The following is a 72,089-nucleotide window of genomic DNA, read 5'->3' on the forward strand; positions in this document are numbered from 1 at the left end:
GTGTCATCCACCACTGACATACTGGGGTGTCATCCACCACTGACATACTGGGGTGCCATCCACCACTGACATACTGGGGTGTCATCCACCACTGACATACTGGGGTGCCATCCACCACTGACATACTGGGGTGTCATCCACCACTGACATACTGGGGTGCCATCCACCACTGACATACTGGGGTGTCATCCACCACTGACATACTAGGGTGCCATCTACCACTGACATACTGGGGTGTCATCCATCACTGACATACTGGGATGTCATCCACCACTGACATACTGGGGTGTCATCCACCACTGACATACTGGGGTGTCATCCACTACTGACATACTGGGGTGCCATCCACCACTGACATACTGGGGTGTCATCCACCACTGACATACTGGGGTGCCATCCACCACTGACATACTAGGGTGTCATCCACCACTGACATACTGGGGTGCCATCTACCACTGACATACTGGGGTGCCATCCACCACTTACATACTGGGGTGCCATCCACCACTGACATACTGGGGTGCCATCCACCACTGACATACTAGGGTGCCATCCACCACTGACATACTGGGGTGCCATCCACCACTGACATACTGGGGTGCCATCCACCACTGACATACTGGGGTGCCATCCACCACTGACATACTAGGGTGTCATCCACCACTGACATACTGGGGTGCCATCTACCACTGACATACTGGGGTGCCATCCACCACTGACATACTGGGGTGCCATCCACCACTTACATACTGGGGTGCCATCCACCACTGACATACTAGGGTGCCATCCACCACTGACATACTAGGGTGCCATCCACCACTGACATACTGGGGTGCCATCCACCACTGACATACTGGGGTGCCATCCACCACTGACATACTGGGGTGCCATCCACCACTGACATACTGGGGTGCCATCCACCACTGACATACTGGGTAAACAGAGAAGGTTGTCTTGTGTGACAAGAAGAGAAGTGTCTGTGGGAATGAAGGTTGGTTGGTTAATTAGGGTTTAAAGTCCGTCTACTACACGAGGATTATAAAGACTGATTGGTTGGTTAATTGAGGTTTAAATCTGTCTACTGCACGAGGGTCATTAAGACTGATTGGTTGGTTAATTGGGGTTTAAAGTCTGTCTACTACACGAGGATTATAAAGACTGATTGGTTGGTTAATTGAGGTTTAAATCTGTCTACTGCACGAGGGTCATTAAGACTGATTGGTTGGTTAATTGAGGTTTAAATCTGCTGCACGAGGGTCATTAAGACTGGTTCTTTGGTTAATGGGGTTTAAAGCTTATCTATAGTTCGAAGGTTATTAATTCAGACAGTGTAGCCAGACTATTCCATGCTATTAACGCTCTTTAGACAGTGTAGCCAGACTGCTTCGTGCCAACCAGCCAGGACAGACAGTGTAGCCAGGAGGGAGTGTGTTTGACAGACACTCAGAGCCCTGGAGGGTCAGACGCAGCTGTGTTGACAAAGGAAGGGATTTTCTGGTAACACTGTATTGGCCGGTAGTTCAGCAATTTGCCAAACAGGGGTTCAGTGATTGGCGTTTAATCTCTCCTGATTGGCTTAGTGGCTGAGAGAAGGATGTCATGATGTCCGATATGAGTGTCAGCGAAGCGATATTACACATCAGAGACATATATATATTATATATATATATATATATATATATATATATATATATATATATATATATATATATATATATATATATATATATATATATATATATATATATATGTATATATATATATATGTATGCTTCATTGGACGAGAAAAATCAGATATTTTTCTCTACTGGTTTTCTGTGCCTAGATGGGCGGGAGGATGGGTAGGAAGGATAGGTGAATGAGAATGGGCAGGAAGGATAGGGAGCCTCTCTCCGTTTGGTCACCCGTCGTACTCTGTCAGGGACACGCCCAGAGTGACGGAAGAATGACGGGAAGGACGGGTAAACAGGGGTCCAGTGAACAGAAAAAGAGAACCAGGAGAGACGGGAAGAACAGAAAGTTGACATAGATGACAGAGAGACATGGAATGGGGAAATGACAGTGGATACAGGGACAAGTAGGATAGGGAAAGAGACAGGGGAGAAGCAGAGGGACAATGAGAAGAGAGGGACCCCTGAGAAGAGAGAGAGACAGTGAGGACAGGAGAATGTAGAATACTTGAAGCACAAAGAACATTCACACCACAAACCCCTAACAAGAGTGATAAATATAAGAGGACCCAAGAGGAACCTTTTCGGAACGCCAGCCACGCCTCCGACCATCATACAGTGTTGACCCTCTCTGATAGCAGGAGAAAGAAGAGCAGTCCCTCTGGGAGGAGGAGAGATGGGAGGCAGCGCATCTAATGCCCTAGAGAGGACACCAGGGTAATCCCGTCAACCGTGACTTCAATAAATTGAAAATTATGAGACGGATTTGAAAGCAATTGAAAACCCGAGTGAGGGAGATGCTCCTCTCTCTCTCTCTCTCTCTCTCTCTCTCTCTCTCTCTCTCTCTCTCTCTCTCTCTCTCTCTCTCTCTCTTTACATAGGGTTTTACAAGGTTAGGTTAAGGTTCCTAAATTTATTTACAAAACAAGACCTATTACCTACAACATCTCTCTCTCTCTCTCTCTCTATCTCTCTCTCTCTCTCTCTCTCTCTCTCCCTCTTCCGCCACTTCTTAACCAGATCAAACTCTATTCAAGACTATCCACTTCCTTCGAAGCTCTGAAGCTATCCACTGCACCGAGTGCGCTTAGGGGGAATATAAAGGAATAGTTAGAAAAGGCAGAGGCTATGAGAAATGGGTAGAGATAAGGAGCATGGTGAGAGAGTGTTGGAGTGGGTAGCAACAATAGGTGAACAGCAGAAGTAGTGTGGTTGTCTGTCAGGCTGAGTGTTCTTCTCTAGCCCCGAGGAACTCTCATTGTTACTGTCAGCGTCCCGTGGCCCACCCTGAGTGTGTGTGTGTACTCACCTATTTGTGGTTGCAGGGGTCGATTCATAGCTCGTGGCTATGTATTCACCTATTTGTACTCACCTATTTGTGGTTGCAGGGGTCGATTCATAGCCTCTGGTCCCGCCTCTTCACTGGTCGCTACTACTGGTAGTTATGTATGTATGTGTGTATGTGTTTACTCATCAGTTTACACTCACCTATTTGTGGTTGCAGGGGTCGATTCACAGCTCCTGGCCCCGCCTGCTCGCTACTAGGTTCACTCTCTCCCTCCCTGTGTGTGTGTGTGTGTGTGTGTGTGTGTGTGTGTACTCACCTAGTTGTGGTTGCGGGGGTCGATTCATAGCTCCTGGCCCCGCCTCTTCACCTGGCCGCTACCCGGTCACTCTTCCCGCTCCGTAAGCTTTTTCATACCTATGTGTGTGTGTGTTTGTGTACTCACCTATTTGTGGTTGCAGGGGTTGAGTCACAGCTCCTATCACCGCCTCTTAAACCACAATCGAGGACATTAATTATTCATACCTCATCACTCTGCCACAGTTTTGTATCAATATTTACAGATGACACCAACATAAACATGAAAGTCACCTCGGTAGAAGACATTGAAGAAGAAATAAGTAGTATTTTCCAGTGGGCAATGTAGAACACCATGACACTCAGTGGTGATAAGTTCCACCTTCTTAGATATGGAAAAAATAAAAAGTTTAAAAAGGACACTTTACGGAACTCAAGAGGACCATTATATTGAATGAAAGGAACAAGTGAAAGACCTAGGAGTAATTATGTCGGCTGACCTTCCTTCAATATGGCAAATGTCACGACAGCCAGGAAGATGACGGGATGGATAATGAGAACTTTCAAAACAAGAGAAAATAGTGTCAATGATGACACTATTAAAATAGCTTGTGCTCTCTCGTTGAGAGTATTGTTCAGTGTTGACGGCCCCGTTCAGGGAAGGGGAGATAACAGAGCTGGAAGAGAAACTGAGATCATTTACGGGCCACAAAGAGCCAGTAAAGCATTTATATTGCTGTGAACGTCCCAGAGTCCCAAATATGTACTCTCTTGAACAGAAGAGAAAGAGAGAGAGAGATAATACATACCTGGAAAGCACTTGAGAGCCTGGGATCATCATTATTACAATTATAATCATAACGAAGAGTTAAACCCACAAGGATCATACAGCGCTGAGGGCTTAAGATCACAGGATCCCAGTAACAATAAGCCACATTGCTTCGCTTTTTCTCAAGTTATCCTGACTTAGTGATCTTCAGGGATCATACCACCACATGAAGTCTTCTAATATTCGGAGGTTCAGTGTGTATTTTATGCATGATTGGGTAGTCCTTGATGCAGTTATGGCAGGAGAAAGGCAGCAGGATCTTGAGGTTTAAAGCTTATCTACTACCCTAGGCTAATTTAAGGGTGCATGTTACCAGTCGAGAATACTTTAATACACAAATAGTAATTAAACTATCAATGTATATACACTGGAAAACATATAACTCTCCGTGTATATACATTGAGAGACATACACCTCTCAGTGTATTTACACTGAGATATACACCTCTCAGTGTGTATATACATCGAGACATACACCTCTCAGTGTATATACACTGAGAAACATACAACTCTTAGTGTAAATACACTCAGAGACATACACCTCTCAGTGTATATACATTGAAACACATACACCTGAGACACAAAAACCCCTCAGTATATATACACTGAGAGATATACACATCTGAGTGTAAATATCCCTGCAGATAAGAGTGTCAGACTTCCTCCCACATACCAGACAAACAGACAGGAAATAGGTTGCCATTCATCACATTTTCGGCGAAACTGATCCTGTTGGAATCGTTTTGTAACCGCCCTATTCTTCAGCAGTCAACCCTCTTAATGCCACAATGCAACGAGAAATAGCCTTCCCATTTGTTGCCTTTGAGTGTTAATTGTATGTGACAAAGTGTAATGACAAACAATCCGATAGTGTTAACCCGTTTAGCTGTAATTAGGCACAGAATTACCCTCTCTTAACCTGATTAATTGTCCTTACGCGACCCGGATATAACGACCTCCACAAACGTAAACAAACCCGGCAGCCTCACGATCGCTTCTTAGACGTCTCCGGGCGGAGTCAATCTATGTTAAGATGTCTCCAGCGCCTCGAACGATGACTTCGCCCACCAATTCGACCAAAATAAATCGCTTTTAAAGAGAGTTTCGAAATCCTTGGAGCTGAGGAAAGACACAGGTGCTGGTGATCAGCGTGTGACCGTACCTGTGAGAGGTAATATGGCAGTGTTTACAGCGTATGCTGCGATTATAACAGCCAATTATATCTTGAAATTGCGGTTCTGCTGATTACAAACTTGTGGTTTATACTTGTGTGTTTGTCACTGAGTAAACTCAGTGCAAAGGCTAAGGATAGATAGAATAACAATATATAAACACACGTAAACACTATTAAATAAAGGAATAACAGGATCGGATATATATATATATATATATATATATATATATATATATATATATATATATATATATATATATATATATATATATATATATATATATATATATATATATATGTATATTATATATACATATATATATATATATATATATATATATATATATATATATATATATATATATATATATATATATATATATATGTGTGTGTGTGTGTGTGTGTGTGTGTGTGTGTGTGTGTGTGTGTGTGTGTACTCACCTAATTGTACTCACCTAATTGTGGTTGCAGGGGTCGAGACTCAGCTCTTGGCCCCGCCTCTTCACTGATCGCTACTGGATCCTCTCTCTCTCTGCTTCCTGAGCTTTGTCATACCTCTTCTTAAAACTATGTATGGTTCCTGCCTCCACTACTTCACTTGCTAGGCTATTCCACTTGCTGACAACTCTATGACTGAAGAAATACTTCCTAACGTCCCTGTGACTCGTCTGAGTCTTCAGCTTCCAGTTGTGACCGCTTGTCCCTGTGTCCCCTCTCTGGAACATCCTATCTCTGTCCACCTTGTCTATTCCCCGCAGTATCTTGTATGTCGTTATCATGTCTCCCCTGACCCTTCTGTCTTCCAGTGTCGTCAGTCCGATTTCCCTTAACCTTTCCTCGTACGACATTCCCTTGAGCTCTGGGACTAGCCTTGTTGCAAACCTTTGTACTTTCTCTAACTTCTTGACGTGCTTGACCAGGTGTGGGTTCCAGACTGGTGCTGCATACTCCAGTATGGGCCTAACATACACAGTGTATAGTGTCTTGAACGATTCCTTATTAAGGTATCGGAACGCTATTCTCAGGTTTGCCAGGCGCCCGTATGCTGCAGCGGTTATTTGGTTGATGTGTGCCTCCGGTGATGTGCTCGGTGTTATGGTCACCCCAAGGTCTTTCTCCCTGAGTGACGTCTGTAGTCTTTGTCCACCTAGCCTATACTCTGTCTGCGGTCTTCTTTGCCCCTCTCCAATCTTCATGACTTTGCATTTGGCTGGATTGAATTCGAGAAGCCAGTTACTGGACCACATGTCCAGCCTCTCCAGGTCTCTTTGCAGTCCTGCCTCATCCTCGTCCGATTTAATTCTTCTCATCAACTTCACGTCATCTGCGAACAGGGACACTTCAGAGTCTATTCCTTCCATCATGTCGTTCACATATATCAAAAATAGCACTGGTCCTAGAACTGACCCCTGTGGGACCCCGCTCGTAACAGGCGCCCACTGTGATACCTCTTCACGTACCATGACTCGTTGCTGCCTCCCTGTCAGGTATTCCCTTATCCATTGCAGTGCCCTCCCTGTTACATGCGCCTGATCCTCCAGCTTCTGCACTAATCTCTTGTGGGGAACTGTGTCAAAGGCCTTCCTGCAGTCTAGGAAAACGCAATCTACCCACCCCTCTCTCTCGTGTCTTACTTCTGTTACCTTGTCATAAAACTCCAGGAGGTTTGTGATACAAGATTTGTGTGTGTGTGTGTGTGTGTGTGTGTGTGTGTGTGTGTGTGTGTGTGTGTGTGTGTGTGTGTGTGTGTGTGTGTGTGTGTGTGTGTGTGTGTATCTATGTATATTCAATCAAGATATTATACCTTTTTATTCTTTCTAGATAGAGGGACAGATAGACAGGTGGTTAGATGGATAGCTACAAAGATAGAAAGAGAGAGAAATAAGAATAATAATGGATAAATAATAATATTAATTATTATTATTATTATTATTATTATTATTATTAGTAGTAGTAGTAGTAGTAGTAGTAGAAGTAATAGCAGTAAATTATATAATAATAATAATAATAATAATAATAATAATAATAATAATAATAATAATAATAATAATAATAATAACGATAATAATAATAATAATAATAATAATAATAATAATAATAATAATAATAATAATAATAATAATAATAATAATAATAAGAAGAAGAAGAAGAAGAAGAAGAAGAATTATGAATAATATTAATAATATTATTATTATTCTGTCTGTCTGTTTGTCTGTCTGTCTGTCTGTCTGTCTCTCTCTCTCTCTCTCTCTCTCTCTCTCTCTCTCTCTCTCTCTCTCTCTCTCTCTCTCTCTCTCTCTCTCTCTCTCTCTCTCTCTCTCTCTCTCTCTCTCTCTCTCTCTCTCTCTCATACCCCACATATCGAAAAATTAATCCCTTTACGGGCGAAGGAAAGTACCTACGAACACCACCAGCGCCTGAATACTTGGTGCCAGCGAACAGACCTAGCGACCGATTTCTGTTTTTTCCCCCTACTGCCTCTCCCCCTCCCCTCCCTCTCCACCTCTCTCCCTCCAACCCTCCCATCCTCCACATATGTTTCCTTAATCATTGCAATTATCAAAATCTGTGACGGTGAGGGACAAAGAGGGCAGCGCTAGTAGCCCCATTGAGAGGCTACGAGCGTAGTAAATGTGTGACAGTATTGTAGCAGGAGTTTGGGTAGACGTATGGACCAGTCTATTGGCTTAGTTGTGGGCGGGTGGCGGCTGGGATGAATGGATAGATGGGTGGATGAAGGAGTGAATGGATAGATGGGTGGATGAAGGAGTGAATGGGTGGATGAAGGATTAAATGGATAGATGGGTGGATGAAGGATTAAATGGATATATGGGTGGATGAATAATTAAATGGATAGCTCGTTGTATACCGGCTGTTTCACTACTGCCACTACTACTACTACTACTACTACTACTACTACTACTACTACTACTACTACTACTACTAACACTACTGGTACCATCACTATTACTATTACTATTACTCCTGCTAGTGCTACTTCTACTGATATTACTACTAAAAGTACTATTGCTACTATTACTACTACTACTACTTCTACTACTGTTGCTGCTAGTGCTACCACTGCTACTACTACTACTACGACTATTACTAATACTAGCACTACTACCACTACTACCATTAAGTATTCTGGAGATAAAACGAACGAGGTGATCATGGTAATTATCTCGCCATAAACAATACAGTAATCAATTAGGCACTGTTAGAGCCATGTCAGTAATTACACCTACTATCTCTGTCCTTCCCCCTTCCCCTTCCCCTTCCCCTTCCCCTTCCCCTCCCCTAGGGGTGCTAGGGGGGAGGCACGTTATTACCACCAGCTCCACAATCTGTTGGTCAAGGAGGGCCAATAAGATTACCCAATAAACTGGCTTTACTAACCTCCCCCTACTATTATTATTATTATTATTATTATTATTATTATTATTATTATTATTATTATTATTATTATTATTATTATTATTATTATTATTATTATTATTATTGAGGTTTGATTTAAAGTTTAGAGAAGTTGGGGCAGAACAGGATGACCTGGAGGCGACTGGGAGATTACCTGGAGGTGGGAATTACAGTGCCTGTACTCTGAGGGATTGGTGAGGATGTTACTGTGCTGGAGGTGGGAAGTACAGTGCCTGTACTCTGAGGGATTGGTGAGGATGTTACTGTGCTGGAGGTGGGTAGTACAGTACCTGTACTCTGAGGGATTGGTGAGGATGTTACTGTGCTGGAGGTGTGTAGTACAGTACCTGTACTCTGAGGGATTGGTGAGGATGTTACTGTGCTGGAGGTGGGAAGTACAGTACCTGTACTCTGAGGGATTGGTGAGGATGTTACTGTGCTGGAGGTGGGTAGTACAGTACCTGTATTCTGAAGAATTGGTGAGGATGTTACTGTGCTGGAGATGGGTAGTACAGTACCTGTACTCTGAAGAATTGGTGAGGATGTTACTGTGCTGGAGATGGGAAGTACAGTGCCTGTGCTCTGAGGGATTGGTGAGTATGTTACAGTGCTGGAGGTGGGTAGTACAGTACCTGTACTCTGAAGAATTGGTAAGATAAGATAAGATTTCGTTCGGATTTTTAACCCCGGAGGGTTAGCCACCCAGGATAACCCAAGAAAGTCAGTGCGTCATCGAGGACTGTCTAACTTATTTCCATTGGGGTCCTTAATCTTGTCCCCCAGGATGCGACCCACACCAGTCGACTAACACCCAGGTACCTATTTGCTGCTAGGTGAACAGGACAACAGGTGTAAGGAAACGTGTCGAAATGTTTCCACCCGCCGGGAATCGAACCCGGGCCCTCCGTGTGTGAAGCGGGAGCTTTAGCCACCAGACCACCTCCACCAGGCCACCAGTGTTACAGTGCTGGAGGTGGGAAGTGCAGTGCCTGTACTCTGAGGGATTGGTGAGGATGTTACTGTGCTGGAGGTGGGTAGTACAGTACCTGTACTCTGAAGAATTGGTGAGCATGTTACAGTGCTGGAGGTGGGAAGTACATTGCCTGTACTCTGAGGGATTGGTGAGGATGTTACTGTGCTGGAGGTGGGAAGTACATTGCCTGTACTCTGAGGGATTGGTGAGGATGTTACTGTGCTGGAGGTGGGAAGTACAGTACCTGTACTCTGAAGGATGGGTAATGATGTTACAGTGTTGGAGGTGGGAAGTACAGTGTCTGTACTCTGAAGGATGAGTGAGAATGTTACACATGAGGATCATCCAGCGCAAGGTGTGCTGGAGGATTGATCCTCCGTCTTGGAATGGCTCGTGAAAGGCCCTCTTCGACACGCTGCACATGGTCATCGGGTCATGTAAGTCCTAGTTTAATCAACCTGGGTTAAATATTTTGGGAAGATTTTACATCATTATTGATGGAATTGCGAAATTTCTGTTACGTTTGTTCAGGGTGGGCAGATTATTTCGCATTTTTTTATCAACTATGGCAAGATATGCTTGTGATAGGTCTACTGGATCTTGTTATCGTGATAGAAAAATTCACGTTGTCTGACTTTTCTGGGTTATCTTAGGTTCTCTCCACATATGCTGCTATGTATGATCTACGTAACTGTATTTATGTATACATGATAAACTCTCTCTCTCTCTCTCTCTCTCTCTCTCTCTCTCTCTCTCTCTCTCTCTCTCTCTCTCTCTCTCTCTCTCTCTCTCTCTCTCTCTCTCTCTCTCTCTCTCTCTCTCTCTCTCTCTCTCTGAAAGTATTTGATAACTCTAAGGACTTGGCTATCCTATTTTCAACTGATTAATTTCTTTGTGTAACAATGTTTAAATTCCAGCTCCTGGGCCTCTTGAGTGTTATTGAGACAGATGCCAGACCTCCTGCATGGGTTGAGATCCATCTACCAGACCTCCTGCATGGGTTGAGATCCATCTACCAGACCTCCTGCATGGGTTGAGGTCCATCTACCAGACCTCCTGCATGGGTTGAGGTCCATCTACCAGACCTCCTGCATGGGTTGAGGTCCATCTACCAGACCTCCTGCATGGGTTGAGGTCCATCTACCAGACCTCCTGCATGGGTTGAGATCCATCTACCAGACCTCCTGCATGGGTTGAGAGGTCCATCTACCAGACCTCCTGCATGGGTTGAGGTCCATCTACCAGACTTCCTGCATGGGTTGAGGTCCATCTACCAGACCTCCTGCATGGGTTGAGGTCCATCTACCAGACTTCCTGTATGGGTTGAGGTCCATCTACCAGACCTCCTGCATGGGTTGAGAGGTCCATCTACCAGACCTCCTGCATGGGTTGAGATCCATCTACCAGACCTCCTGCATGGGTTGAGGTCCATCTACCAGACCTCCTGCATGGGTTGAGAGGTCCGTCTACCAGACCTCCTGCATGGGTTGAGGTCCATCTACCAGACTTCGTGCATGGGTTGAGGTCCGTCTACCAGACCTCCTGCATGGGTTGAGATCCATCTACCAGACCTCCTGCATGGGTTGAGGTCCGTCTACCAGACCTCCTGCATGGGTTGAGGTCCATCTACCAGACTTCTTGCATGGGTTGAGGTCCGTCTACCAGACCTCCTGCATGGGTTGAGGTCCGTCTACCAGACCTCCTGCATGGGTTGAGGTCCATCTACAAGACCTCATGCATGGGTTGAGGTCCTTCTAACAGACCTCCTGCATGGGTTGAGAGGTCCATCTACCAGACCTCCTGTGTGGGTTGAGGTCCATCTACCAGACCTCCTGCATGGGTTGAGAGGTCCATCTACAAGACCTCCTGCATAGGTTGAGAGGTCCATCTACCAGACCTCCTGTATGGGTTGAGGTCCATCTACCAGACCTCCTCCATGGGTTGAGAGGTCCATCTACCAGACCTCCTGCATGGGTTGAGATCCATCTACCAGACCTCCTGCATGGGTTGAGAGGTCCATCTACCAGACCTCCTGCATGGGTTGAGATCCATCTACCAGACCTCCTGCATGGGTTGAGGTCCATCTACCAGACCTCCTGCATGGGTTGAGGTCCGTCTAACAGACCTCCTGCATGGGTTGAGAGGTCCGTCTACCAGACCTCCTGCATGGGTTGAGGTCCATCTACCAGACTTCCTGCATGGGTTGAGGTCCGTCTACCAGACCTCCTGCATGGGTTGAGATCCATCTACTAGACCTCCTGCATGGGTTGAGGTCCGTCTACCAGACCTCCTGCATGGGTTGAGGTCCATCTACCAGACTTCTTGCATGGGTTGAGGTCCGTCTACCAGACCTCCTGCATGGGTTGAGGTCCGTCTACCAGACCTCCTGCATGGGTTGAGGTCCATCTACAAGACCTCATGCATGGGTTGAGGTCCGTCTAACAGGCCTCCTGCATGGGTTGAGAGGTCCATCTACCAGACCTCCTGTGTGGGTTGAGGTCCATCTACCAGACCTCCTGCATGGGTTGAGAGGTCCATCTACCAGACCTCCTGCATAGGTTGAGAGGTCCATCTACCAGACCTCCTGTATGGGTTGAGGTCCATCTACCAGACCTCCTCCATGGGTTGAGAGGTCCATCTACCAGACCTCCTGCATGGGTTGAGGTCCATCTACCAGACCTCCTGCATGCGTTGAGAGGTCCGTCTACCAGACCTCCTGCATGGGTTGAGGTCCATCTACCAGACCTCCTGCATGGGTTGAGGTCCATCTACCAGACCTTCTGCATGGGTTGAGAGGTCCATCTACCAGACCTCCTGCATGGGTTGAGGTCCATCTACCAGTCCTCCTGCATGGGTTGAGAGGTCCATCTACCAGACCTCCTGCATGGGTTGAGGTCCGTCTACCAGACCTCCTGCATGGGTTGAGAGGCCCATCTACCAGACCTCCTGCATGGGTTGAGGTCCATCTACCAGACCTCCTGCATGGGTTGAGGTCCATCTACCAGACCTCCTGCATGGGTTGAGAGGTCCATCTACCAGACCTCCTCCATGGGTTGAGAGGTCCATCTACCAGACCTCCTGCATGGGTTGAGAGGTCAATCTACCAGACCTCCTGCATGGGTTGAGGTCCATCTACCAGACCTCCTGCATGGGTTGAGAGGTCTATCTACCAGACCTCCTGCATGGGTTGAGAGGTCTATCTACCAGACCTCCTGCATGGGTTGTGGTCCATCTACCAGACCTCCTGCATGGGTTGAGGTCCATCTACCAGACCTCCTGCATGGGTTGAGGTCCGTCTACCAGACCTCCTGCATGGGTTGAGGTCCATCTACCAGACCTCCTGCATGGGTTGAGGTCCATCTACCAGACCTCCTGCATGGGTTGAGGTCCATCTACCAGACCTCCTGCATGGGTTGAGGTCCATCTACCAGACCTCCTGCATGGGTTGAGAGGTCCATCTACCAGACCTCCTGCATGGGTTGAGAGGTCCGTCTACCAGACCTCCTGCATAGGTTGAGAGGTCCATCTACCAGACCTCCTGTATGGGTTGAGGTCCATCTACCAGACCTCCTCCATGGGTTGAGAGGTCCATCTACCAGACCTCCTGCATGGGATGAGGTCCATCCACCAGACCTCCTGTATAGGTTGAGAGGTCCATCTGCCAGACCTCCTGTATGGGTTGAGGTCCATCTACCAGACCTCCTGCATGGGTTGAGAGGTCCATCTACCAGACCTCCTGCATGGGTTGAGAGGTCCATCTACCAGACCTCCTGCATGGGTTGAGGTCCATCTACCAGACCTCCTGCATGGGTTGAGGTCCGTCTACCAGACCTCCTGCATAGGTTGAGAGGTCCATCTACCAGACCTCCTGCATGGGTTGAGGTCCATCTACCAGACCTCCTGCATGGGTTGAGGTCCGTCTACCAGACCTCCTGCATGGGTTGAGGTCCATCTACCAGACCTCCTGCATGGGTTGAGGTCCATCTACCAGACCTCCTGCATGGGTTGAGGTCCATCTACCAGACCTCCTGCATGGGTTGAGGTCCATCTACCAGACCTCCTGCATGGGTTGAGAGGTCCATCTACCAGACCTCCTGCATGGGTTGAGAGGTCCGTCTACCAGACCTCCTGCATAGGTTGAGAGGTCCATCTACCAGACCTCCTGTATGGGTTGAGGTCCATCTACCAGACCTCCTCCATGGGTTGAGAGGTCCATCTACCAGACCTCCTGCATGGGATGAGGTCCATCCACCAGACCTCCTGTATAGGTTGAGAGGTCCATCTGCCAGACCTCCTGTATGGGTTGAGGTCCATCTACCAGACCTCCTGCATGGGTTGAGAGGTCCATCTACCAGACCTCCTGCATGGGTTGAGAGGTCCATCTACCAGACCTCCTGCATGGGTTGAGGTCCATCTACCAGACCTCCTGCATGGGTTGAGGTCCGTCTACCAGACCTCCTGCATAGGTTGAGAGGTCCATCTACCAGACCTCCTGCATGGGTTGAGAGGTCCATCTACCAGACCTCCTGCATGGGTTGAGGTCCATCTACCAGACCTCCTGCATGGGTTGAGGTCCATCTACCAGACCTCCTGCATGGGTTGAGAGGTCCGTCTACCAGACCTCCTGCATGGGTTGAGGTCCATCTACCAGACCTCCTGCATGGGTTGAGAGGTCCGTCTACCAGACCTCCTGCATGGGTTGAGGTCCATCTACCAGACCTCCTGCATGGGTTGAGGTCCGTCTACCAGACCTCCTGCATAGGTTGAGAGGTCCATCTACCAGACCTCCTGCATGGGTTGAGAGGTCCATCTACCAGACCTCCTGCATGGGTTGAGGTCCATCTACCAGACCTCCTGCATGGGTTGAGGTCCATCTACCAGACCTCCTGCATGGGTTGAGAGGTCCGTCTACCAGACCTCCTGCATGGGTTGAGGTCCATCTACCAGACCTCCTGCATGGGTTGAGAGGTCCGTCTACCAGACCTCCTGCATGGGTTGAGGTCCATCTACCAGACCTCCTGCATGGGTTGAGAGGTCCGTCTACCAGACCTCCTGCATGGGTTGAGGTCCATCTACCAGACCTCCTGCATGGGTTGAGAGGTCCGTCTACCAGACCTCCTGCATGGGTTGAGAGGTCCATCTACCAGACCTCCTGCATGGGTTGAGGTCCATCTACCAGACCTCCTGCATGGGATGAGGTCCATCCACCAGACCTCCTGCATAGGTTGAGAGGTCCATCTACCAGACCTCCTGTATGGGTTGAGGTCCATCTACCAGACCTCCTGCATGGGTTGAGAGGTCCATCTACCAGACCTCCTGCATGGGTTGAGAGGTCCATCTACCAGACCTCCTGCATGGGTTGAGGTCCATCTACCAGACCTCCTGCATGGGTTGAGGTCCATCTACCAGACCTCCTGCATGGGTTGAGTGGTCTATCTACCAGACCTCCTGCAAGGGTTGAGAGGTCCATCTACCAGACCTCCTGCATGGGTTGAGGTCCATCTACCAGACCTCCTGCATGGGTTGAGCTCCATCTACCAGACCTCCAGCATGGGTTGAGAGGTCTATCTGTCAGACCTCCTGCATGGGTTGAGAGGTCTATCTACCAGACCTCCTGCATGGGTTGAGAGGTCCATGTACCAGACCTCCTGCATGGGTTGAGGTCCATCTACCAGACCTCCTGCATGGGTTGAGAGGTCCATCTACCAGACCTCCTGCATAGGTTGAGAGGTCTATCTACCAGACCTCCTGCATGGGTTGAGAGGTCCATCTACGAGACCTCCTGCATAGGTTGAGAGGTCTATCTACCAGACCTCCTGCATGGGTTGAGAGGTCTATCTACCAGACCTCCTGCATGGGTTGAGAGGTCCATGTACCAGACCTCCTGCAAGGGTTGAGGTCCATCTACCAGACCTCCTGCATGGGTTGAGAGGTCTATCTACCAGACCTCCTGCATGGGTTGAGAGGTCCATCTACCAGACCTCCTGCATGGGTTGAGGTCCATCTACCAGACCTCCTGCATGGGTTGAGAGGTCTATCTACCAGACGTCCTGCATGGGTTGAGAGGTCCATCTACCAAACCTCCTGCATGGGTTAAGGTACAGCTCCCGGACCTCTAGAAACGGCTCCTTGATGCTGGTGAAGGAAAGTGAACGAGAATAAGAATTCAGGTAAGTCACCTAGTAACAGGTACCTACCTACCCTGCTTAGTACCAGTACCAGTAGAACATCCTCCTAGTGGTAAGGTGACCTGGTTAGTACACTGTTGGAAATAAGCCCCCTGCTTGGCTTAACTGGTTTATTATTCCTTGTAAAGCCCTCTTATTCCTTTTCCTCTTCCTCTTCTTCTTTCTCTTCTTCTTCCTCTTCCTCTTCCTCTTCTTCTTCCTCTTCGACTGGCGAACGAGCGAAACAGACCAGAACCAGATGGTGATGAACGTTGGTAGACGAAGACAGACGAACGAACGAACCAGGTAAGACAGACATGGCGACAGATGACCAGACAGACAGAACGAACAGACAGACAGTCCATGTTGACCGACCGACCGACGACGAACGAGCAGACAGACGAATGAGCAGACAGGCAGAGGCGGGCGGAGCAGGCAGACAGGCGGAGCAGACAGACGGAGGCGGACGAACAGGCGAACAGACAGACAGACAGTGAACAGACAGACAGACGAACGGAACAGACGAACGAATTCGGAACGACTTTTTTGAGTTACGCATTCATTGGTCATTAGGGCATGTAAAAACGATCAATAATTTGGCGATGAAGTTCATTAACATCTGAAATAACTTCCACTCTTGCTAACAAACAGCCTTTGGCGCCTTTGAAAAGGATCTTGATCAGTGAGGCATCTGATCATACGCAGGAATCTGCACAGACTTCTGACTCATTCAGCAACATTGCAGCTCTGACAATCTGTTGGTTTATAACGAAAACTGAAACTATTATTCTTTAGCGGTTGTTTTGTGTCTTATGTTTCTGTTCACGGTATCCATGCGATGATGATCCAGATTTTATTAAATAATAACATTCTTCCATTGAATAAGGCAGAGATAATTTATGTATGCAATAATTCACAAAAAATCATTCTGACCTTTCTTCGGCTTTGACATACATACATACATACATACATATATATATCTATATATACCTTATATATACTATATATATGTATATATCTCTCTCTTTCTTCCTGCTCATATATACTCAGTGAGGAAACGCTGCGCTGACGTCACATCAGGGAAGGTGCATGTTGTATCTCCAGAAGTGAAAGGTCAGCGTTAAAGACTGTCACTTGTTTATGGGTCATCAATGGTCCCGCCAGTCACTTGTTTTGCGAACCCCACGCGTGCGCACGCACGCTCACTTGTCCTCAATTGTGGGCGCATTTGCGAGGCATGTATGAAGTGTGCTGTTAGTACCTCTATCTATCTTCCTCTAGCATATACATTAATTAAGAGAGTCCAGAAGATTTTTATTTGCATTAAGCTTGTAGTGGTTGTGGCCTTGAAGCTTACTGGAATACATATATACGTACACATATATACGTACACATATATACGTACACATATATACGTACACATATATACATGAGTCTCATGTATAGTGTATACTGCTGTGATCTACAATAATCACTCTTTTGTTTAAATCATTTATTGATTGGTGGTGTGGTGACATGTCTAATGACCTCGTGTATTGATGAACATTAAACCCCATTAACCAACCATGCAGCCTTAATGACCCTCGAGTAGTAGATAGACACTAAACCCCATTAACCAACCATGTAGTCTTAATGGTATATTAGCGTGAATGGGCACTAAAGCTGTTAACCAGCCATGTAGTCTTAAGCCGGCTCTAATTAGTAGTAGATAGACATTAACCCCATTAACCAACCATGTGGTCTTCGGCCTCGAGTGTGATGGGCATGACTATTCATTATTGTGTGATCCCCAACATTACCAAAGTGGTGATAGACATTCTTACAACTGCAAACCGTAGCCTTGTGACCTCCAGGCAATGAATGGGCGCAAGCCCCATTATCCACCAACCATGTAGTCTTAATGACCATCGTGTAGTAGATAGACATTAAAGCCCATTAACAACTATTTGGCCTTAATGACCTCGTGTAGTGAATAGACATTAGCCCCATTAACCAACCCTTCTTGTATAATGACCCTCGTGGCAGCAGATAGACACTAAACCCTGCTACCAACTAGCCCATGCAGCCTTAATGACCCTCCATGTATGAATGAACTCAACCTAATGGCCAACCATGGCCTTGGCGACATCTGTGTAGCAGATAGACACTAAACCTATTAACCAACTGTTTGTTTGTGTAGCCTCAATACCAGTGATGACATTAACATTAATAATATGCAGCAATGACCTCGTGCTTAGCAGATGACCTCAAACCTCATTAACTATGTGTACCAGCCTTAGTGGCCTCAATGTATGATGCGACCTCGGCCATTAGCAACCAATAACCAGCCTCGTGACCTGTTGCTGTGATAGGTGTTAAACCCTATTAACCAACCAGCTGGCCTTAATGACCCTCATTTGCAGTGATTTTAATCCCTATAATATGCTATAACCTTAGCAGTATAATGTAGTGATGAACATTAAACCCCATTAACATAGTTCCATAATCTTCATATATAAATGAAATAAAACGCTTCTTTGCCATTAGTGAAAATTAGAAGAGAAGTCAAGTTCATCTCATTCTTTTATTTCTGCTGAAATATTGTATGCCTTCTTCTTGTTCTCTTCAATATATATCTTCTATTTATTTTAACATCTTGTGTATAATAAAGAACGGAGTGTTTATTTAAGTTGATGTTTGTGGTTATCGATTACGAGTGACAGCGTGGTGTTTAAAATCAGAGACGTGGTTATCCCGTGGCAAAGACGTCTTCCAGCAAAGCGCAGACAACCTCCTGCAGAGTGCTGGAGACAAGAGCGTGTAACTCTCCTACAGCAGTGTTGGCCAGCAGGTTGTAGAGAGGTGTGTCCAGGGGTCCCGCTCCCTTCTCCTTGAAGTGTACCGGTCTGCTGAGCAGATACAGTGTTAGACTCGACCTTATAAGAGATCTGCTGAGCAGATACAGTGTTAGACTCGACCTTATAAGAGATCTGCTGAGCAGATACAGTGTTAGACTCGACCTTATAAGAGATCTGCTAAGCACATACAGTGTTAGATTCGACCTTATAAGAGGTCTGCTGAGCAGACACAGTGTTAGACTCGACCTTATAAGAGGTCTGCTGAGCAGATACACACCCCGCTCACACATCCCTCACACCCACCCCACTCACACACCCCACTCACACACCCCACTCACACACCCCACTCACACACCCCACACACTCATCCCACAAACACCCTACTCACACACCCCACTCACACACCCCACTCACACACCCCACTCACACACCCCACACACTCATCCCACAAACACCCTACTCACACACCCCACTCACCCACCCCACTCACCCCACTCACCCCACTCACCCCAGCTCGGTGATGTTACAGTAAGCAAAGGTGAGCTGTGACTGGTGAAGGAACACATCGGTCTCAAAGCTGATGTGGACAAAGGACATCTTAAGTAAGATCTTGAGCTCCTTGCCGAAGAAAGCCAAGGTCAACCTCGAGGCGTACTCAACCTGCCAAGCACACGTTTGTTATTCTCTCAAATTTTAACATTAAAAATACAAAGTACAGAGCAAGTTTGATGGTAAAATAACTGCAGGTTGCGTGTTTGAACTGCATCCATTCTGCTGCTCGCATTTATGTGTAGTTACAGTTGGAAATATGTCAGAAAATGAAGATAGAAAAATGTGGAGGGATTCTTTTCAGCTGATCTGCTGATGAGGACACCGGTTGGAGGTCGAAATGTGTTAATCCCTACCTGCAGGATTTTTTTCCTCTGCTTTGACATACATTTTGTATATGTATATAAATATATATATATATATATATATATATATATATATATATATATATATATATATATATATATATATATATATATATATATATATATATATATATATATATATATATATATATATATATATATATATATATATATATATATATATATATAATCTAAGATCCCTCATATCAGGGCTGTTTTCTGATCAGCCAGAGTGTTGTTGATGCGCCGTGTAGCCAGAGTAGAGTGGTCAGCCATGCAGGACAAGGTACCGTGATTTACGTCCATCAGTAATGTGAGTTACCAACTATCAGGCTTCCGCCCTCGCCACAATATATATATATTATATTAAGCGGTAAATATGTATTCGATAAGTGAGTGAAAATATGATCAGCCTCGCTATTACGAACCCCGGGAGTGCTACGGATGTGTGAGTGTGTCTAAGACCCGGCGAGATGACATCAGATGATGCTGGTGGTTACAGAGATGAGAGAAGCCTCTCGAGAGAGTTACTAAACGAGGTTTCCCTCGTTATCTGTACGTGATGACGGGAGAAACGTGCCGTTGACGGTGGCAGTAGCGACGGACCGTTCAGAGTTATCAAACTCAATGAGCATTTGACACGATCTCTGAGTGGATATTTATAGCTAAAGCGATCAATTATCCAGCGGCCGGTGCTTTCAACTGCAGCCTCCACTCCACCTGCCCTCTCTTGCTCACCTCCGTTATAACACACCCACCACCACAAGTAACTAATACATCCCTTGTTGCAGAGATTGAAAAAGAGAAAATCCATATAAACGACAGAAATTGCAAATAGATTTAGTAATATTAGTATAGAAATGAGAGTATCTGTCCGGCCTCACCTGCTGGTCGTCACCGAGGACTCACAAGTCACCTAGGGATTTTATTTTTTTTTTCCTTTCACAGTTCCTTTGCTTTTTACCTATTGTTGGTTCTTTGTATTTTGTTTTTTCCTGTTTATGTCTGTCTACCAGCGAACTTTGAATAATAATAATAATAATAATAATTATAATAATAATAATAATAATAATAATAATAATAATAATAATAATAATAATAATAATAATAATAATAATAATAATAATAATAATAATAATAATAAATCCATATATTAGATTAATCACAGTTTTACTCTAGCTCATTCTAGCTCAATACATAGTCAATACCAAATTCACTATATTAGACCATAGTGCAATTACTAGTGAGAGACTAGTGCTATTTTTAATTTGTATTTTTATATTATTAGATTAAACCTATTGTACTATAGCTCATTCTAGCTCAAAACATAGACTCCACAAAAGTCATTATTAGACCTTAGTGCAATTACAAGTGAGAGTCTTGTTCTATTTTTAATTTGTATTTTTATATTACTAGTTTATACCTAGTTGTACTTTAGTTCATTCCAGCACAACACATAGACAACATCAACTTCATTATGTGTAGTAGTGACTATACCCTACATGACCAAAATACTCTAGCTATATACTTGTCCAAACTTCCCACCACTACAGATATCAGTACTAGAACTCAACACACAACTCAGGATATAAATAACCATAATTTAAACCTAGAAGATGATTGATCACGTTGACCCTGATCTAAACCTCCATAATCTGACACCCAATCAAAACCTATTGGAAAGTAACTGCCTTTATTACACAGCATCACAAGCCACCACTATCCTAAACAATGCTAAAAGTCTATCAGTACTTAACTACAACATCAGGTCCTTAAGCAAACACTATGATGACCTCCTAGCACTCCTTGAATCACTAAAGACACCCTTCTCCTGCATTATTCTTACTGAGACCTGGCTTAAGCAGGACACAATAGATATCTACCCTCTACCAGGATACACAGCAATTCACAACTGCAGACCAAACCAAGTTGGGAGTGGTATTGCAATCTATTACTCTAACCAATTATCTTGTATTAGCACCACTTGCTTTAGTGATGAATATGGGGAATACATTTTTGCTAATTTTACTGTAAAAAACCTTAAGACGCCTATAACAATCGGTGCCATTTACCGGATGCCTCACACAAACATCCCAAATTTCAGTGAGAAATTAAAGTCACTAATAACAAACAGACAAATGAATAAGCACCACCTTCTCTTAGCTGGAGACTTCAATATCAACCTTGGCTTACTAGATGATCAGCCTGTAACTGATTTCATCAACAATATGAACAACACACTGCTCATACCAACAATAACTAAACCAACCAGGCTCACTGAGACAAGTGCAACCATAATAGACCACATATGGACCAATATACTAGCCCCCCTTAAATCAGGGATAATCACAGATAGCACTACAGACCACTACCCTACCTTCCTCCTGACAAACATTAGTAAACCACCACTTGAATACAACAAAGTCTCATTTAGACTCCATGACGAGGCCTCAGTAAGGAAGTTCACAACTGACCTAGAGACTGTTGACTGGCCTACAGAATTCTCCAAGGCCAATGGTATTGATGACTGGACAGACATTTTTCTTAACAAATTACTTAGACTATACAACAAACATTGTCCTATAAAAACAAAACAGATCACAAACAAACGGCTTGGCTGCCCATGGCTAACCAGCACCATTCTGAAATCCATTGACAAGAAACACCAATATGAAAAGCAATATAGACAGGGCTTAATACACAAAGATATTCTTAAACACTATTCATCAGCTCTCACCAAAGTAATAAAGAAAGCCAAACAACTATACTACTCCAGTAGATTCACAGACACTAGAGGAGATATAAAAAAGACCTGGAAAACACTCTCTCAGATTCTAGGGACCCACAAACTGAGAAAAACCAAGAATATTGTCCTAACTAAACCTAATGAAACACCACTACATCCCACTGACACAGCTAACAAGATAAACGACTTCTTCTCAACCATAGGATCTAATCTCGCCAGTAAAATCCCACATACCAATGCCCATGCCGGGGACTACCTAGATGGGAATTTCCCAAATTCCTTCTATCTCGCACCAACTGAGCCCACGGAAGTCACCGAGATTATAAAGTCACTTAAAAATAACTCGGGGAATCTGTCTCATGTCCCACCATTACTGTACAAGCGAGCGGCCCATGTCCTTTCGCATGCAATTTCATTACTTTTTAACAAGTCACTAGAGACTAGCACCTTCCCGAAACTACTCAAGATGGCAAGGGTTACACCAATACATAAAGGTGGTGACCCTACAGACTTAAACAACTATAGGCCAATATCTAACTTACCATTGCTATCCAAAATCTTTGAGAAACTCGTGCACAGGAGACTGTATTCATTTATAACGGCTCAAAACATACTCAACCCCTGCCAGTTTGGATTCAGGAAAAATAAAAGCACTAATGATGCAATCATAAAAATGCTAGATCTGCTTTACACAGCATTGGAAAATAAGGAATATCCACTAGGAATTTTTATTGACCTAAGAAAAGCTTTTGACACAGTAGACCAGTAGGCCTATACCTTGACAACAACCTGAATTTCAGCACCCATATCCAGCATATAACCAAAAAAGTATCCAAAACGGTTGGGATCCTCTCCAAGATACGATACTACATGCCGCAAAATGCCCTTCTCACACTATACCACTCACTTATTTATCCATACCTCACCTATGCTATTTGTGCTTGGGGATCAACTGCAGCAACACACCTAAAGCCAATAATAACCCAACAAAAAGCTGCAGTAAGAATAATCACTAAATCCCATCCCTGGCAACACACCCCTCCCCCACTCTTCATAGACCTAAACTTACTCCCTGTTCAGTACATCCACACTTACTACTGTGCAATCTACATCTACAGGGCCTTAAACTCTAATATCAACCTTGACCTAAAACGCTTTCTTGATAGTTGTGACAGAACCCACAGGCATAACACCAGACACAAACATCTCTACGACATTCCCCGTGTCCGACTAAACCTTTACAAAAATTCAATGTATGTCAAAGGCCCTAAAATCTGGAATACCCTACCTGAGAACTCTAGAACTGCAGACACATTCATCACCTTCAAAACTACCATTAGAAAACATCTTATCTCCCTGATACACCCCGTCAACTAACTACACAAATACCACCTGGTGGTTCACACTTACACTCACTCACCCATTTGACCATAAACAGAAATATTAATCTCAATCTTAAAATAATGAATCCTGTGATACTCCAATACTGAAACTATGTACTGTGCCAAAACAAAAGCATTCACATTGCTAAACTCACAAACTAGTATTTAGTCACTTAGCCATAATACCAACTTACCTCATAATTTGTAATATTTTAAACTTAAGATTTAATCTAAGTCTGCCCGAAATGCCTAGCCATGCTAGGCGTTCTAGTGGTACACTCTGTAATCATTATTTTACTACATGTAAACCACACAATAACCAAATTTCTGTAAACTCAGCATTGTAATCCTTATAGAGAATAAACTTTGAATTTGAATTTGAATTGAATAATGATACCTGGAGGTCAATGAGGCCGACTTCACCTCCCCAGATGACCTCATCCTCCACTCCAACATACTGGAGGGTCATGTTACCAGCACGGTGGATGGTTGACAGACCTTGGAGTCGACCTTCATCCACCCAGATGTTTCCCTCAAGTGTCGTGTTGAACAGCTGAAACAAGTGCAAGATGTAGTTTTATTGAGAGCTTTTCGGTCCTGGGAGGGAAGAGAGGGTAGTAGTAGTACTAGTAGTAATAGTAGTGATAGTAGTAGTAGTAGTAATAGTAGTGATAGTAGTAGTAGTAGTAGCAACCCCCCCCCCCCACTCTTCATAGATCTAAACTTACTCCCTGTTCAGAACATCCACAGTTACTACTGTGCAATCTACATCTACAGGACCTTAAATTCCAATATCAACCTTGACCTAAAATGCTTTCTTGATAGTTGTGACAGGATCCACAGGCATAACACCAGACACAAACATCTCTACGACTTTCCCCGTGTCCGACTAAACCTTTACAAAAATTCTAAGTATGTCAAAGGGCATAAAATCTGGAACACCTTACCTGAGAACTCTAGAACTGCAGACACACTCATCACCTTCAACATCTTATCTCCCTGATACACCCCGACAACTAACAACATAAAAACCACCTCTTCACACTTACTCTCACCCACTTCACTATAATCACAGAAATACGAATCTTAATCATAAAATAATGAATCCTAACTGGTCACAAGTTTGCCAGTCATACTATAATATAGAACCTGCGTATTGTGCCAAAACAAAAGCATTTACATTGCTAAACTCACAAAGTATAATGTAGTCACTTAGCCTTAATACCAACTTACTCCATAATCTGTATTAATTTAGAGTTAAGAATTAATCTAAGTTTGCCCGAAATGCCTAGCCATGCTAGGTGCTCTAGTGGCCCCCTCTGTAATTAGTATTTTATAACATGTAAACCACACAATATCCAAAATCTATAAACCCCGCATTGTAATCCTTATAGAGAATAAACTTGATTGATTGACTGATTGATAGTAGCAGGAGCAGTATATATATGTATATATGTATATATATGTATATATATAATATATATACATAGAATAACTTACAGATACAGTGAAGTTATCAGAGTCACCAGGGAGGTACAGTGGGTCTTGTCCATTTTCTATGATACTTCGCCTCATATTAGCGAAAACTTGGTCAAAATATTCGTTAACTGTGTCATCCTTGACGTCCTTCCTACTGCTGTAATTATAAAACAATTTTAGCAGTAAAGTTAGTGATGGTTTAATAATAATAATCATAATAATGATTGTACAAGTGCATGATGTAACTTATACAGACTATAGCTGACATCAATGATATACTAGTATATAAAAAATCCCTTGTTATTCAGAGCACTGCCTGAAACTTGCGTTAATTTTGTACCCAGGATGCGACCCACACCGATTGAATAACATTCAGGTACCTAGTTACTGTTAGGTGAATATGGACAGTAGGTGTCTTAAAGTAAACTTATACTAATGTTTCCACCCGTACCGGGGATCGAACCACGGACCTCAATATGTCGACTGAGTGCGCTAATAACTTTGCAGAAACCAATATAGATCATTGTAGTCTCACCTTGTGACATACAAAGAGAGAGAGAGAGAGAGAGAGAGAGAGAGAGAGAGAGAGAGAGAGAGAGAGAGAGAGAGAGAGAAAGAGAGAGAGAGAGAGAGAGAGACAGAGAGAGAGAGAGAGAGAGAGAGAGAGAGAGAGAGAGAGAGAGAGAGAGAGAGAGAGAGAGAGAGAGAGAGAGAGAGAGAGATAACTCACCCTCCATGAAGGATAGTGTTGATCTCGTGTTTGAGAGCATCTTCCAGCCAAGGCATATACTCCACTTCGAGTGATCTCAGAATATCTGGAGCTAAGGAGCTCAGAACACCGTTTACGAAGTCGCCCATATCTCCACCGCCCATGATGCCTTCGAAATCGACCTGAAAAAGTAGACCTGAGGAAGGTATCCCCGTATTACATAACCTCAGCCCCCTCTACCTCAATGCACCCGAAAGGCATAGTGCAGAGTGCAGCATCATAAGTTTGTTATGAGGTTGTTATTTATGTGTACCTGTACCTAAATGAACTTACTTGAGGTGGCCCATGGCCTGGTAGGCAACGCTCTCGCTTCACACGCTATGTGTCCATAGTTCGATCCCCGGGAAGGGTGGAAACATTGGGCGTATTTCCTTACACATGTTGTCCCGTTCACCTAGCAAGCATGTAGGTGCCTGGGTGTTAGTCGACTGGTGTGGGTCGCATCCTGGAGGACGACAATGGAAGTAAAACAGTCCTCGATGACGCACTGTCTTTCTTGAGTTATCCTGTGTGGCTAACCCTCCGGGGTTAAAAATCCGAACAAAATCTTATCTTACTTATTAATCTTATGGAAATTAATATCCCAATTATTTACATAAAGATGGCAGTTTGGGCACCCACTCTGGCCAATTGGCACCCACACACTCCACTGAGAGTGCCAACATTCTCCCAGGTGGGATACACCAGGGTTTAATGTAAGGAGTAGTGCAGGACAGGCTGTCTAAGATCACCGCTTGAGAGCAAACACTTGGAATGGCTCAGGTGAAACTGAACAGAGCGCAGCTGCACATGCTAATTGTTCTTTGAACATTCTCCCCACTACAGTTATAGTTCACCATAACTGAACGTTTGAAGCTGATCGGATAAGGACTCCAATGGAAATAAGTCACTTTGTCTGACTTTTTTTTTGGGTTATCCCAGGTTCTCAACACATATACTACTGTGTATGATAATCTATGTAACTGTATTTGTGTATACCTGAATAAACTTACTTAACTTATTAAGGAAAACCTTTGGAGCAAGTTGGTTGGTTAGGGTAGGTTTTGTCTGCCAATTAGCCTGCCTACTAGCATGCTAACCAGCCTGACGTCAAGCCTATCAGCCTGCCAGAGAGCCTACCAAACAGCCTAAGAACGAAACTGCTAACCATCCTACCAGTCAGCCTGTCAACTAGCCTACTCATCAGCCTGGCCCAGTACTCATAGCTTGACTCTGGGCACTCACCTCGGTGGTGTTACAGTCGAAGTAGATAGTGAGTTCTGTAACCCCAAGCTCATCGAACTCGTCCACGCCAAGAGCCACTTCGATGTTCAAACTGGAGTTCAAGGCGTCCAGCCTGTGTTGCGGAGAGAAAGGAGAGATTTCCATCGTTTTATGACTCTCTCTAAAATTTAAAACTCAGGATTACCAGACTAGAAACTTGCATATAAAATCAGGTATTTACAATAATGAAAAACAAATTTGTGCTGTCAACTATCGTCCCATCAACTTATATGTTAATTTTAGACGAATAGAGAATTTTTTTTTTTTTTTTTGGGGGGGGGGGGGGTGGTCAAGCGGGGTTTTATTTCCCATTATGCCACCCACAGCAGTATATAGATTTCTGGATTCACAAAAATGATCAACCATAATTGAAATAAGATAAACAGTCCCCGATGACGCACTGATTTTCTTGAGTTATCCTGGCTGGCTAACCCTCCTCAACCTGGATTAAAATTCCCAACAAATCTTATCTTATATTATCTTAAGATACATGTGCAATTCTTGGGTATCTGTATTGCTTAAATATTTCGGCAATGAAGATACCCAAGTGTTGCACATATGTCTTATTCAACATCGTCTCGGTGTTGCATACCATCAGTAACATGAAGCTGTGGAATGTATAATAATAACAATAATAATAATAATAATAATAATAATAATAATAATAATAATAATAATAATAATAATAATAATAATAATAATAATAATAATAATAATAATAATAATAATCTTTATTTCTATAAATACATGATACAACTTACACAGACCATAGCTAACATCAATGACATATTACTATACAGAAAGCCGGTGCTTTCAGTTGAGTCATAGTGCTCTTGTTACTATAGCTGTGTCGAAACTGTAGCCAAATATACTGTGAACTTCTATGTAACTTTTGTGTCTGTCCAACTGGAAATAAAGATTTGATTTTAATTGAATGTATGAGGGAGACTGTGTCCTCGGAGCAATATATACTCCCTTACCACTCTCCCTCCTTCTTCCCTTCCTCTCCCTTACCACTCTCCCTCCTTCTTCCCTTCCTCTCCCTTACCACTCTCCCTCCTTCTTCCCTTCCTCTCCCTTACCACTCTCCCTCCTTCTTCCCTTCCTCTCCCTTACCACTCTCCCTCCTTCTTCCCTTCCTCTCCCTTACCACTCTCCCTTCTTCTTCCCTTCCTCTCCCTTACTACCCTCCTCCCCTCCCCTCCCCTGTGAGGAGTCACCATAGCCAGCAGGTTGAAATATAACAGGGGATCCCATGCTATGTTGAAATATAACAAGGGAGCCTATCCTATGTTGAAATATAACAAGGGAGCCCATCCTATGTTGAAATATAACAAGGGAGCCCATCCTATGTTGAAATATAACAAGGGAGCCCATCCTATGTTGAAATATAACAAGGGGGCCCATCCTATGTTGAAATATAACAAGGGAGCCCATCCTATGTTGAAATATAACAGGGGATCCCATCCTATGTTGAAATATAACAAGGGAGCCTATCCTATGTTGAAATATAACAAGGGAGCCCATCCTATGTTGAAATATAACAAGGGAGCCTATCCTATGTTGAAATATAACAAGGGAGCCCATCCTATGTTGAAATATAACAAGGGGGCCCATCCTATGTTGAAATATAACAAGGGAGCCCATCCTATGTTGAAATATAACAAGGGAGCCCATCCTATGTTGAAATATAACAAGGGAGCCTATCCTATGTTGAAATATAACAAGGGAGCCCATCCTATGTTGAAATATAACAAGGGAGCCTATCCTATGTTGAAATATAACAAGGGAGCCTATCCTATGTTGAAATATAACAAGGGAGCCCATCCTATGTTGAAATATAACAAGGGAGCCTATCCTATGTTGAAATATAACAAGGGAGCCCATCCTATGTTGAAATATAACAAGGGGGCCCATCCTATGTTGAAATATAACAAGGGGGCCCATCCTATGTTGAAATATAACAGGGGATCCCATCCTATGTTGAAATATAACAGGGGAACCCATCTTATGTTGAAATATAACAGGGGATCCCGTCCTATGTTGAAATATAACAGGGGAACCCATCCTATGTTGAAATATAACAGGGGAACCCATCCTATGTTGAAATATAACAGGGGAACCCATCCTATGTTGAAATATAACAAGGGAGCCCATCCTATGTTGAAATATAACAAGGGAGCCCATCCTATGTTGAAATATAACAAGGGAGCCCATCCTATGTTGAAATATAACAAGGGAACCCATCCTATGTTGAAATATAACAAGGGAGCCCATCCTATGTTGAAATATAACAAGGGAACCCATCCTATGTTGAAATATAACAAGGGATCCCGTCCTATGTTGAAATATAACAAGGGAGCCCATCCTATGTTGAAATATAACAAGGGAGCCCATCCTATGTTGAAATATAACAAGGGAACCCATCCTATGTTGAAATATAACAAGGGAGCCCATCCTATGTTGAAATATAACAAGGGAGCCCATCCTATGTTGAAATATAACAAGGGAACCCATCCTATGTTGAAATATAACAAGGGAGCCCATCCTATGTTGAAATATAACAAGGGAGCCCATCCTATGTTGAAATATAACAAGGGAGCCCATCCTATGTTGAAATATAACAAGGGAGCCTATCCTATGTTGAAATATAACAAGGGAGCCCATCCTATGTTGAAATATAACAAGGGATCCCATCCTATATTGAAATATAACAAGGGAGCCCATCCTATGTTGAAATATAACAAGGGAGCCCATCCTATGTTGAAATATAACAAGGGAGCCCATCCTATGTTGAAATATAACAAGGGAGCCCATCCTATGTTGAAATATAACAGGGGAGCCCATCCTATGTTGAAATATAACAAGGGGGCCCATCCTATGTTGAAATATAACAGGGGAGCCCATCCTATGTTGAAATATAACAAGGGGGCCCATCCTATGTTGAAATATAACAGGGGAGCCCATCCTATGTTGAAATATAACAAGGGGGCCCATCCTATGTTGAAATATAACAGGGGAGCCCATCCTATGTTGAAATATAACAAGGGAGCCCATCCTATGTTGAAATATAACAGGGGAGCCCATCCTATGTTGAAATATAACAGAGGAAATACAATAACGTTGCATAAAAATATTTAATTTCGTACTGAGTATGTAAAACACAAATTATTGATAATTTTCTATCAAACTTTCTCTCTAAACTGTCTGGTACATGTGAATTTCCATTTTCATTTAGCCAAAAAATCTTAATAATTGATGTGTGGAGATGAACGCAAGTTTTGCATACATTTCCACACATCAGTTAGTAAGAAGTGGGTAGAAGCCTTAAGAGTTACCGGAATGGACCGCTGCCGTAGATGGGGAAGACACCAAGTTGTCCTTGTAAGTCGTAATGACCGTCTATCTCGACCCCCTGGTAGCCCAGCTCGACCTGGACGCGGAGGTAGATGAGGGTGCTGTGGACCAGGTCGATGTTGAAGTTGGAGAGGTTGTTGATAGACACCTCCGTCAAGGTTCCAAACACGCTGCTCCACACGGTAAGTTAGGTTAGGTATACTCTAGGTTTAAGTTAGATTAGGTTAGGTTAAGTTAGGTCAGCTTCGCCAGGAAACAGGGCAAGTGTTTCCTGACGCGGGTGTTGGTCATATGATGACCTACAAATGGAGATTTTGGTCATCTGACCGAGGCCTTCCGCTGGCTTGCCCCCCACCCCATCAAAAATTATAGTTATAATTATTACCATTATTATATTCGACGCAGTAGCCAGAGATATTAATAGGAATAGAAGATAGATAGTTGGTGTTGTGTCAAAGGTGTGTGAGAATAGATATTAATGGGAAGGAGATAGATAGTTTATTGAGAATAGATAGATATATAATTTTATTGTGGATAGTTCGATGCATTGTCTGGTAGATTATTTAAAGTATTTATATTGGATGATTTAAACAGCTTAGAGTACTAGATTACTTACAATTCTAGATTATTTAAGTTATTTATTATAGAACGTTTCACCCCTCAGTGGGGAAGATAGACCCGTTGGTATCTTGTATGTTGTAACCATGTCTCCCCTTGGCTCCCCCGTAAGACTCAATCTCTTCAAAAACTCACATAACTCCAGGTCGACACTTACTGCGTGTCATCTGAGGTAATATTGAGGTCGACGGTCGACAGGAAGAGGGGGTCGAGGGGAGGGATCCCTAGGTCAGGCCATCCACTGCTCATGTTCGACCTAAAGTTCTCCAGCGCCTCGACTATTTTGTCGTCGATCACGTTCCCAGTGGAGTCCCCAACGTCGATGCTGGATCCATCTCTCGTGAGGTCGACTTGGTTGAAAGTGTCTCCCGTTAGCATCATGAAGCCAACCTCTTCGTTGGTCGAGTCTGCCGCTCCTGAAGAGTTAGTTTAATATGTTTATTATGCACCCCATACCCATCCTGTGTGACTTGAAAAAGCCCACTGTGTGGGCGAAACGTAGTCAATAAAGGATCACATTATACTGCATATGTGTTTATATTTCCATTGTGTCGGTATTTTATACCATTTATTTCCATTACAGAGGTACATAATTGGTCCAGGGACTGGACTCCAAAGTTTTGATAGCTGAGCAAGTTACAGAGGTAATGAACTCACAATTTACAAAGGTAATGAACTCACAATTTACAAAGGTAATGAACTCACAATTTACAAAGGTAATGAACTCACAATTTACAAAGGTAATGAGCTCACAATTTACAAAGGTAATGAACTCACAATTTACAAAGGTAATGAACTTCAGGTAGGTCTAGTCACAATCATGGCAAGTTAAAAAAGTAATGAAGACATTCTACGAAGTATCAACCCAGGAGGCTTAATAACCCAGAATAATATAAGGAAGCCAAAGAGATTGGCTTGTTTATGTTGGACTGCTGAGGTCTCCTCCACAAGGTAATACAAGACAGCCGCACAGAGTGACTTATTTCTGTTGGAATACTGAGATCCTCTTTCCCCGGTATATGACCTACACCAGTCCACTAACACCCAGGTACCTGCTTACTGCTAGGTGGACAGGGACAGCAGGTGTAAGGTGCCTAACTTCCAGGTGCCCGCTTACTGCTAGGTGAACAGGGACAGCATGTGTAAGGTGCCTAACTTCCAGGTACCTACTTACTACTAGGTGGACAGGGACAGCATGTGTAAGGTGCCTAACTTCCAGGTACCTACTTACTACTAGGTGGACAGGGACAGCATGTGTAAGGTGCCTAACTTCCAGGTACCTACTTACTGCTAGGTGGACATGGACAGCATACGAAGGGAGACTTGGAACTATGTCTCGACTCCACCGAGAATCCAACCCTGCTCATTTCAATCTAATAATTTAATTTAATATGTTTATTATGCACCCCATACCCATCCTGTGGGCGGTAGTCAAAAGATTACAGAGGTACATAATGGGTCCAGGGACTGGGCCTCAAAGTTTTGATAGCTGAGCAAGCCACAGAGGCAATGAACTCACAATTTACAAAGGTAATGAACTCACAATTTACAAAGGTAATGAACTCCAGGTAGGTCTAGTCACAATCATTACAAGTTACAAAGGTATTTACAGATTACAGAGGTACACAATGGGTCCAGGGACCGGGCTCCAAAGTTTTGATGGCTGAACTAGGTACAAGGTAATGAACTCACAAGTTACAAAGGTAATGAACTCACAAGTTACAAAGGTAATGAATACTGTAAGAATGGTTACTTACGTTTATACATGGCTGCAATCATGAACAAATTTTAGAGTAATGAGCAATTCACACTTCCACACCCGGTCACAACTGTAGTGAGTTATTGGTGCAAATGTTGATTGCTGAGTCTCTGGGCCTGAGTGGTTGAGGGGAGAGGACGTGTGTGTGTAGAGGGAAGTCCTAGGCCTTCTATATCAGAACTGCTTATCTCACCCGACTGATAACTCATCATGCAACAAATATCGTTGGAGCGCAGCTGAATTGCTGCTGGAACTCTTATGTGTGAACTGTGACTAGTGATATACCTAGTGAAACACAAACATCTTGATTTGAAGTGGCTGTAGGAGGCTACACCTTCACTCCACCTTGCCTCCCTCCCCTCCCTCCTCGATTTGGAACTCAGCCATTCGCCTCTATTTACTTATGGTCTAGAGGCGGTTTTTGCCAGACCACATAAATGCTTGAGTGCCGTGTCAGTCCTCTGTGCCGCACTCCACTCACCTTACGAAGTCTCCTGTGTGCCTACCTGCCTGCTACAAGCAAATATCCTAGTGGTTGTGTTAATTGCTGCAGATTTGTTGTAACTATTTGCACGAGTGGATTTCACTGACTTAGGACATTGTGCTACCATCAGTACCAACGTAGGCTTAAAATGAGTGAGGAATGTCTGGCCTGCTGGGTGACCTTGAAAATGGCACTATAAGACTCGCATGCCACTTACACCCATACTGCGTGTGTCCAGTGAGGTGAATGTCCCTTCCTCGACTTTCCTATTCACCGGTATCCCTTAGCTCGTCGCCATTATCTACATATGAGATAAGGGCGAGTTTAACCGATCCAGGCTAAACAGCTTTTTAACTGTAACAAGCCAGAGGTTCATCTATAAACATATTAAGTTTGTGCTGATTTATTTGTCCACAGAGTGAAAATTTGTCTGTCATTCCCAGACACGTGTGCTAGCTGTGTTAAGTGCTGCGGGTTTCGAGTAATTAATGAGTGGTGCAATATTGGTAACTCTCGAGACGACTGTGGCCCCGTGAATGACCTTGAAAATCGCACTGCGACCCGCAGGCCACTACACCCACATTGCCTGTGTCTAGCGAGGTGAATATCCCTTCCTTGTCCCTTCTATTCACCGGTATCCTTTAGCCCATCGCCAGTGTGAAACTCCTGTCAGCTATGAGTATAGCTGATGGTGTTGACGTAGATGATGGTGAAGGCAGATTTGAAACATATTTTAGTAAACAGGCTCGGAAAAAAGAACGAGGCTTCCAGAGAAAGCTTGCTGAAAGCAATACAGTGGGCGCACACCCTCCCAAAGCTGTCAGGTTAGATTTCCCTGACAACACTGATCAAGAGACCAAGTTTAACTGGTTTTTCGAAGCTAGTGTAAACAATCATGAGAAAACGATCAAGTTTGTCCGCGATGAGGATAACTACGTCTTTGTGCCTAATGATTCAGCATTTATAGACAAACTTCTCACTCACGAATATGCCAACATCAAACTCCGAGCTGCCCCACCAAGGGCACCTAAAGTGCTTATTGTCATCTACAACGTCAACAAGCACTTGAATCCTCAATATCTGGCGTCAGAGCAAGTTGCAAGCCCTCGTCGACTTTCCAACGGTCTGATATTAGCTGAGTGGACTGGCCAGGGGACTCTGCCACGCTATATTCACTCCCGTGCAGCCCTCAACAGACGCTATTACATTGCATTGTACAGACCTCCTCAACGTCGATGTTATAAGTGTCAACGCTGGGGCCACATCGCCAGGAAATGCCCATCTAAGTCACACTGGTGTGCAGTGTGTGCCAATGCTCATCCTTCTGAACGGTGTTATGCTATGATCAAACAGCAACAGACTGTTGCTAAACAATGTATCAATTGTAAGACCTCAGGAGTCACAGCAGCTCATGCTGACTGCAGTGTGAGGGCTGATCGCATCGCAGCCAACCGCACTTCACCCTGTACCCCTCATAATGGCCCCCCAGGACTACCAGGTACCTCGGGTCTGAATACTGGCTCATGCCTGCCCTCAGACAATGGGGTTGAGCACCTCACCTGGGGAGCACGTCAACAGACCCCCATCACATCGGCTGTCAATACCAGCCTAGCTGAGTCAGCTGACAGTCAGCCAAATAGCTCAGCTGACCGGGACTTCACGTCTCCAGATGTTCCAAGTCTTGCTCCTGTGGTATACAACCTGATGTCGCGCATAAAAATACTGGAAACACAACAGTTACTCCTGAAACAACAACTTGAACAACACAAGGAAAGATGTGTAGAGTGTACCAATAACAAGATTGTCACAATTTGTGAAAGCAAGTGTAAGGTTGCTGAACAAGGTGGTGGTGGTGTTCTTAATTACAGTAATGACGAATATAATACTTGTGTTGATAACTGTAGTGAGCATCATAACGAAGGCTATGGTGTCAAGGATGTTAGTAATAGTGATGACCGTAATATAAGTGGTGGTGAAGAGTGTGATGAGGGCTATGGTGTCTATAATGTTAGTAATAGTGATGAATATAATTTAAGTGGTGGTGAAGAGTGTGATGAGAGCGGTGGTGTCTATAATGTTAGTAATAGTGATGAGCATAATTTAAGTGGTGGTGAAGAGTGTGATGAGAGTGGTGGTGTCTATAATGTTAGTAATAGTGATGAGCATAATATAAGTGGTGGTGCAGAGTGTGATGAGGTTAGTCACATAGACATTAATGTTGAATACAATACTGTTGACAAATGTAATGAACACAATGTTGGTAGTGGCGCTGGTGATGACAGTTGTAGTGTTGCGTGTAATGTTAGCGGAGGAGGGAATGTGAGTGGTGGTGGTGTCACCTATCATACATTCACACATAAACAGCGTCATGCTCTGGGTTTACGAAGACTCCCACGAGGCCTTACAACTGGAGGTGCACTTGCAAAACTCATGGACAAGGGTAGCACTGTTGACATTGATAAGGTCTGCTATTTATATGAACAATTTTTTCATTATGCTGAGAAACTCAAGATGATCCCAGGACTACTATAATGGATCAAAACTCGTATAAACTTTCTATATTAAGCTGGAATATTGCATCACTTAGAAAAAGGCTTCCTGAACTTCATCATAAAGTAACCACCGAACCCATTGATGTTGTGTGTCTACAAGAGTGCAGAGTCCCTGAAAAATCCCAACCCCCTAAATTACCATCATTTGTTGCATATAACCTCAAATCTACTAACTCTTGTGTTCTATATATTAAAAAATCACTTCCCCATCAACTTCTTGCACACAAGAAAACAGAGGGGCTACAATATCACGGTGTTAGGATTTATATAGGGAACTCTGCTCTCAACATATTTAACTTGTATGCTCCTGCTGATAAATTTAATTACTTGGAGCTCCCAACTTGTGCTCATTCTGAGCCTACTCTTATTATTGGCGATTACAATGCGAGACACAAAAGCATTGGAAACTCACAGTTTGGTAATCGTAATGGCAATCAACTGTTGTCACTCTTAAACAGTCACGATAATGTCCAAATTGTAGGTGACCTTGAACCCACACATATCTATGGAGGCGTCCTTGATCTGTGCCTGGGCTTCAACATTACTTCTGCCAGTTGTGAGTCTTCCATTGTAACAGATATAGCGTCTGATCATTTCCCTAGGCTAACCTCTCTAGATATTGGTAATACTATCCTTCCTGGTGGGATATTCAAACGGAAACGTTTTAATGTTCCCACAGATCAGCATGATGACTTTGTTGCACATGTGACTGACTGGTATAATTCCTATGAGTGTTCCTCTGTAGAGACCTTTAACAATGATCTTGTGAGCAGTATTCAGAACTACTTAGAGCCGCCACTGCAACCTCTTGGTACTCTAAACCCAACAAACTTCCGTAATAATCATACCTCCTTCAAAAACCATACTTATTACAATGATTCTAAACTTCGTACACTGAAACGTACTGCTCGCAGACTAGGCCTAGCCTATAGAAAACATCGTACCCCTGGAATGCTGAGGCTCTTCCAAACTGCCCTTGCTGCTGCCAGAGAGCGTATGACAGAGCTGCGGCAAACCGACTGGGAAAAATTTGTCAACGGTCTTAATGCTCACACCCCACTTAGCCGGGCATGGAGGGACATAAATAGAATTAAGGGTAAACGAACTGGGCAGATCGCGCACCCTCATCCCTTGCATAGGGCGAATGAGTTAGTCAGTGCTTGGGCTGCTACATCTAGCTATGACAATCTTCCCAGTACCACACAGGCAAAATTAAATGATAAATATGATGCAAGGGAGAGACTTGTTTGCTTTATGCTCAGTAAGGCAGATGATTGCAACATTCCTTTCACTAATTATGAACTTGATGCAGCGCTAACTAAGGGCAACTCCACGTCGCCTGGTGAGGATGGTATTACTTACAACATACTCAGATTGCTGTGTCGAGTACCAGGTAATCCATTACTTGAATTATATAACATGAGCTATGTAACTGGGGAGCTCCCTCAATCTTGGACCAACAGCCTCATCATTCCAATTCCTAAGCCCAATCAACAAAATGCATTTCGCCCAATATCTCTTACTAGCTGCTTGTGTAAAACATTTGAGAGAATGATTCTTAATCGTCTCATGTACAGAATCAAACAATTTTTGTCTCCCCGGTTACATGGTTTCATGCATGGAAGGAGCGTGCATCATTGCATAGCCACCTTTCTCACCCTGCACACTGACAGTTCCTACACTACCTTCCTTGACCTTAAATCCGCTTTCGATGTAGCCAACCGACATGTAATAATTAGTGAACTTGCCAGAATGGATGTTGGAGGATGGCTTCTCCGCTGGATTAAAGGCTACCTGTCCAACAGAAAATCGTCTGTGTTGTTCCAGGGACATAGAAGTGTAACTAAAGACTTTGAATTAGGAACCCCACAGGGAGGTGTGCTCAGTCCCACACTGTTCAATATTCTAATTAATGCATTACTTAATGCTATGCCTAGTCAGCCCCATAATTATGTGATTAGTTTTGCTGATGATATAATGATTCACACCACCGGATTCTCCAACACCCAAAACATTCTTAATCATGTACTAGCCTCGTGTCAGGACCTGGGGTTGATAATCTCTACTGATAAAACAAAGATACTCAATAGGCGTCCTCCTCGACAGAGAGGCACAGTTCGTCAGATCCAATTGCATGATGGGTCTCTTCTAGAATATGTAAGCAGATACAGGTATCTAGGCTTTGAGGTTCCACTACTTGGACCTGTTGTAACAAGACTTTGTTGCCAATACAAAGAACGACTAAGAGCACTTAGAGTTGTGGCAGGGCTTCACCCCAGGTATGGTGCTAATGTTAAAATTGTGAAAATGATGTATCTTGCTTATATTAGATCATTGGTTGATTATGCTGCGCCACTACTTGCTCTTGTGTCTGACTGGAAGCTTGGAGGGCTGGAAAAACTGCAGAACGAAGCAATGAGGATCATCCTAGGATGCCCTCGTACTGCCAAAATTTTAAATATGCAAAAAGAACTTGATATTCCAAGCATCAGAGATCGTGTTACTGAAAGAAATATCCTAATTGGGGTTAATATGCTCAGGCAAGCTCATTCAAACCCCTGCACAGAAGCCCTCCAAACTTTCCTCAGCACTGGTGAACACTCCTCCAGATGGATCGAAAAGACTGGAACCGACCTCCGCATGAATCAGATACATGATCTATGTCAAGTAAGGCAACAGCGGCACTTCTCCGCTCCATGGAATATTACCCCATTCCAAACTACCATTCCTCCATTTCCCCCCAAACTACTTCTTAAATCACAACCAAAACTTCGCCTTGAAGCCAAACATGAGGCCTTAAGCTGTATTGATAACTTAGTCACACAGCACACACTCTCGCAAATTATTTACGTTGATGGTTCTGTTCACCAATCCACTGGTGCAGCTGGTAGTGCTGCTGTTGTCGTACAGAGTGATGGCTCTCTTAAAGAAATTGGAGCACGCATCAATAATTGGGCCTCTACCCTTCAGACAGAACTGTTTGCCATACTCCTTGCACTGAAATGCATCTATGTATCAAAGATTGACAGTTTAATTGTAACTGATTCTCTGTCATCCATAAATGCTCTCAACTCATTAAGCATAAATTGTGGCATGCTTGTGTCAGAAGCCAGACACAGGTATGGTAGGATTGTGGACAGTGGAGTCAGAGTGCACATGCTGTGGATTCCATCTCACATTGGTCTTCAGATGCATGATAGAACTGATAAATTGGCTAAGCTGTATGCTTTCAAAGAGGGAGTAGATTACAATCTTGGCTTGTCAGGTAGTAGTTTGAGAACAATAATACGAAAAGAACTTCAGCTGAATTTTATGGACTTAAGGCTCAGGGAGATTGACACCAGTGAGTCCATCTATCATCATTCTATCATGCAGGAGGAGCCACATGTCTATGGTGCATCCAACAAAATAAGCAGACTCTTGGATGTCACTACCGCCCGGCTCCGGCTGGGTTACAAGTATCTTTGGCAGGTTAAATCACCACCACCAGATGTAGACCAAACGAAATGTAAACTTTGCCAGATGGATTATTGTCACACCCTGCGTCATTATGTACTGGAGTGCGATAAAATTAATGAATTTAGAAACAACTCACTCAGAAGTGTTCAAGAAATGGCTAAGTATTTTATCCACAGTGGTATATTACAGACCATTCTGGAGAAATACCCTGACTTTGCTAGCTGTAAATAAAGCATTACCACATGTGTGCATGTGTGTGTGTGTGTGTGTGTGTGTGTGTGTGTGTGTGTGTGTGTGTGTGTGTGTGTGAGTATGAGTATGAGTGTGTGTGTGTATGAGTGTGAGTGTGTGTATTAGTGTGTGTGAGTATGAGTGTGTGTGCGTGTGTGTATGAGTTTGTGTGTGTGTGTGTGTGTGTGTGTTTATGTGTGTGTGTGTATGAATTTGTATGTGTGTGTGTGTGTGTGTGTGTGTGTGAGAGAGAGAGAGAGACTCAGCAATCAACATTTGCACCAATAACTCACTACAGTTGTGACCGGGTGTGGAAGTGTGAATTGCTCATTACTCTAAAATTTGTTCATGATTGCAGCCATGTATAAACGTAAGTAACCATTCTTACAGTATTCATTACCTTTGTAACTTGTGAGTTCATTACCTTTGTAACTTGTGAGTTCATTACCTTGTACCTAGTTCAGCCATCAAAACTTTGGAGCCCGGTCCCTGGACCCATTGTGTACCTCTGTAATCTGTAAATACCTTTGTAACTTGTAATGATTGTGACTAGACCTACCTGGAGTTCATTACCTTTGTAAATTGTGAGTTCATTACCTTTGTAAATTGTGAGTTCATTGCCTCTGTGGCTTGCTCAGCTATCAAAACTTTGAGGCCCAGTCCCTGGACCCATTATGTACCTCTGTAATCTTTTGACTACCGCCCACAGGATGGGTATGGGGTGCATAATAAACATATTAAACTAACTGAGTCTCTCTCTCTCTCACACACACACACACACACACACACACACATACAAATTCATACACACACACACATAAACACACACACACACACACACACACAAACTCATACACACACGCACACACACTCATACTCACACACACTCATACACACACTCACACTCATACACACACACACTCATACTCACACACACACACACACACACACACACACACACACACACACACACACACACACATGCACACATGTGGTAATGCTTTATTTACAGCTAGCAAAGTCAGGGTATTTCTCCAGAATGGTCTGTAATATACCACTGTGGATAAAATACTTAGCCATTTCTTGAACACTTCTGAGTGAGTTGTTTCTAAATTCATTAATTTTATCGCACTCCAGTACATAATGACGCAGGGTGTGACAATAATCCATCTGGCAAAGTTTACATTTCGTTTGGTCTACATCTGGTGGTGGTGATTTAACCTGCCAAAGATACTTGTAACCCAGCCGGAGCCGGGCGGTAGTGACATCCAAGAGTCTGCTTATTTTGTTGGATGCACCATAGACATGTGGCCCAGAATTCGAAATACTCGAGAGTTAGGAGTGCATGGTTTCGGTCTTAAAACAGACCTTCTTCTAGTTGAAAGCCTGGTCAATCAGGCTGTCGGTGCTAGCTGCACACATACAACAAGACAGGCACCAGAGTCCGCATAAAGAAATTAATTTCGTCTTCAAGAACGGACCCACAGATAGGCAATATTAGAGAAAATAAGAATATTGCGCATTTCGTTCCCATTCTAAAGCCGTCTTCAGGAAAATACTGAGGGACTTCACGTAAGGTCAAATAATAGCATATTTATTTTCTGATTTCTCTAAACGAGGGTTAAATTGTATGTAGACGTTCCAACAAAAGTTAAGAAAAGGCACTCTGGTAAACTAACTTTTATTGGGAATAGAGGAAATAAAGCTGAATGGAGATATATTGAGGAAAAAAAATAGAAGAAACAAGACACAATACCGTGACTGGAACAATACCGTGACTGGAACAATACCGTGACTGGAACAATACCGTGACTGGAACAATACCGTGACTGGAACAATACCGTGACTGGAACAATACCGTGACTGGAGCAATACCGTGGCTGGAACAATACTGTGACTGGAACAATACCGTGACTGGAACAATACCGTGACTGGAACAATACCGTGACTGGAACAATACCGTGACTGGAACAATACCGTGGCTGGAACAATACCGTGACTGGAACAATACCATGACTGGAACAATACAGTGACTGGAACAATACCGTGACTGGAACAATACCGTGACTGGAACAATACCGTGACTGGAACAATACCGTGACTGGAACAATACCGTGACTGGAACAATACCGTGACTGGAACAATACCGTGACTGGAACAATACCGTGGCTGGAACAATACCGTGACTGGAACAATACCGTGACTGGAACAATACCGTGACTGGAACAATACCGTGACTGGAACAATACCGTGGCTGGAACAATACCGTGACTGGAACAATACCGTGACTGGAACAATACCGTGACTGGAACAATACCGTGGCTGGAACAATACCGTGACTGGAACAATACCGTGGCTGGAACAATACCGTGACTGGAACAATACCGTGACTGGAACAATACCGTGACTGGAACAATACCGTGACTGGAACAATACAGTGACTGGAACAATACCGTGACTGGAACAATACCATGACTGGAACAATACAGTGACTGGAACAATACCGTGACTGGAACAATACCATGACTGGAACAATACAGTGACTGGAACAATACCGTGACTGGAACAATACCGTGACTGGAACAATACCGTGACTGGAACAATACCGTGACTGGAACAATACCGTGACTGGAACAATACCGTGACTGGAACAATACCGTGACTGGAACAATACCGTGACTGGAACAATACCGTGACTGGAACAATACCGTGGCTGGAACAATACCGTGACTGGAACAATACCGTGACTGGAACAATACCGTGACTGGAACAATACCGTGGCTGGAACAATACCGTGACTGGAACAATACCGTGGCTGGAACAATACCGTGACTGGAACAATACCGTGACTGGAACAATACCGTGACTGGAACAATACCGTGGCTGGAACAATACCGTGACTGGAACAATACCGTGGCTGGAACAATACCGTGGCTGGAACAATACCGTGACTGGAACAATACCGTGACTGGAACAATACCGTGACTGGAACAATACCGTGACTGGAACAATACCGTGACTGGAACAATACCGTGACTGGAACAATACCGTGACTGGAACAATACCGTGACTGGAACAATACCGTGACTGGAACAATACCGTGACTGGAACAATACCGTGACTGGAACAATACCGTGACTGGAACAATACAGTGACTGGAACAATACCGTGACTGGAACAATACCGTGACTGGAACAATACCGTGACTGGAACAATACCGTGACTGGAACAATACCGTGACTGGAACAATACCGTGACTGGAACAATACAGTGACTGGAACAATACCGTGACTGGAACAATACCGTGGCTGGAACAATACCGTGACTGGAACAATACCGTGACTGGAACAATACCGTGACTGGAACAATACCGTGACTGGAACAATACCGTGACTGGAACAATACCGTGGCTGGAACAATACCGTGACTGGAACAATACCGTGACTGGAACAATACCGTGACTGGAACAATCCCGTGACTGGAACAATACCGTGACTGGAACAATACCGTGGCTGGAACAATACCGTGACTAGAACAATACCGTGACTGGAACAATACCGTGACTGGAACAACACCGTGACTGGAACAATACCGTGGCTGGAACAATACCATGACTGGAACAATACAGTGACTGGAACAATACCGTGACTGGAACAATACCGTGACTAGAACAATACCGTGACTGGAACAATACCGTGACTGGAACAATACCGTGACTGGAACAATACCGTGGCTGGAACAATACCGTGACTGGAACAATACCGTGACTGGAACAATACCGTGACTGGAACAATACCGTGGCTGGAACAATACCGTGACTGGAACAATACCGTGACTGGAACAATACCGTGACTGGAACAATACCGTGACTGGAACAATACCGTGACTGGAACAATACCGTGACTGGAACAATACAGTGACTGGAACAATACCGTGACTTCAACAATAATGTGACTGGAACAATACCGTGACTGGAACAATACCGTGACTGGAACAATACCGTGACTGGAACAATACCGTGGCTGGAACAATACCGTGGCTGGAACAATGCCGTGACTGGAACAATACCGTGACTGGAACAATACCGTGACTGGAACAATACCGTGACTGGAACAATACCGTGACTGGAACAATACCGTGACTGGAACAATACCGTGACTGGAACAATACCGTCGCTGGAACAATACCGTGACTGGAACAATACCGTGACTGGAACAATACCGTGACTGGAACAATACCGTGACTGGAACAATACCGTGACTGGAACAATACCGTGACTGGAACAATACCGTGACTGGAACAATACCGTGACTGGAACAATACACAAATAACCTGCACATAGGAGAAAGGAGCTGACCACGACGTTTCTCTCCCACTTGAACCATTTGCAAATCACACTGAATGGTCCAGGTCGGACCGAAAAGTCGTTATATGCTCCTCTCTCTCCTATGTGCAAATTATTTGTGTATAGTAAGGACGAAACTCGTTGAAGTTCGTTCTACAACACGGACCTTCTGTACAGCACGGACCTTCTGTACAGCACGGACCTTCTGTACAGCACGGACCTTCTCTACAGCACGGACCTTCTCTACAACACGGACCTACCCTAAAACACGAACCTTCTCTATACGTGGGTTCATTAGTGTCACTGTTAATTTAATAACTTGGTTATGCCCCTCAGACCCATGGTATGGGTAGCAGTCATAAGCTTACAGAGGTACATAATGGGTCCAGGGACTCGGCCACAATATTTTGATAACAAAGTAAGTCAGAGTGTTATGCTTGTTGAATGAGTCGAGTCTAAGGTTAAGTTGATTTAGGTACATGTACACACAAGTACGATTATCATACATAGTATAACTTGCCCACCAGGATAACCCAAATAAGTCAGACAAAGTGACTTATTTCCATTTGGGATCCTTCTTATTTCCACTGGGGTCGTTCTTATTTCCAGTGGGGTTGTGTTATACTCGTGGGGCCAAGTATTACATAATAATACATGATCTTACCATGTTGATAACACAGGATAACGCAAGCAAGCCAGGCTAGTCTGTGTGCCCCCATCGTAGACCAGGAGTACACTGTTGCACCTACATAACCCACCATCCCATCAACCCACCCACCAACACACCCTTCCACCCACCCACTCACCCACCCACCCACTCACCCTTCCATCCACCCATCCACCCACTCACAAACTACAGAAACATTTCCTCTTCCACTTTCATTACTATGATGCAATGTTCACGGCCCGGATGCTATTACTTAGTAACAATAATCTGTAGCATAACTGCAGGTTAAAAACCAACCTGTGTGGTGAAATATGGCAGGAAAACCTTCCAGTCTGATGTAGTATGACAAAACACTATCCTATATGATGGAATGTGAGAGTAAAACCATCCTGGCATGAGGGTATATAATTATGACAATGTATTATAGAAATATAATGGTGTTATTTGAGATATATTACAACATGTGAGTGACTAGAGCAGAAGGTGGGAAACAGTGCAGGTTACAATGATAACCAGACACCACACATGTGCACCCTCACACGGGTACAGCCTTGAATTCTATGTGCCAGGTCCTCGTACTGCGATAATGTGTTTGTATCTGTGATTGACCTTGTTCTCTTACACACACTCTCTCTCCCTCTCTCTCTTTCTCTCTGTCTATCTATCTATCTATCTATCTATCTCAAATGGATTTTACTGGATTGGTTTAAGAGTTCCTTTCTTTATTTACAAGCTAAGAACTGTTACCTACCCCACCTCATTATCTTTATTAAACAATACTACTACTACTAATAATAATTAATTAAATATTATTATTAGTAGTATTATTGTTGATGGTGTGACTTGAATCTGGCGGGTGATGTAGTTACCACAGTCTCTGCTAGGCGGCGCTGGTCCTGGACGAGGGAGACGCAGCGCCAAGCGTGGAGGAGGAGGAGGAGGAGGAGAATTATTGAGTTGGAGGATTAATAACTCAGGCTACACACACACACACACACATACACACACACACACAGGATCCTGTACACCGTGTACATCAAACCTATATTGGAGTATGCGGCACCAGTTTGGAACCCACACCTAGACAAGTACGGCAGAAAATTAGAGAAAGTGGAAAAGTTTGCAACAAGACTAGTCCCAGAGCTAAGGGGTATGTCTTACGAGGAGAGGTTAAGGGAAATCGACCTGATGACACTGGAGGACAGAGGAGATAGGGGGGATATGATAACGACATATAAAATACTGAGAGGAATCGACAAGGTGGACAGAGACAGGATGTTCCAGAGATGGGACACAGTTGGAAGTTGAAGACTCGTATGAGCCACAGGGATGTTAGGAAATATTTCTTCAGTCCTAAAGTTGTCATGAAGTGGAACAATCGGGAGAGTGATGTAGTAGAGGCAGGATCCATACATAGCTTTAAGAAGAAGTATGATAAAGCTCATGGGGCAGGAAAAGAGTGGACTTAGTAGCGACCAGTGAAGAGGCGGAACCAGGAGCTATGACTCGACCCCTGCAACCACAACAAGTTGAGTACAACTAGGTGAGTACACACAAGAGCTGTGAATCGGCCCCTGCCACCACAATACGTGATTACACACTCACACCACTTTATCCCAACACAAACATAACCCCGACCCATATACATCACACTAACCAACCCAAACCACACCTACGACATCAACCCACATACCCAGGTCAACCCACATACCCAGGTCAACCCATATCAACCACAGCAACAAACACATACAATACATAAACCCTCGTATGTGTATTCAACATTATCTTTGTTATGTACCCCATACCCATCCTGTGGGCGGTAGTTAGAAGATTATAGAGGTACATAATGGGTCCAGGGATTGTACCTCAACATCACATAAGTACATAATTGGTCCAGGGGCTGTACCTCAACATTACAGATGCTGCCATTATGGTGCAGGAAACAAGGGGTCCAGGGACTGTACCTCAACATTACAAGGGATCCACCCACGGGAAGGAAATCAAATCTAAATGAACCTCACTTATTCGATGCTGTTTATGTCAAGGGAGACAGGATGGCAGAGGAAAGAAAATAAAAAAGGCAGCCACTGGTAAAGAGAAGACAGCAAAGGAGGAAAGCAACAGGGATCTGGCTGTCTCTCAGAGGGAATGAACTCATGTCAGGCCTCAACACTGCACAGAGATCCTTCCCCCAGTATATCCTGAAGGAAGACAGTAGTTCACCCAAGGAACAATAAGAGACAGAAGACTCAAAGTGCACAACAATAATGTAAACAGCGTCACTAAAACATGTTAAGTCAGAAAAGAAAGAGTAGCAGAGGCAAACCCAGACAAAATAGATATTACAGAGACGAAAGTCTCCGGAATAATAACAAATGTGATATTCCCAGAGGGCTACCAACAGTAAAGAGGAATGGAAAAAAAGGAGTTGGAAGACGATTATTACTATTATTATTATTATTATCAAAAGTAAGCGCTAAACCCACCAGGGTCATGCAGATCTGCAGGAGGAGGAGAAAAAGTAACAAAGAAGCTACTGGAAGCTTGAGAAAGCATGAAGCTTGGAGACAAGGATATGTGTGGAATAATATTTCAGGAAGTATAGCGTTCAGAGAGACTAGAGTAAGATGGTAGTAGTGAGTTATTACCAAACAATAGTTGAAATAAGACAATGATGACAGGGCGATTGTGGGAAGTGATGGAGGCAGTGTTGGAGGTAGTGTTGGAGGTAGTATTGAAGATAGTGTTTGAAGTACTGTTGGAGGTAGTATTGAAGATAGTGTTTGAAGTAGTGTTGGAGGTAGTATTGAAGATAGTGTTTGAGGTAGTGTTGGAGGTAGTATTGAAGATAGTGTTTGAGGTAGTGTTGGAGGTAGTGGTGGAGGTAGTGTTGAAGATAGTGTTGGAGATAGTGGTAGTGTTAGAGGTAGAGGTAGTGTTAGAGGTAGTGGTAGTGTAGGAGGTAGTGTTGGTGGTAGTTTTGGAGGCAGTGTTGGAGACGGCGTTGGAGGTAGTATTGGAGCATGCGCAACACAATAATGGAATGCTGGAGTATATTGATGTCAAGAGTCAGTGAACCAAACAAAGATGGCGGACCTCCACACAGTCAGAAAAAATCTAAGAAATCGACCGTCTTTACCACATCCCTCCCCGGCTTCTCCCCCCACCCAGTGGGCATTTATACCCCAGCATTTATCCCTCTTACATTATACTAGCTGGATGTGACTACTATCCGGCTTTGCTGGATTATAGTAGAATAAGGTTTATACTATATCTGGCTTTGCTGGCTTATCTGGGGTTTAAATTACTAAATCTGACTTTTGGGGTGTTATCCTAGGATGAAATTAATGTTATGGGGCTTTATTGTGTTATCATAGCTTGAAATAAAGGCTTTCCGGCTTTGCTGGGTAATCTTTATTGGCAAAAAAAATGTTTATTGGTGTTATTAAGTTATCCCAGGGTAATTTTTCACGATCTAGTGCTACTTAGGACCTATAAAAACCATGGCACTAACACATACTCTATACATATTTATTCCAGCATTTAAATGTATTTTATTAATGAGCCCAGTGGAAATAAGTCACTTTGTCTGACCATTTTTTTAGGTCATCCGAGGTAATTTACATATATAGTACCATGTATGCTAACTTGTGTAAGTGTATTTATGTGTATCTGTACCTGAATAAACTCACTTATTCACTTACTTACTTAATAAAGCCCAATTAAGTTAATTATGTATTACCACGGTTCAAATCTCCCGCTTGCTTTATTACCACCCACTATCTTTACTCTCAAAATAAGTAGTAATGACGCAATTTTTAGAGAGGAAATGAGCAGGGTTAATTTTTTATAGTTTGTGTAGGGGTGGAGATGCGGATAAATGGGATTTATATATATTTTTGTGAATTTTTTGGATGTTTGTGAACGCTGCGGCTGTTTGTTTACAAGCTGGTCTCTGAGTCCACATTGATGTATCGACGGTGGTTTTTAATGATTTAGCGCTCTCCTCTTCGATTTTTGGGAGCTTTCACCCAAAAGTCACATAGTAAGTGAGCCCCTGAACCACCTCGGTGCCTAGGAGGGTTAAATATATGCCCTAAATTGCCGGTTTTTCGGGGTTTTTACCCAGGGGAAATTGCCAGTGAAAATGTTTTTGTCTCGAATTTTGGTCACTTAAAATTTTTTTTTGAGGGGTGGATTGTTTTTTTTGTTTTGTTTTGAGGAGTAATGTGATTGTTATGTTTGGTGTATATGTGTTGATTTTTCTCCTGGGATTTCAACTGGGATTGGTAGTAATTTCTGTGTTGCTTCAGACATAAGGATGATGTCAGTTAAATTTCCTGGCTCGGGATTTTTTATTTGGGTTTTTAACCCAGAGGGTTATTAACCAGGATGGTCTAATAAAGCTACTATGTCTGGTTTATTTCCATTGGGGGGGAAGGGTGTCTTTGATCTTGCCCAGGATGCAACCCCAGGAGAGTCTCCCAGTGCTGGGGTGGAAGATTTTGTCTGGATTAACCCCAGGGTTAGTAAGCCAGGATAAGCCACTGAGTGTATGTGTGCCAGCAGACTGTCTGGCTTATTTCTATTGGGGGGGAGTTCTTTGATTCTGTACTGTTGCTTCACTTTATGATTGATGGTTCTTTTGTATCCTTGTTTTTTGTTTTATGGAGGACAGTCTTACAAGTGATTATGTACATACAAATCACAATAATTTTTTATGATTTTTTCAGGGCAGAAGAGGTATGGATACAGGATCTTTCGTGATGCCCAACTGTGCATGTAAATCTCACTCAGCGGTTCTTCTTTTTCATCTTTTCTTCTTCTTCATCTTCTTCATCTTCATTTCTTTATCTTTATCTGGCAGGTTGCATAGTATTGAGCATTGCTTCCCAGTGTATAGGGAAGAAATATTGCCCAAAGCTGGGCGATGACAGAAAAGGGAACAAAAATTCATCTTGCAAATAGAAACTGGAATAAAAAATTCCCTGTTGAGTCAGTTGCATTCCCTTGTCTAAGCCCCAGCAGAACAGGACACCTACACCCTCACCTAAGTACAGTAACCAGCTTCCCACCAGAACTGCTAAAGAAATGTCTGCAGAGCAGAGAAATGGAGCTGATAAATGGTGCTCCTCTGTTGGTGTACTCAGAGAACAGAATAAGATGAGAAGCATCTCATGGAGACTGGGAGAAATTAGTCACTGATGCTCAGGCAATACCCGGTTCTGGTGGCCAATGCCCCTGATGCCTAGTCCATAACCAGACCTCATCATGGATTAGGACCTGTTCACCCAGACTTTTACTGACAGCTGCATGCAAGCCAATGTATGAACCACAACCCAGCTGGTCAGGTACTGACTTTAGGTGCCTGTCCAGTTCCCTCTTGAAGATAGGTTGGGGTCTATTGCTAATCCCCTTCATGTATGCTGGGAGGCAGTTGAATAGTCTTGAATAATATGTCCACACGCAACTGGCATAAGTCCACTCATTTGTTTGGGGGCTACTTTGGCCTAAAATAGTTCAGTTCAGGTAACTTTAGGTAAAGCTGCCTTGAACTATCCTTGGTGCTGTATGGAAATATTGCTGTCCTATAGCCATTGGTGGCACAGTCCCTCAAATATCGTTTGTCTTGTCTTTGCTTTTTGGTTCCTTTTTTACCCCCTCACTGCAGATTTTGATCAGTGAGAGAGGTAGGTCTTCAGTCATGATGAATTTGGGTGTCTTACTCTGCTTAGCATTTTGGGAATGTTTTTCTCTTGTTTCTCCTTTAATCCCAGACATTGGACTAAATTAGGTCAGGTTAAGTTAAATTGAATGTTATTAAATAAGGTTATGTTGTATTGGGTCAGTACATATACTCTTAAATTTAATTCTGTTTCTTATGTTGTAGTCCCATAAATGTAAATTTCATTGTCTCATTAAGAGGGTAACTCCTCATAACAGAATTGACTTGCAAACGTGAAATTTTATTTCTAAATTTGATTTTTTTACAGAGTTTAACAGCTGAATTTAGAAAAAGGAAGTTAAATGTAACAAAATAACAAGGTTTCATATCTCCATCTTCATTTTTCTTGTAGGTTGGGAAGCTAAATTACTTTCATCAAGGGACCAGCAGTTGGGATAAAAGGAAAGATTATGGAATCTAATGAGGCTAATTTGAGGATACCAGCTGTCCTTATGCCTTCATATCTCAGTGTCATAAGTAAGTCATTTGTATATGTTTTACTTATGCTCGTGTACACAAATAACTCGCACATAAGAGAATGAAACTTTTGATGACGTTTCGTCTGACTTGTACCATTGGTCATGTAACATGAATGGAGGAGGATAGGTTGATAAGAGGTTGTATGAATCTGAGGTGGAAAGAAAGCATGAAGGGCTAGGTGGAGATGTGAAAGAGGTTTTGTTAGGTAGTGTCTTGAACATATAGCAGAGTGAGTGTGTTTGACTGGAGTGGGGATGAGTGGTTTCTGAAGTGTTGTTGGAATCTTTGAATAGATTCAGAGAAACTGATTAGCTGAAGTTGAGTTTTGGAAGTGAGAAATATAATGTGTGAGAATGTTATAGTTTAGTGAATCATCACTGAACTGTGATGTTTGTGTCTCTCAGAAAAGGCAACTAAGTAGTGAGTCATGTTCAAATTTTTTTTTATTTACACCCATCTCCCTTTTGCTTTCATGGAAAATGTCCAAAATAATAAAATACTATATATAACAGACTTCATATTTTGTGATATTTAAATTTTGTCTCTCATGTGCTTATAGGTACAGAAGAGGGCAAAGCTGCATCCAAGAGAGTAAGAGTGAACTGTGGAATCTGCAAGGAGATTCGCTATTACTCGATCCACAGAGGTGTAACACGCATGGGAGGAACAGTAGTAGCATGTGAAGCATGTCGACATTGTTATCAGAAGTTCAAGAGGCAGCCATGTATATTACGCTGTAAGGATGATGGCAGGTAGGTGTTGCCAGTGGGTAGTACAGCTTCTCCTCACTTAATGATGGAGTTCTGTTCCTAAAACCATGTCATTAAACGAATTCGTCACTAAGTGAGGAGCATACTATAATGTTAGTATGTGTCAACCATCTTTGATATTGTTTTAATGTCACTTTTGCACCATTTAAAACATTTCTGGTGTATTTTTAAATGTTTATACAGTAGTGTATGTACTGTTTATTGAAATAAATAGAATGGAGGAAATCAGCTCTAATATACTACATTATTCAGGTATGAATAATAGTCAGAGAACCTGTTGTAAGTCTGAGGCGTCAGTAAATGAGCATGATGCTAAGTGAGGAGAGGCTGTATTAGTTTTTAAGCTCCAGGAGGGCCCCACATGTACAATACCTCTTTGGGTGTTTCACGTTTTCAGTGGCTCCAAATTGAGCCATTGTTCATTATGTTCCACCTTTGGGCATAAGTCACTGGTGGGTGGAACAATAATGAGCAATGGCTAAGCTGAAAAGTCACTGATAACGTGGAACACCAGAAAGAGATGCTGTATATCCGGGGTCCTCCTGTATTATACAGTAATGTAAAACTGAAAGATGTGGTATATATGGTACTGTATATAGTAATTAGTGGATTTTGTTTGGATTATTGTGTGTGTGAGATAGATTATGTAACCCCTGTACTTTGATGTAGAATACAGGGGTTTCCCAGCTTGCAATTTTGGTGTTTCAACTTACAAACACAATGCATTGTTGGTGTCTCAACTTACAAACAAGATTTGTTTATGGTGTTTCAGCTTACAAACAAGTTGTTTTTATATGAAGTAATAGGACAAAGGATATTCATGTTTCACACACTGTTGTGCAGATCAGCACTTAAATAACCTTCAGAGTAAGGTCTTGGACTAAGGCTGAATTGTGCAGATCTCTCTTATTTATGTTTCATTTTTTGGCCTCAGTGATTTCTCATCATTGATTTTTATTTTAGAATAAGATATTTAGGTAATAATACATTATGAAATATATGAAATATTTCTCTGTTTTCAGTTGTTATGTGCTTGGAGATAACTCCAAAAACAGATGCAAAGCTTGTTGGATTGCATACATTCTGGGTCGATGTCCTGTGGAGAGTGACTTGTACACTCATCTTGTAAATCATCTTCCTTCCAAGCTTAAGGTAAGTTTTTGATAATGTTTCAACACTAGGCATAGGACTGGCCATTTGTGATGCCTGTACACTTATGGCGAGACAGCTGTTGAATGAGTGATGGTAAACGTGTTTCCTTTAGGTCACTGTGCCTTAGTGGGAGACACCATTTAATGTTAAAAAATGACAATAATGACGAGTGTGTTTCCTTATTTTGGGTCACCTACTTTGGCAGAAGACTTGATGAGTCCTAGAGGTGGGAAGTACAGTGCCTGGGGCGGAGATATTTGCAGTTTTGAGCTGTAGTATCGGCACCCCTCTGGCAAGACGGATGAAGTGAGTGATGGTGAAAGTGTTTCTTCTTGACTGGGTCACTCACCCTACTTCGACGGGAAACAGCCAGTTTATTACAAAAATTAATACAAATGCATTAGGATTAATGCAGTAACTTTTATTAAGCAAGAAATGCAAACACTGCATATTTTTTTGGTGATGAATAAATTTGTATCATAATACAGGCAAAAATGGCCGCCAAACCTCCAACCTCTGAAGACGTGCCTGAGAACGAGCGTGGAGCCCTGGGCCTGGAGATCATGAAGGATAAGGAGTGGGTTGATGTGACACTGGTGCCTGAGGTCAAACCACCAGCACCCAGCAGTGAGGATGAGGAGGAGGACAGCAACATTTATGATCAAGACTTTGAGGCTTCGCTGGATGATGACAAACATATGGAGCAGTTTGAGGTGTGTTCCCCCTCAAGGGAGGCTCCTTGAATCTGTCGATGGGCTTTTGATCCAAGGATCTGGACATGCTCTTCTCTTTCCTTGTGTCAAGCCTGAATGCCTACCATTTCCTATAGGCATTGTATGAACCCTATGAGTTTAGTGCTTCCCCATTAGTGTAATGTGGTGGTGTGAGAAAATCTCACACCACCACAACACACCACCACCACAACACACTACCACCACAACACAACCACCACCACAACACAACCACCACCACAACACAACCACCACCACAACACAACCACCACCACAACACAACCACCACCACCACAACACAACCACCACCACCACAACACAACCACCACCACCACAACACAACCACCACCACCACAACACAACCACCACCACCACAACACAACCACCACCACCACCACAACAACACAACCACCACCACCACAACACAACCACCACCACAACACAACCACCACCACCACAACACAACCACCACCACCACAACACAACCACCACCACCACAACACAACCACCACCACCACAACACAACCACCACCACCACAACACAACCACCACCACCACAACACAACCACCACCACCACAACACAACCACCACCACCACAACACAACCACCACCACCACCACCACAGCACAACCACCACCACAGCACAACCACCACCACAGCACAACCACCACCACAGCACAACCACCACCACAACACAACCACCACCACAGCACACCACCACAACACAACCACCACCACAAAACCACCACCACAACACACCACCATCACAACACAACCACCACCACAACACAACCACCACCACCACAACACAACCACCACCACCACAACACCACCACCACAACACCACCACCACAACACACCACCACCACAACACCACCACCACAACACACCACCACCACAACACACTACCACCACAACACACCACCACCACAACACACCACCACCACAACACAACCACCACCACAACACAACCACCACCACAACACAACCACCACCACAACACAACCACCACCACAACACAACCACCACCACAACACAACCACCACCACAACACAACCACCACCACAACACAACCACCACCACAACACAACCACCACCACAAAACCACCACCACCACCACAACACACCACCACCACAACACAACCACTACCACAACACACCACTACCACAACACCACCACCACCACAACACAACCACCACCACCACAACACCACCACCACAACACCACCACCACCACAACACACCACCACCACAACACAATCACCACCTCAACACACCACCACTACAGCACAAGCACCACAACAACACAAGCACCACCACCACAACACAACCACCACCACCACAACACAACCACCACCACCACAACACAACCACCACCACCACAACACAACCACCACCACCACAACACAACCACCACCACCACAACACAACCACCACCACCACAACACAACCACCACAACACAACCACCACAACACAACCACCACCACCACAACACCACCACCACCACCACAACACCACCACCACCACAACACAACCACCACCACTACAACACAACCACCACCACCACAACACAACCACCACCACCACAACACAACCACCACCACAGCACAACCACCACCACAACACAACCACCACCACAACACAACCACCACCACAACACAATCACCACAACACAACCACCACCACAGCACAACCACCACCACACACCACCACCACAACACAACCACCACCACAGCACACCACCACAACACAACCACCACCACAACACAGCCACCACCACAACACAACCACCACCACAAAACCACCACCACAACACACCACCATCACAACACAACCACCACCACAACACAACCACCACCACCACCACCACAACACCACCACCACAACACCACCACCACAACACCACCACCACAACACCACCACCTCAACACACCACCACCACAACACACCACCATCACAACACACCACCACCACAACACAACCACCACCACAACACAACCACCACCACAACACAACCACCACCACAACACAACCACCACCACAACACAACCACCACCACAACACAACCACCACCACAACACCACCACCACAACACAACCACCACCACAAAACCACCACCACCACAATGCCACCACACCACCACCACAACACACCACCACCACAACACAACCACCACCACAACACCACCACCACAACACCACCACCACCACAACACAACCACCACCACCACAACACCACCACCACCACAACACCACCACAACACACCACCACCACAACACAATCACCACCACAACACACCACCACTACAGCACAAGCACCACAACAACACAAGCACCACCACCACAACACAACACCACCACCACAACACAACCACCACCACAACACAACCACCACCACAACACAACCACCACCACAACCACCACCACCACAACACACCACCACCACAACACCACCACCACAACACCACCACAACACACCACCACCACAACACAGCGACCACCACAACACCACCACCACAACACAACCACAACACAACCACCACTACAACACACCACCACCACCACAACACACTGACACCACAAAACACCACCACAACACCACCACCACAACACTCCACCACAATACAACTACCACCATAACACAACCACCACCACAACACTACCACCACCACAACACACCACCACCACAACACACCACCACAACACACCACCACCACAACACACCACCACCACAACACACCACCACCACAACACACCACCACAACACACCACCACAACACACCACCACAACACACCACCACCACAACACACCACTGCAACACACCACCACCACAACACAACCACCACTGCAACACTACCACCACCACAACACACCACAACATGCCACCACCACAACACACCACCACCACAACACACCACCACCACAACACACCACCACAACATACCACCACCACAACACACCACTGCAACACACCACCACCACAACACAACCACCACTGCAACACTACCACCACCACAACACACCACAACATGCCACCACCACAACATACCACAACACACCACCACTACAACATACCACCACCACAACATGCCACCACCACTACAACATACCACCACCACAACACACCACCACTACAACATAAAACCACCTCAACACACCACTACCACAACACACCATCAGGCACAGATCACGTGTGTGAGTCGTGGATAGAGCAACAAACAGTGTAAGGCTAGCAGTGTGTGAATGGGACCTGTAATAGTAAATCTATTAAAGTATGCCTACTGATATTTTCACTTGGTTCTGACCATGGATCTTAAGTCTCCGCCTATCAGTCTGAAGCCTTGTACAGTATTTCATTCCTGTAAATTCTTCATGGCCTCCCTACATCCCTCATAATCTCCACATACCAAACTCTCAGAGTATATTTCTTGACTTGTTTTGGTACTACGATTTAAATTTTTTGCTCTTCTTTACAAACTTACAAACATCTACAGGTAATAATAAAAACAATAATAATAAATTACATTCACATGTAATACGAAGAATGAAGGGAGACATGATCAGAATGTATAAGTGGTGGCCTGTACATAGCTTTTCACTTATCACTTTCTGTTATTTTAATTAGATAAACATCTCTGTGAATATGGAAATATTACTGATGCATGAGTTTTTTTTTTTTTGGGGGGGGGGGGATTCTTGTATTACTGGTCATATTTAGGTTATATGCTTTTGAATTTTTTCTTATAGGTTGCACAAACATCAGATGCTTATGATGATTATGCTTCTGACTACCCTGAGAGCAGAGACTCACAACTGCAGAATATAAGCGAACTAACCAGAGAAGGAAAGGAAAATCTGGAGCAACAGGTACGAGCTCTGTTATGCTTTCTCATATCAAGTGGATATGATACAATTTTTAGAGAGATTAATCTTTTAAGAAAATTCTGCTTGTTTGACCCTCTGTGCCAACCAAATTAACCTTAATAGAAACAACCGAAAGGTAAATCGTTTGTTCCTCAGAGAGGTGTATATTCCTCTTCCTTGGATTGAACCTAATTACCTCCTGTTCCCTATGTGTGGTTTGACCCCTTGCAGGTTTAGCACTTCCCTCTCTGATTAATAAAGTATTAAGCCTATGCCTGGGCGGCCAATTGAAATTAAACAACGCAAATTCACCTCTCAGCCAGTACGATGGTGGATGGAGCCAGAAGCCGTCAGCTCGACCTACACCGTCCTTCAAAATGATAGCAGTCACACGTATTTCAATATGTAAGTCAACAATTATCAATTATTCTACAGTACTATGTTTTTCTTTCTGAGATGTATATTTTTTTTTTCAATAATAGTAAGTTGCAGGTATCCTCACACAGACATGGAATTTAGTCTAAAAATCACGGAACTGTGACAAAAAATTGTGGAACCGGACTGCATGCTGAAAGATTCAGTAATAGTATTACAAAAAGGGCATGCAGTTTTCATTAGAGGATAAGATGGGTTGCAGTTTTTGAACTGTAGTATCGGCACGTCTCTGGCAAGACAGTGATGGAGTGAGTGAGGATGAAAGTGTTTCTTCTTTTCTGGGTTACCTTGCCTCAGTGGGAAATGGCCAGTGTGTTAAAAAAAAAAAAATAAGATGCCAATAACTGTTCCAGTATTTAGGAAAATATTACAAGAGAAAAAAAGAAGGATGATTGAGTCTTTATTTAAAGCTGTATGAACATGGCCCTCCTGTATATATTAGTTCTCATCATGTTTTAATATTTAGTCCATCTTTTTTAACCCCTTAATCATGGCATACCAAGAAATTCAAATTTCTTTGTGTATATGGCAAGATTTTCATTTTTTTTTATGGATTGAAAGTGCGTTTTTATAAGTCATATTAGTGCTAAAATGATTTGAATCTGATAAAAATTTATGATTGCATAGAAGCTTGCTTTTAAATGAAGACTACATAGGAAAGCCATTGTTACGGCACTTGCTGATTACAGTACGTTCATGCATAATGATAAGTAGTCACTGCATTGTTTATAAATGTAATTAAACACAATTGTCAATAGCGTAATAATATAGAAAGTTGCATTATTTAGAGGTGAACTTACCCCGATCGTTCTTGAGTGTTACTATATTGGTTGAGTAAACATTTTCTAGGTAAATTTTTAAATGATCCTTCCTCAGTAGGCTAGGCATGTAGTAAAACGCTACTAAAATGCTGGGAGCAAGGGGCTAGAAACCCCTCCTCTTGTATAAATTACTAAACGTAAAAATTTTTGAAGTGTTTCTTCTTTTTTGAGCCACCCTGCCTTGGTGGGAGATGACCAGAGTTCCAGAAAAAAAAAAAAGACATTTCTTTTAAGGTTTATACAATTTTTTGCTCAGGGATGCCGGGAACACTATGGATGGCCTGACGTCTCTAACTCCAATGCAGCCAGCACAGCCTACTGATGGCTTTACCACGTTAACACCGATGCAGATTGCTCCAGAACACCAGCACCACCAAAATGGCTTCCATGATTCAGAGATAGCATTGCTTGGGTAAGTGCTTTTCCACTTATTTCCTATTGTTTTAATATTTGTTCTCTATTTGGAAAATATATATATTACAGTTATTGAATTAATGACACTTTTTTATAATTGAATACATTGTATTTTTAATTATTGTATTTTGTGTATAAAGTATTTGAATCCTCTTGATAGAGATGAAAAATTAAATGTACAGTGGACCCCCGCATAACGATTACCTCCGAATGGGACCAATTATGTAAGTGTATTTATGTAAGTGCGTTTGTACGTGTATGTTTGGGGGTCTGAAATGGACTAATCTACTTCACAATATTCCTTATGGGAATAAATTCATTCAGTACTGGCACCTGAACATACTTATGGAGTGAAAAAATATCGTTAACCGGGGGTCCACTGTAATTATTTTATATTCCTATTTATATTTTTCTTTTTAAAATGTATGATGGTCTTAATATACTTTTGCCATTATATATCTCTCTCCTTAAATTTCCTTTGCATTATTTGTGTATTACTAATTCCACAGTCTTAAATTGCTAAACTTTTGTTTTTATACTTAATAAAATGCACACATCTCTTCATAATATCTGACCAGAAGACCTTTTCACTAAGCTGGTTGAGGTGGGGAAAAGTGGTATAAGTTTTTAATGCAAGAATTAATATCTGCTCATTGTTGTGCTGTCTTGCCAGAAGTGTGAAAGCATCACAACTCAAATGAACTTGATGTGAAGATTTTTAAAGTGGTGAGAGATCTGTGAGATCATTATTGAGTGGTAGCTATGTTGAGAGTAATGGGTAGATGGAGTACAAGGAGAATGGAAGCAAAGAAGATGAGGGAAGATATAAGTAGCTGTTGAGAGAAAGGTGGGCTAGAGAGAGTACAAGTAATGATGTGAAAGTTGAAGAAGTATAGGTGGATGTAAGAATGTAATGCTTATGTGTGGAGCAGAAGTTTGCTTTTGCACCAGCCTAAAGTTGAAATATCGTAAGTCAAACCATCGTAAGTTGAGGAGCACCTGTACTGTAGTTGAGAGCTTTTGTGTATACTTTTCCCCTGATTACAAATACTTTTATCCAGAGCAGAACTTGTCTTATCTTTTCCTCTTATCTGACAGTGTCAAGCAGGAGAAGTGTGACTGGCAGGATGGGGAGAGTCAAGAAGCAAAAGTGTTTCAGAATTTCCGTGTCAAACAAGAATTTTATCCTCAACATGAGCAAATTAATCTTCATCTGCACCCGAGCCCATACTTTGGTCATTCAGACGTCGGCAGTCAGCTGAATTTTGCCATGTTTGGCCATGAACACGGCCTCCTTAATGGCACTGCTGGCTGGAAGGTCGAGGGCCATTCTCTGGATGGACTTAACAAAGGTTCACCACTGCAAGAAAATGCTGATGTGAAGAAGAAGAAGGGAAGAAAGCCAAAAATTAAGCTAGAGAAAAATGAGTAAGTATTAAATATAGGCATAAACCATTAATATGATGCTCACTTTAGAGTGCTTAGCTTACATAGCTCTTTTCAGTCATATTCATGTTTATTTTTGGTTCTTGCCTTGCTCCTAAGATGGTTTTTGGCAATTTTCAAAATGTTTTTATTTATTATTTTTACTTTTGCATAAGTTTTTTTTTAGGCCTAGTGCCATTGCACACTTAATAAATGATAGTCTAAACATACTTAGGCTTTTATTTGCACTGGTAAGTGAAAGAAAAGGCTGTGATTACTTAAGGCATTATTCACTTTGTGGCAGCAGTCTGGAGCCTAACCCGCAGTATTAGTGAGATTTCTTTATTAATTTTGTTGTATTGCTTTTTCCACTGTGACTGAAATAGGTTTAAACTGTTTCTGGGAAGGCACTAAACCCAGATAGGTCATACAGCACATGAGGAATGGGAGATAATCAAGTTTGAACCAAGGTAAGGAAGTGTAGCTCCTTTTCCTTGCATCAAGAGCCCTTCCCCAGCATCAAGGCAATCCTCTTACCTCCACTATGAAGGGAATAATTATGGAAAATAAAGTAAGAGTTCAGTCTGTCTGAAGTCAATTAAGAGATTAAAAATATTTACAATGATGCAGTTGAATCAAATTAACTGCTTTATGACAGAAAATTAGATTGTTGCTTCCAATTTTTTTTGCAGATCAAAGCCAAAAACGAAATCACCATCCAATAAAAAAAAGAGGCCAGCACCTATACTAGGACCTGATGGTTTGCCTCTTCCAAAGCAAAGGAAGAAGGTGGTCCGGTTCGATGGTGTACCAGAGGAGGAAGTAGCCAAGAAAGTTTTACCTGATCATTTGGGACCAAATATGGAAATACTTGTTGTAAGTTCCCATAACATTTACTTTGTTTTCAGTTCACTGAGTAACTTAAGAGAAATTTTAACTTAAAAATATTACTAAGTTTTTGGGGAGCTTACAATATAACGTCTTGGTTTTATTTCCTTTGATTTATACCTAAAAACCTCACATGCCGCTTTTCTACTTTGTCATTGCTTAGTGAATTCTACATCTTTACCGCTCTTACAGTGTTAAAGCACTTGTAGTGCAGTGTGTGTGTGTGCTCATGTATTGGCAGTGTGTATATTTTTTTTTTTTTCAACAAACCGGCCGTATCCCACCAAGGCAGGGTGGCCCAAAAAGAAAAACAAAAGTTTCTCTTTCTAAATTAAGTAATTTATACAGGAGAAGGGGTTACTAGCCCCTTGCTTCCGGCATTTTAGTCGCCTCTTACAACACGCATGGCTTATGGAGGAAGAATTCTGTTCCACTTCCCCATTGAGATAAGAGGAAATAAACAAGAAAAAGAACTAGAAAGAAAATAGAAGAAAACCCAGAGGGGTGTGTGTATATATATATATGCTTGTACATGTATGTGTAGTGTGACCTAAGTGCAAGTAGAAGTAGCAAGACGTACATGAAATCTTTCATGTTTATGAGACAGAAAAAAGACACCAGCATAGTGTGTATATGTATATAAAAATGAATGTTGTAATAGTACAGAAACATTTTGCACTGTGCATGATTATCTTCTAATGCACAAACTGTACATATTGAGAACCAGTCAAATATTCATGTCAACTATGTAAAAATGCTGTTATATATATATATGTTGTGTACAGTTACTTTCTATACAGCTATGCTCTGAAAAACTGATTATATATTAATTTGGTATACTTTGGACAAGTGGGTCCTTTAAAACAAATGTATGCACCACTGAGAGGCGACTATAGTGTCTGGAGCATTCAGTAGCACCAAAGGGTTAGTAATCCCTTCTTCTATGTAAATTACTAAATGTAAAAAGAAGAAAAACTTTCATTGTTCACTTTTTTGGGTCACCCTGCCTCGGTGGGAGACAACTGGCGTGTTAAAAAAAAAATTAATTAGGATTACCTACCTCACTTGTCAGATACAGGGCTACACCTCCGCAGATGGAGGATTGAGCCTCCACTGCTCCTTTCATTGAGTAACCCAAAAGGATTTAGCACTTCTTATAAATAATCATAAACAATTGTGTAAATCCGATGTATTTTGTTACCAATTCTCAATTGTAAATTTTTATCCTAGATTGGCATAAATCCAGGACTCATTGCTGCTCACAAGGGACATCATTATGCAGGACCTGGCAACCATTTCTGTGAGTAACATTAAGTTCTTAAATACTGCTATACATAGCAGATTTTGCAGCATATAAGGCACACTTTTTCTTTCAAAATCTGACCCTCAAAAAGTCACCCTGTGTCCACAGTGAAGGTCAGTCTTGGGGTTCTAGTTTAACAATCTAGACAACTTTAGAATGAATATATACGTATTTTTCCAGTGTATTTCATGCTAAATTTAGGGTGCATCCTATATGGCAGTGTGTCTTATATGCCACTAAATATGGTATGTGTCATTGTGGAAGAAAGAACATAAGTGGATACACTCAGGACACAGTCGGTATCGGACACTTATTTGGTATTTCACTTATATTTTCTGATTATCTATCTGTAGATACTGGACCAGAACTAAGCTTGCGGTAACTACCCATTTTTAATTACAGCGGTACCCCGAGTTTTATACAGCTCCTAACTCGAACAGTTATGTAAGTGTATTATTGTAAGTGCTTTTGCAAGTGTATTTTTGGGGGTCTGAAACGGACTAATCTAATTTACATTATTCCTTATGGGAACAAATTCGTTCAGTAACGGCACTCGAACAGCCTTCTGGAACGAATTATGGACGAAACTCGTGGTACCACTGTACCTATACAAATGAGGATCCAGCTCTTGGCACCTCGTAACTTTCCAGCAACTGACATGAATTGGCCTTGCCATTATGTAGTACAGTGGACCCCCGCATAACGATCACCTCCGAATGCGACCAATTATGTAAGCGTATTTATGTAAGTGCGTTTGTAAGTGTATGTTTGGGGATCTGAAATGGACTAATCTATTTCACAATATTCCTTATGGGAACAAATTCGGTCAGTACTGGCACCTGAACATACTTCTGGAGTGAAAAAATATCGTTAACCGGGGGTCCACTGTATCTGTTTCTGAGCCCCTGCCTGACTTTTGCTTCCACTGTGTCATCCTCCACCTCATTTTGCTTTACTTTCCTGCTGAATTTTTTCCTGATATCCCTGTTGTATCTCCTTTTTGTGTCTGGTAATTAGATAATTTCTGAAACTTCAGAGAGCCCGTCGTAAGTCCGAGTCTATTTATTAATTTATTATTATTATAATTAATAATAATATAATTATTATAATAATTATTATTATAGTCATGGGGAGCACTAAACCTGTGGGGGTCATACTGCACCTGATTAAATAGAAGGCATTTAGACTTGATTCAAGGAATTGGAGCCCAGGTCCAGTTCCTTAGATCACGAGCCCTTCACCAGCATGAAGGAACCTCTCATGAGGGGTTCAGATCAAGAACCCCTCACCAGCATCAAGGAACCTCCCGTGAGGGGTCCAGATAAAGAACCTCTCACTAGCATCAAGGAACCTACCATGAGGGGTCCAGATCAAGAACCTCTCACTAGCATCAAGGAACCTACCATGATTTGAACCCCTCACCAGCATCAAGGAGCCTCCCATGAGGGGTCTAGATCAAAAGTTTCTCACCAGCATCAAGGAACCTACTATGAGGGGCCCTTGATTACAACACTGCTACATCGGGTATCCCATTCCACTGTTTTACCACTGCAAAGAAAAACTTTCTAATGCAGTGTTATTTGGAAACATTTCTGTCAAAAGGAAGGGGAGGGTTCATGATGCTGCTGGAAAGCTCTTGATCCAAGAAATTGAAGTTACCTCCCTCTTGAATCAAACCTGATCACCTCCCATTACCCAGGTGCTGTATAAATCCATTACAAGTTTGGTGTCTCTGTGAGTATAGTAATAAAGAATAAAAAAGTCACGATACAGTGACTGGAACAGTACACAAATAACCCTCACATAGGAGACAGAAACTGATGATGATGTTTTTGTCACACTTAGACCATTAACTAGTCCCTGTCCTCTTCTTGTATGTACATATAGAGTATGTCCTCAACTTATGAATATGTTGAGAATTTTCTGTGTTGTGTATCTTTCTTTCAACACACCGGCTGTATCCCACCGAGGCAGGGTGGCCCAAAAGGAAAAGCGAAAGTTTCTCCTTTTACATTTAGTAATATATACAGAAGAGGGTACTAGCCCCTTGCTCCCGGCATTTTAGTCGCCTCTTACAACACGCTGTTGTGTATAATAATCATAATACAGGATGTGTTCAACTTACAAACATGTTGGGGACCTTCTGTATTGTGTATAATGATAATGATATTATACACAATACATGTTCTGGGGATTCTCAACGTGTTCGTAAGTAGAGGACTTACCGTACCAGCTCCCTACCTTTATGCTCCTGCGTGATTAGTTGATGGTCCAGGTTGCCCCTGAACGTCGTCATAAGCCTGGCCCATGGCTGGGCTCTGGGAGTAGGAAAACTCTTGTAACTCATTGAAGGTATGTCAGAGGCAAGTTTCTTTCTCCTATACCTGGAGTATACCTGGAAGGTATTCTGATTGTTAACACCCCCCATGGCCCAGCCCGTGATTAATCAGGCTGTTACTGCTGGCCGCACGCAAACCAACGTATGAACCACAGCCCAGCTGGCAAGGTACTGACAAGCAGTATAGTAATAAAATGTCACCATTGTTTCCCCAGTGTACATTTGTGGTCTCTCCTCCCTGTTGAAGCTCTTTGAATTTTGTTTGTTTGGTTGGATTGAGGCATTTAGAGCCAGTTGAAGATCTAGTAACAATAGTTTTTCTTCTTTTCCTGGTGGAATATTTGCAGTTATTATATAATTATTTAATATTCTTAAATGTGTTATATAATTCAATTTTTTTTATTGTGTAGAATGTACAAAATATAGGGTTCTGATTATTTTAAAATTAAAAATGTGCATATGACTTTTATTCCTAGCTAATTTTATTCCAGATTCTATATGTAATAATAATAATAATAATAATAATAATAATAATAATAATAATAATAATAATAATAATAATAATAATAATACGTAATAATCTATGGAGGCAAGGAAGGGAATGTATGAAAGTATAGTGGTACGAACACTCTTATATGGATGTGAAGCTTGGGTTGTAAATGCTGCAGCGAGGAGGCGGTTGGAGGCAGTGGAGATGTCCTGTTTAAGGGCAATGTGTGGTGTAAATATTATGCAGAAAATTCGGAGTGTGGAAAATAGGAGAAGGTGTGGAGTTAATAAAAGTATTAGTCAGAGGGCTGAAGAGGGGTTGTTGAGGTGGTTTGGTCATTTAGAGAGAACGGAACAAAGTAGAATGACACGGAGAGCGTATAAATCTGTTGGGGAAGGAAGGCGGGGTAGGGGTCGTCCTCGAGAAGGTTGGAGGGAGGGGGTAAAGGAGGTTTTGTGGACGAGGGGCTTGGACTTCCAGCAAGCGTGCGTAAGCGTGTTAGATAGGAGTGAATGGAGACAAAGGGTATTTGGGACCTGACGATCTGTTGGAGTGTGAGCAGGGTAATATTTAGTGAAGGGATTCATGGAAACTGGTTATTTTTATATAGCCGGACTTGAGTCCTGGAAATGGGAAGTACAATGCCTGCACTCTAAAGGAGGGGTTTCGGGATATTACCAGTTTGGAGGGATATGTTGTGTATCTTTATACATATATGCTTCTAAACTGTTGTATTCTGAGCACCTCTGCAAAAACAGTGATTATGTGTGAGTGAGGTGAAAGTGTTGAATGATGATAAAAGTATTTTCTTTTTGAGGATTTTCTTTCTTTTTGGGTCACCCTGCCTCGGTGGGAGACGGCCAACTTGTTAAAAAAAAAAATAATAATAACCAGACTAAGCACTAAATCCAGAAGGGTGATACAACACCTCTACACATTCTGTTATGTTAGTTATGCTGATGGATAACCCATGTTTGCAGTTTTCCCTGAATCAACAGTGATTTCTTTAACTCCAGTTCAATTATTTATTCCAGGGAAATGCATGTATTTATCAGGGCTTATCCCAGAACCCTTCACAGCATACGATGACTTCCGGTTACTGGAATATGGCATTGGGTTTACCAACATGGTCGCTCGCACCACGCGGGGCTCTGCAGATCTTTCACGTCAAGAAATCAAAGAAGGTTCACACTTAATTTTTTTAAGTAAAAAGTTAAAGCTTTGAATACGCTATTGGTTAGCTCAGTAAAGTGATTCAGTAAGGAAAGAGTTGAATAAGACATTGTTAAATCAGTAAAGTAACTCAGTAAGGAGATAGTTGAATGACAGTGTTAACTTAAGGTGACTCAGTAGGGAGACAGTTGTATAGGATATGGTTAACCTAAGGTGACTCAGTAAGAAGACATTTGAATAAGATGGTGTTAACTTAAGGTGACTCGGTAAGGAGACAGTTGAATAAGACATTGTTAACTCAATGAGGTAACTCAGTAAGGAGACAGTAATAATTTGAGTTAGAGGAAGGGTCAGTTCTACTTCTATTTGATGATTATGTTTCAAACCCTTTAAATTCTCTGTCGAATAATCAGACGAAAGTAACATAGCCTTATACAGCAGGTTCATGATGATGTTCCAACTTACAATGTTCTAATTTACAATGTTTCAGTTGATGATGTCTGCACTTATGATGTTGGCACTTTGGAACCAATTACTTACTGATGCTGGTCTGCAGTTATCATCTTTGTAAATATTCAGACAGAAATGATTTTAGGTCAAATTTTTTTATCAATATATTCATGTTTTGAGTGTTCATTTTATTTTTGTGCATGTATAGGAAGCTCATATTTATTTACTGGTGATTAGCATTTTTTAATACTCTGACTATCTCCCACCAAGATAGGGTGACACATAAAAAAAAAATACATTTGCCATCATTCATTCAATCACCATCTTGCCAAAAGTGCACTGACATCACAGTTCAGATGACCTTATGAACTGCCACATCCTCGCCCCTCAAGAGCACAGGCTCTACTTCCCAATTCCAGAACTTGAGTCTGGCTAATTAGTTTCCCTGAATCCCTTCATAAATGTTACTGTGTTCACTTTCCAACAAGCACGTCCGGCCATTAAAACCACTTGTCTCAACTTCCTCAATTCTGATTCACTCATGTTTTAACACACTTTTCTACAATCATTAATAAACTTTCCTTGTTTGTAATTTACATGTCATTTGTACACAAATTTGAATTTTATTTCCATGACTTTTTGTGCCAAACTAAAATATTTGAAAAGTTACCATTCTTATATACAGAAAACTGGTCTCTCAATTTGTCATTTTGTCATATTTAACTTTGGAGTTGACCAGTATATTATGTTGGCAGGTAGCAAGATTCTTCGCTTGAAGTTGAAGAAATACAAGCCTCTCGTAGCTGTGTTTAATGGCAAAGGTATATATGAAATATATTCTGGTAAGAAGCAGTTCTGCTTTGGAAAGCAACCTGAGATGGTCGAAGGAACCAATACGGTGAGTTATGTTGTTTTTGTTCACTATTAAGTTATATTATAGTTATCCTGTTTTTATTGGCAACAGTGTGTGGTTTATTGGGGGTTTGACCCTGTAGGGATATTTCTGTGGTTTCATTTTTTAAACTGCAAAATAAAGGAACCTCTTGAAATGTTTTTGAGGAATATGAAGATGCAATAAATTGCTGAAGATAAGTGGAATTTATCCTAGGTAGTAGGTTGGTAGACAACAACTGCCCAGGGAGGTACTACCATCCTGCCAAGTTAGTGTAAAACGGAAGCCTGTAATTGTTTTACACGATGGTAGGATTGCTGGTGTCTTTTTTTTCCTGTCTCATAAACATGCAAGATTTCAGGTACATCTTGCTACTTCTACTTACACTTAGGTCACACTACACATACATGTACAAGCATATATATACACACCCCTCTGGGTTTTCTTCTATTTTATTTCTAGTTCTTGTTCTTGTTTATTTCCTCTTATCTCCATGGGGAAGTGGAACAGAATTCTTCCTCTATAAGCCATGCGTGTTGTAAGAGGCGACTAAGATCCCGGGAGCAAGAGGCTAGTAACCCCTTCTACTGTATATATTACTAAATGTAAAAGGAGAAGCTTTCGTTTTTCCTTTTGGGCCACCCCACCTCGGTGGGATACGGCCAGTGTGTTGAAAGAAAGAAAGAAGTGGAATTTATATGAAAACACACTCACCTGAGTTTTCTTCTGTTTTCTTACTAGCTCTTGTTCTTGTTTATTTCCTGTTATCTCCATGGGGAAGTGGATCAGAATTCTTCCTCCGTAAGTCATGCGTGTTGTAAGAGGCGACTAAAATGCCAGGAGCAAGGGGCTAGTAACTCCTACTCCTGTATATACAGTGGACCCTCAGCTAACGATATTAATCCGTTCCTGAGAGTTCATCGTTAGCTGAAATTATCGTTAGCTGAATTAATTTTCCCCATAAGAAATAATGGAAATCAAATTAATCCGTGCAAGACACCCCAAAGTATGAAAAAAATTTTTTTTTTACCACATGAAATATTAATTTTAATACACACAAACTGACACTTACCTTTATTGAAGATCTGGTGATGATTGATGGGATGGGAGGAGGGGAGACTGTGTAAGTTGTTTATGTTTAGAAGGGGAATCCCCTTCCATTAGGACTTGAGGTATCAAGTCCTTTTCCGGGGTTACTTCCCTTCTTCTTTTAATGCCACTAGGACCAGCTTGAGAGTCACTGGACCTCTGTCGCACAACATGTCTGTCCATAGAGGCCTGTACCTCCCGTTCCTTTAAGACTTTCCTAAAATGGGCCATAACATTGTCATTGTAATAATCACCAGCACGGCTTTCAATAGCTGTGTGAGGGTGATTTTCATCCATAAAGGTTTGCACTTCAACCCACATTGCACACATTTTCTTAATCTCTTTCTTCAAATCCATAGTAATTCTCACCCTTTTTTCTGCAGGGTTGGCACTAGAAGCTTTCTTGGGGCCCATGGTGACTTATTTTGCAGGTACAATCGCTAAAAACGCTGTGATAATATGAAATGTTCCGATTGTATGCTTGGATGACACCACACTGGCTGGCTTGTAAACACTGGCGCGCTCAGGCCACACTGGACGCGTCTCGAACGAATCACGTAGGGTGAGTTTTTTAGCGTAAGCTGAGGCAAAATTTTTGCGTTAAAATATATCGTTAGCTGGATTTAACGTTAGGGGATGCCATCGTTAGCTGAAGGTCCACTGTATTACTAAATGTAAAAGGAGAAACTTTCGTTTTTCCTTTTGGGCCACCCTGCCTCGGTGGGATGCGGCCAGTGTATTGAAAGAAGGAAAGAAGTAGAATTCATATGAAAACACACTCAACTGCATTTTATTCTGTTTTCTTAATAGTTCTTGTTTTTTAATACTGACTGTCTCCCACCAAGGCAAGGTAACCTGAGAAAGAAGAAACACTTTCTTATTTATTTCTTTTCGTCTCCATGGGGAAGTAGACAAGAATATTTTCTCCATAAGTTATCCGTGTTGTAAGAGGCGACTAAAATGCCGCGAGCAAGGGGCTAGTAACCCCTTTTATATAATCACTGAATGCAAAAAGAAGAAAAGTTTATAAAGTTTTCTTCTTTTTTGAATCACCCTGCCTTGGTTGGAGATAGCTAGTACTATATTAAAAAAAGAATGGAATTACGTGCATCTTGAGGGTGCTAACACTATGAGAGGCTTTCCCAGTATATACAGTGGACCTCCGGTATACAATATTAATCTGTCCCTGAGAGCTCATCTTATGCCCAAATTATCGGAAGGCGAATTAATTTTCCCCATAAGAAATAATGGAAATCAAATTAATCCGTGCAAGACACCCAAAAGTACTATAAAAAAAAAGTTTTACCACATGAAATATTAAGTTTAATGCACACAAACTGAAGAAGACATGTACAGTTAGTAGTACTCTACTAACAATAGAATACATGACACCTTTAATGAAGATCTGGTGATGATTGATGGGATGGGAGGAGGGGAGAGTGTCGAAGTTATTAATGTTTAGAAGGGGAATCCCCTTCCATTAGGACTTGAGGTAGAAAGTCCTTTTCTGTGGTTACTTCCCTTCTTCTTTTAATGCCACTAGGACCAGCTTGAGAGTCACTGGACCTCTGTCGCACAACAAATCTGTCCATAAAACTCTGTACTTCCCGTTCCTTAACGATTTGTCTAAAATGGGCCACAATATTTTCACTGTAATAGTCACCAGCACTGCTTGCAATAGCTGTGTTAGGGTGATTTTCATCCATAAAGGTTTGCAGTTCAACCCACTTTGCACACATTTCCTTAATTTTTGAAGTAGGCACAATGGATTCCACAACTGGCATAGGCTTCTCAGGGTTAGCCCCAAACCCTTCAAAATCTTTCTTAATTTCCATACTAATTCTCACCCTTTTTACCACAGGGTTGGCACTAGAAGCTTTCTTGGGGCCCATGGTGACTTATTTTGCAGAAACAAGCACCAAAAACACCGTGATAATATGGAATGTACCGAATGTATGCTTAGATGCCAGCACACTGGCTGGCTTGTAAACACTGGCACTCACATGGACGCGTCCTGGACGAATCGCGTGTGACAGGTTTTCTAACGAGTGGTGAGGCAAAATTTTTGCATTAAAATGTATCGAATACCGGATTTAACGTATACCGATGCCATCGAATGCCAGGGGTCCACTGTATATTGTCAGTCACTCATGATCTGACCTGACCTTGGCTGTCTCCAGCTTCTTCACCTGATCTGACCTCTGGCTTACTCCTCTTTTCTCTCTCATAATTTGATAGTGGTCTAAGAAGGGTTGAAATGTTGATTTCAGATTTATCTCCAGTTTGTGGGTTAGTTGTAAGTTGAGCAAATAATTTAAATTATAATAATTGCCAGACACAGCAGACTGTCCAGCCTTGAAGTTACAGTATACTTTATTTTGTCTTATTCTGTGTTCTTTACTACTGGTCTTGATATTGTGTACCCTTGAGGGAGAACTTATTAACTATAAATGGGCGGCAGTAATTTAAATGACAAGTTAGATTTGTTTGATATGCGACAAACATGGCTACCTAATTTTTTTTTTAACACATTGGCCATTTCCCACTGAGGCAGGGTGGCCCAAAAAAGAAGAAATACTTTCATCGCTCACTCTGTCACTGTGTTGCCAGAGGCATGCCGATACTACTGTTCAAAAACTTCAGTATGTCTTCACCCCTCCTTCAGAGTGCAGGCATCATACCAAAATTGATGATGCATAAGAGTTGACCTAGACAGTCTAGGGGCACTTGTGTTTTTATTTTACTCAATGAGAGAATAGCTACTGTGTGATGGTAAATGTGTTTCTTTCTTTGGGTGACCCTACCCTGGGGATAAACACCTAATGTCGTGCACACATACAGATTTACAAATGCCTGTATAGTGAAACTTTGAGTTCAGTGTAGTGCTCAAAAGTTATCAATATTTACTCTGTTGTTAAAAAATATATTTTTGTTTACAGTACATCTGGGTTATGCCATCTTCATCAGCTAGGTG

General features: G+C 42.7%; 2 protein-coding genes across 3 annotated transcripts in view; one reads left to right on the forward strand and one right to left on the reverse strand.

The window, feature by feature from the left end:
- Nucleotides 1-18,515: 18,515 nt before the first annotated feature.
- Nucleotides 18,516-44,774, reverse strand: LOC128705330 (uncharacterized). Of its 2 annotated transcripts, none has more exons than XM_070096475.1 (9): nucleotides 44,671-44,774; nucleotides 31,334-31,592; nucleotides 30,540-30,728; nucleotides 27,163-27,274; nucleotides 25,900-26,060; nucleotides 25,191-25,326; nucleotides 24,088-24,243; nucleotides 19,157-19,308; nucleotides 18,516-18,696 (listed from the first exon to the last, which is right to left on the reverse strand). In XM_070096475.1, exons 1-9 carry the CDS (start codon nucleotides 44,765-44,767, stop codon nucleotides 18,540-18,542), a joined length of 1,419 nt encoding a protein of 472 aa, XP_069952576.1. In that variant the 5' UTR covers nucleotides 44,768-44,774; the 3' UTR covers nucleotides 18,516-18,539. The 2 variants fall into 2 exon arrangements, with proteins under 2 accessions (XP_069952576.1, XP_069952577.1); XM_070096476.1 differs by lacking the exon at nucleotides 44,671-44,774 and adding an exon at nucleotides 32,934-32,958 and having other exon boundaries at nucleotides 18,522-18,696.
- A 3,829-nt stretch (nucleotides 44,775-48,603) lies between these two features.
- LOC128692190 (uncharacterized) overlaps nucleotides 48,604-72,089 on the forward strand; it is a 30,338-nt gene continuing 6,852 nt past the window's right edge. Inside the window, exons 1-14 of the mRNA XM_070096474.1 lie at nucleotides 48,604-48,718; nucleotides 50,751-50,875; nucleotides 51,438-51,630; nucleotides 52,671-52,800; nucleotides 53,289-53,513; nucleotides 57,281-57,400; nucleotides 57,717-57,802; nucleotides 58,910-59,065; nucleotides 60,166-60,495; nucleotides 61,185-61,368; nucleotides 62,611-62,680; nucleotides 66,546-66,695; nucleotides 67,890-68,032; nucleotides 72,055-72,089. The exon at nucleotides 72,055-72,089 is cut by the window's right edge and continues 6,852 nt beyond it. Coding sequence (XP_069952575.1) covers nucleotides 50,809-50,875; nucleotides 51,438-51,630; nucleotides 52,671-52,800; nucleotides 53,289-53,513; nucleotides 57,281-57,400; nucleotides 57,717-57,802; nucleotides 58,910-59,065; nucleotides 60,166-60,495; nucleotides 61,185-61,368; nucleotides 62,611-62,680; nucleotides 66,546-66,695; nucleotides 67,890-68,032; nucleotides 72,055-72,089 — 1,889 coding nt within the window. The 5' untranslated portion in view covers nucleotides 48,604-48,718; nucleotides 50,751-50,808. The remainder of the gene's footprint in view (nucleotides 48,719-50,750; nucleotides 50,876-51,437; nucleotides 51,631-52,670; nucleotides 52,801-53,288; nucleotides 53,514-57,280; nucleotides 57,401-57,716; nucleotides 57,803-58,909; nucleotides 59,066-60,165; nucleotides 60,496-61,184; nucleotides 61,369-62,610; nucleotides 62,681-66,545; nucleotides 66,696-67,889; nucleotides 68,033-72,054) is intronic.

This window comes from Cherax quadricarinatus, chromosome 53 (assembly GCF_038502225.1).
Source record: "Cherax quadricarinatus isolate ZL_2023a chromosome 53, ASM3850222v1, whole genome shotgun sequence".
Taxonomy (NCBI): domain Eukaryota; kingdom Metazoa; phylum Arthropoda; class Malacostraca; order Decapoda; family Parastacidae; genus Cherax; species Cherax quadricarinatus.

Bases quoted from the DNA above. Each gene is read 5' to 3' on its own strand.
- LOC128705330 (XM_070096475.1), bottom strand. From the start codon at position 44,767: ATGGTGGGTTATGTAGGTGCAACAGTGTACTCCTGGTCTACGATGGGG. The intron at 30,729-31,333 runs GTAAGTGTCGAC...CGTGTGGAGCAG, and splicing joins ATTACCTCAGATGACACGCA to CGTGTTTGGAACCTTGACGG. The intron at 24,244-25,190 runs GTAAGTTATTCT...CACTTGTTTCAG, and splicing joins CTGATAACTTCACTGTATCT to CTGTTCAACACGACACTTGA.